This window comes from Bos javanicus, chromosome 20 (genome assembly GCF_032452875.1).
Source record: "Bos javanicus breed banteng chromosome 20, ARS-OSU_banteng_1.0, whole genome shotgun sequence".
NCBI classification, from domain to species: domain Eukaryota; kingdom Metazoa; phylum Chordata; class Mammalia; order Artiodactyla; family Bovidae; genus Bos; species Bos javanicus.
The window spans coordinates 33,608,854-33,680,942 of record NC_083887.1 but is presented as its reverse complement, the minus strand read 5'-3'; the positions used below and the strand labels follow the sequence as shown (position 1 = coordinate 33,680,942).

The window sequence follows — 72,089 nt, the reverse complement described above, 5'->3', positions numbered from 1 at the left end:
CTTCCTGAGCACCCAAGGGTGGGTGGTAAGTGGCTAATCTAAATTTACTATTATTGCTCAGAGAAGTTTTACCTTTGTCCTTTTGAAGTGTGGTGATCTCTTCTTTTGTGTTTTAAGGAGTGGAGGGAAGTGTTAAGGAGTGCTGTGCTTAGTCACTCAGTCATGTCCAACTCATGTCAGACTGTAGCCCGCCAGGCTTCTCAGTCCATAGGGATTCTCCAGGCAATACTGGAGTGGGTTGCCATTTCCTTCTCCAGGGGATCTTCCCAACCCAGGGATCAAACCCAGGTGTCCCACTTTGCAGGCAGATTCTTTACAGTCTGAGCCACCAGGGAAGCCCAAGAACACTGGAGTGGGTAGCTTATCCCTTCTGCAGGGGAATCTTCCCGACTCAGGAATCAAACTGGGGTCTCCTGCATTGCAGGTGGATTATTTACCGACTGAGCTATCATGGAAGCCCTAAACAAGAGAAGGAGGATTCTATGAAGTAGATGGAAGGAACCAGCCTGTGAAGCATAAATTGTGTTATCCTGGAAGATTTTTTTACCAACTGAGCTACCAGGGAACCCTGGTTTGCAGAACAGAGAGAGGTATAAAAAGGAATCTCCTGGGCTTCCCTTGAGGCTCAGTGGTAAAGAATTCGCCTGCCAATGTAGGAGATATGGGTTCCACCCCACATGCCACAGAACAACTAAACCCAGCATCACAACTACTGAGCCTGTGCTCTGGAGCCCAGAAGCCACAGCTACTGAAGCCTGCGTGCCCTAGAGCCTGTGCTCTGCAACAAGAAGCCACCACAGTGAGAAGCCCTCACAGCAACGAGAGAGCAGCCTCCACTCTCTGCAACTAGAGAAAAGCCCACACGGCAATGAAGACCCAGCACAGCCAAAAGTAAATAAATAAATAAAAAATTTTTAAGGAAGCTCCCAAAAGTGTCTTAATTTGAATTATAGGAAAGCTTTTATCATTATTATGGATGTAAATGAGAAAAGAGAAGTCAGCATTTGCCCAAGCTTAAAATGCCACAATTAACACATTAGTACAGGGATCATAAGATCCATACCGGCTTTGCAAGAGAAATGATTTCCTCAAACTCCTAAAAAACAAACAAACAAAAACCCAACAAAAGTGTGCCACTAACCCCTACAGATCAATGTAGGGATCACCTGGACAGAACTGACCACTTTCTAATAAATAGAGCTTTTAAAAGCAACAGAGATCTCAGGTGTCTTTCTCTAAAAGTGAGTGCTTGTGCAGATCTGTAAAACAGCACATCCAATTCTCCAATCCTCCTGCACAAATTGAATCTCAGAAAAATACAGGAAAAAAGTCAAGTGCAAAAGCACATTCTGTTAAAATTCAAAGAGAATAAACTAACCTTTTAAAAACAAGAAAGGGAAGTCTTCAAAAAAAATATAGAGGGTACTAAATTGTTTAAAAATGTATTTTTAAATCTTTCTTAAGACCAGTCCTTGGCAAGGGCTAAAAGATTCGATTTGGTGTTCAAAGCTGACTGGTCTGTCATTTGGGCCAAAAAGAGAGAACTTTGGACTTCCTTTAACAGTCCAAGACTTATGGACACTTCATAAACTGGGCATTTCTAGTGCCACACCTTCAAGCCCAGGTGACTGTGGGTGTGTAAGAACCCAAAGAAGTCTGTAAACAGGATCTCCAAAATTATATAAGTCCAGGTAAAACCTCATCTGGAGGATGGCCTCTTCCTCAAGAGGGAAATGTATTTTATTTCTGTATTTGATAGTATTTTTGCTAATGTTCAAATTGGAAAACAAAATTTTAAATGAGATTCAAGTCAGGAAAAGGAAAACAAAACTAAATAATTCTTTTTCTTTTATGGTTTTTTTGGCTATTAAAAAGTGTTTTGGAACTTCCCTGGTGGTCCAGTGGTTAAGATTCTGTGCTTCCACTGCAGGGGACTCAGCTTTCAGTCCTGGTCAGGGAACTAAAATCCTGCATGCCTTACAATGCATCAAAAAAAAAACGTTTTAATGCATAGGTCAGAGAAGGCAATGGCACCCCACTCCAGTACTCCTGCCTGGAAAATCCCAAGGACCGAGGAGCCTGGTGGGCTGCAGTCCATTGGGTCACTAAGAGTCGGACACGACTGAGCGACTTCACTTTCACTTTCACTTTTCACTTTCATGCATTGGAGAAGGAAATGGCAACCCACTCCAGTGTTCTTGCCTGGAGAATCCCAGGGACGGGAAGCCTGGTAGGCTGCTGTCTCTGGGGTCGCACAGAGTCGGACATGACTGAAGCGACTTAGCAGCAGCAGCAATCCATAGGTAGAATACTAAAGTAAGAACTGACTGCTATCAAAGCTTAAATTGAACATACATAGTTTAGAGTGAATTACCCTAAACTTTAGACTGTCAGAAGCTCTTTTAAAGTCCCTTCAGCACTAATGGAATAGGATCAGAGATACAGTCAAATCATTAACACAGCAAGACACTTTTGAGAAGTGTATGTTATTTTTTCAGTCACAAAAAATTCACAGAATTTTACTTCTCAGCAACTGACACTTTTATACTAATTCACGATTTGAGAGAAAAAGAATTTGTATTCAATTCACAGTCCTCACATTCAATATCTTCAAAAGGTACTTGCTTCTTCAACTGTCCATCGATAGATGAATAGATTAAAAAAAAAAGGTGTAATATATATATTCAACATAGTTTTGGAAGTCCTAGCCACAGCAATCAGAGAAGAAAAAGAAAAGGAATCCAGATTGGCAAAAAAGAAGTAAAACCCTCACTGTTTGCAGACAACATGATACTATACATAGAAAACTCTAAAGATACTCTCAGAAAATTACTAGAGCTAATCAGTGAATTTAGTAAAGTCATAGAATATAAAGTCAATACACAGAAATCTTTTGCATTTCTTTACACTAACAATGAAAAATCAGAAAGTTAAGGAATTAATCTCATTCAAATTGCAACAAAAAGAATAAAATACCTAGAAATAAAACTACCTACAGAGACCAAAGAGTTGTATACATAAAACTATAAGACACTGATGATATAAATCAAGGATGATATAAACAGATGGAGAGATATATCATGTTCCTGGATTGGAAGAATCAATTTTGTGAAAATGACTAGAGTACCCAAAGCAATCTACTGATTCAATGCAATCTCTATCAAATTACCAATGGCATTTTCCATAGAACAAAAACTTTTCCAATTTGTATGGAAACACAAAAGACCCCAAATGGCCAAAGCAATCTTGAGAAAGAAGAATGGAGCCGGAAGAATAAACCTTCCTGATTTCAGACTATACTACAAAGCTACAGTCATCAAGATAGTATAGTAGTGCACAAAAACAGAATATAGACTGATGGAACAAGATAGAAAGCCCAGAGATAAACTGAAGCACCTATGGGCACCTTATCTTTGACAAAAGAGGCAAGAATATACAGTGGAGAAAAGACAGTCTCTTCAATAAGTGATGCTGGGAAACTAAACAGCTATGTGTAAAAGAATGAAATTAGAATACTTCCTAACACCATACATAAAGATATATTCAAAATAGATTAAAGACCTAAATATAAAGCCGGAAACTATAAAACTCTTAGAAGAACACATAGGAAGAACACTCTGACAAAAATGACAGCAAGATCCTCTATGACCCACCTCCTAGAGTAATGAAAATAAGAAAGAAAAAAAAAGAAATGGGATCTGATTAAACTTAAAAGCTTTTGCACAGAAAAGGAAGCCACAAACAAGATGAAAAGACAACCCTCAAAAAGGAAGAAAATAATAGCAAATGAAGCAACTGATAAAGGATTCAACTTCAAAATACACAAGCAGCTCAATACCCAAAACAAACAACCCAATCAAAAAGTTGGCAGACGACCTAAACAGACATTTCTCTACCTCCATACAGGTGGCTAATAAACACATGAAAAAATACTCAACATTGCTTATTATTAGAGAAATGCAAATCAAACCTACAGTGAGGTATCGCCTTACACCATTGAGAATGGCCATCATAAAAAAATCTACAAACAATAAATGCTGGAGAGGATGTGGAGAAATGGGAACCCTCTTGCACTGCTGGTAGCAATGTAAATTAGTAACAGCCACTATGGAGAACAATATGGAGATTCTTAAAAAATTAGGAATAAAACTACCATATTACCCAGCAATCCCACTATTAGGCATATACCCTAAGGAAATCATAATTTAAAAAAACACAGGTACCCCAATATTCATTGTAGTGCTATTTAAAATAGCTAGGACATGGAAGCAATCTGGATGTCCATCAACAGATGAATGGATAAAGGAGCTTGTGGTACATATATACAATGGCTTATTACTCAGCCACAAAAAAAGAATGCATTTGAGTCAGTTCTAGTGAGTTGGATGAACCTAGAGCCTGTTATACAGAGTGAAGTAAATCACAAAGAGAAAAACAAATATCATATATTAATGCATATATATGGAATTTAGAAAAACGGTACTGATACTGATGAACCTATTTGCAGAGCAGGAATAGAGACACAGACATACAGAACAGACTTGTGGTCATAGCAGGGGGAAGGAGAGATTGGGATGAATTGAGAGAGTAGCATTGAAGCATATATATTACCACATAGCCAGTGGGAATTTGCTCTACGATGCAGACAGCTCAACCCAGTGCTCTCTGACAACTTAGAGGGGTGGGATGGGGTGGGAGGTGGGAAGGAGGTTCAGGAGGGAGGGAACATACATATACTAATTTATGTTGATGTATGGCAGAAACTGGCACAACACTGTAAAGTTCCAATTAAAAATAAATAAATTAAGACATGCTAAAAAAAAGAAAACAAATAAGCCACGGGATATAATATACAGTAAAAGAAATATGGTCAGTAATATTGTAATAACTCTGATGGAGACAGATGGTTACTAGATCTGTCGTCATTTTATAATGTATGCAAGTGTCAAATCATTGTTGTACACCTGATACTGACATAAAATTGTACGTCAACTATGTTTCAATTTAAAAAGAGGTACTTGCTTTTCTTCTGCTAGATTAAATGATTGAATCTTGCTGCGGAAACACCTTAGGCAAATTATATAGCTCTTTTAATATATAATCTATTATTTAATAGATTATAGAAAATGTAGTTTATAGAAAACACAAAACAATTTAGCATCAGAAAGTCGTATTTTTAAAACTGCTATTTATACAATCAAATCTCATTTCTTGTTAAAATAAGTACTACAGCTTTTTTTAAGTTTTCCTATAAAACAAACAGCCTTATTCATTGACTTTGACTTTCATACTCTTAGACCTTCTTAAACTATAGCAAAGTTTTGGTTATACTTTTAGTTTCCTTTGTGACCAATACTTTTTGACATGAAATGCACGGAGCTGGGCAGGCCTGATACTAATTTTGACTTGAATTTGAATAGTCGGAGAAGTTGGTATTATCCTCAGAAAGCAATCCCGCTTCACTTCTCCTCTATCTCACCCTCCACAATGAAGAGCTTTGAACTTCTGTTGCAGAAGTTCACAGTAAAGTGGCAGATTTTCTCAGGTCATGGGTTCCTCTTTTCAAATTTCAATGATTTCCTTTACTCCAATGCACCTCAGTTGGGTTTATTCAGCTCCTAGTTTCCTCAGTCCTAAAGTAAATTAAGCCTGAATATTCACTGGAAGGACTGATGCTGGATCTCCAATACTTTGGCCACTGGATGCAAAGAGCCAACTCATTGGAAAAGAAGCTGATGATTCGAAAGATTCAGGGCAGGAGGAGAAAGGGGCGACAGAGGATGAGCTGATTGGATGGCATAATCGACACAATGGACATGAGTTTCAGCAAACTCTGAGTCTTAGTGAAAGACAGTGAAGCCTGGTGTGTTGTAGCGCATGGGGTCGAAAAAAGTCAGACACGATTTAGCAACTGAACAACAACAGTTTCCTCAAGATCCATTCTCTGAATTCTCAGAAACTTTCTCTGCTCTAGCCATTGGCCTATAGAATGTGCAGCTATCTTTTCTGAAGCATCAAACACAGTGTTTGAGAAGCTCTGAGCCAGAATATGCGTAAAGCTTCCTGTACTGTGAGTGGAAGATAACCTGTTGTTAACTAAAGAGACATCTTGAAGGGAAACAAACTAGACTCTGGTTAGAAGATACCACCTCTTCAGAATGGCCATTCCTGCTCTCAAATCTAAATGAAGCATTGATGCCAGGTTGTAAATATCTAAGTGTATGTGCTCACTTGAATGTTTCCCTTTCTGGACAGTAAGCTTTTTCCCCTTACACAAAGTTACATAAGGGCAGGAACTGTTTATTTTGTTCAGAGGATGCACTCAGAGGTTATCCTAGTCCTTTACACAAGTACTTGTTCAATGGATGAATGAATGGCAGGCTGAAAGGAGGAAGAAATGTTTGTGACTGGGCAGTTCAAGTGCAATGAGTTCACCAGGTAAAGCACCTCACTCACAGAAGAATGAAAGCATCATGTTTGTCCACGTCCTGGGTCAACTGAGAGATCTGTGTCTGAGGATGCACGCAGGGATGCGTTTATTGGTAGGCTGGGGGCAGTGACTTGTGTGTATGTCTATTTAGGTTGGATGTGTCTGCATATAAGTATCAGAAATGAAGAGACTACTGTGAGACTAGATGCAAAGTGGAATTTGTATGGATGACAAAGGTCAAGAGGGTAAGTTCTGAACACTCATGTTACTCTGGATTTGCCATGCATTGTGCTAGCAGACTAGCAGTTTTTGCAGGACAGGGTTCCAGTGGCACCCTGGATAAGCTGATGCAAGTCAAGGGACCTCATAGCTATAGACAGTACCTGGCAGAACAGGTTGAGCCCTGTCCAAGAACAGCTACTTTCCCCATCATATCTTTGCTCACAAAAATGCTTGCTTTTTTTCTATCCATTTTTATTTAAAAAGGCCCCCCCAGTCTTCCTCCCCTCTGCAAGTTCCCCACATTGGTTCCCTGCTTCCAGGGAGAGTTGCATTCATTTCTTCCAAATAAAAGTGCCTTGGTTCTTCTTATAAATATCTCAAAAAAAATTTTTTTTATGTTTAAGCATATTTATTATCTATAACAGCAAAAATTGGAAACATCCTAAAAGTTGAACATTAAAGGAACTATTAAATAAATTCCAAACATTACTAGAAATTAATTAAGCTATTTAAAAGGAAATAATTTCATTAAATTGGGAAATTCTCCTGATGTAATTTTAGGTTATAGAGTAGAGAATACAGAACTTATATATACAATACAGTTCCAAGTTTTCAATAGAGCAATAGAAACTTACATACGTTTAGAAAAAAGATAATCAAAATTCAAGAAAATATTAACATTGATTATTTCTAAGTTGTGGGATTACAGGTTTTTTTACTTTCTTCTTTATATTTTCCTTTAGTTTCTAAATTATCTATATACATTTTTCATATATATGTATATATATACACATATATATATATACATATATATTAATATTTTTTTAAGATACATAGATCATCTTTTTCTAAAGAATTTATCCATCAGAAGATGGTTTTTAGAAAGGACATTAGTTCCAGTAAAATGTTACATTTCTGATCTTCCAAAGAATAAATTCTCTCCAAACATAAATCAACTATTTTCTTTTTTTTTTTTTGTTAGAGTCAATAAACAAATGCACTGTGTGCATATATTTTATTTTTTTATTGTAAAGTAAATAATAATAATAATAATAATAAGCACATAAAAAAGAAGGAAAAAAAGAAGAAAAAAAGAAAAAATATCTCAAAAATTAAAAAAAAAAAAGGAAACTTATTTTGGAAGAAAACCAGGTAAATTCTGTGTCTGAGTAATATTTACTAATATCAGCTCAATAGCTATACTGTGATTACAGTCAATATTAGGTGTACTCTTGAGAAATTATCTAATAAATTTAACATAAGTAGGCAATAGGAATCATCACTTTGAAAGTAATTCTTTCATTCTCACGAAGGGAAGGAAAGGGGATTGACTAAACTATCTTATTTGTTATTGTTATTGTTTAGTTGCTAAGTCATGTCCAACTTTTTTGTGACCCCATGGACTATAGCCCCACCAGGCTCCTCTGTCCATGGGATTTCCCAGGCAAGAATACTGGAGTGGGTTGCCATTTCCTCCTCCAGGAGAGCTTCCTGACCCAGGGATCGAACTCACATCTACTCCATTGATTGACAGGTGGATTCTTTACCACTGAGCTACCAGGAAAGCCCAAAGTTATCTAATAAATACCTTAATTCTCTTTCTGTGATTATATATATACAACCAGTCTTTAGATATTTTGGGCAAGGCAGAGGCAAAAATAAGTTCTATCAAAGTAATATATACTCAATTTATTATGATGCCCTCTAAAACATCAGGGATGATAAATGCTATATGCATAAATTTGGGGAACATAACTGTATGTAAAAATAATTATTTTTAATATGTGCCAGAAATTTTCTTCATGTGGATTACTATATTACTTAAACTTCAAAAGAATCAACGTAGTAAAAACTCCTTTTCAGTAAGGTTTAGGCAACTTACTTACTATGACCTTCAATCCAGACTTTCTTTATCCCAAAGCCAATGATACTGAGGAAGAAAAAAAGAAGACTAACAGTCATATGGCTGTAGTTCCTGGGCTACGAAATACAGAGGTTAGAGATAGAGGTTTGGGGATTGGACAGACCTAGATTTAAATCTTTGTTCTGTCATTTATCAATACTGTGATCTGTAATTTACTCAACCTCTCTGTGCTAGGTGGGGTGATTATTTGCAAGCAATAGAAACTGAGCATGATCAATTTAAGTAGGAAAATAATTTATTGGAAAGACAATCAACAGACAAGGTATCAACTGGAAGACAGGCAGAGCAAACTCAGCCAGGGTCACACTGAATCAAGATGGTCAGAAAGCCTCAACCAGCAGCCAGTGGGACCCTTCACATTGCCATCCCCAAATGCTTTGCAGTCTTTTAAGAAATGACAATGTCCTTCTCCACATTCCTCAACCAAGTATCAGTTAGCTCACCTGTAAATGGCCTACTACTATGTAGTACCTTCTTCATAGGTTTCTTGGGTGGTTAGATGACATATGCATAAATCATTCAGCACACTGTCTCACACAAGCTAAGCACTGGATAAATTTCAGCTGGCCTGATTTTTGTGCCTTTGAGCAAGTCACATAGCTTTTCTGGGCCCACAGTCTCATTACTGAAGACCGATGATTCCAATCATACTGTTCTGTCAGCACAGGATAACTGCCTAAACAAGCAGCCCCTCAAATCTCAGGGGATTATTTCTCTTCATTTCATTGTCCAGTGAAGGTCACTGGGATTAGAATGAGGTCCTCACTCCATGCAGGTATACCGGGACCCAGTTACCTTCTACCTAGTTGTTCTGCCATACACCAGCGCCTTGTATCCTGTTGGCAGAAAAGGGAAGATAGACAGCACAGAGGATCAGGGTCCTTTAGGGACCAGGCCTGAAAGTGATACACATCACTTCCTCCTATTTCCACTGGCCAGAATACAGCCACATGAGCCTCAGCTAGTCACAAGAAGTCTGGGAAATGCCATCCAGCTATGTGTTCAGGATAAAAATGGAAACAGGATTTGGTAAAGCATGGGTCTCCATCACACCCACCTAACACCTTCAGAGGGTTACTAAGAAGAGCACAGTTCAGTTCAGTTCAGTTGCTCATTCGTGTCTGACTCTTTGTGACCCCATGGACTGCAGCACACCAGGCCTCCCTGTCCATCACCAACTCCTGGAGTTTACTCAAACTCATGTCCATTGAGTTGGTGATACCATCCAACCATCTCATCTTCTGCTGTCCCCTTCTCCTCCTGCATCCAATCTTTCCCAGCATCAAGGTCTTTTCCAATGAGTCAGCTCTTTGCATAAGGTGGCCAAAGTACTGGAGTTTCAGCTTCAGCATCAGTCCTTCCAATGAATATTCAGGACTGATTTTCTTTATGTTGGATCTCCTTTGCAGTCCAAGAGACTCTCAAGAGTCTTCTCCAATACCACAGTTCAAAAGCATCTCTACAGTGCTCAGCTTTCTTTATACTCCAACTCTCAGATCCGTACATGACTGCTGGAAAAACCATAGCCTTGACTAGACGGACCTTTGTTGGCAAAGTAATGTCTTTGCTTTTTAATATGCTGTTGGTCATAACTTTTCTTCCAAAGAGAAAGCGTCTTTTTATTTCATGGCTGCAGTCACCATCTGCAGTGATTTTGGAGCCCCCCAAAATAAAGTCAGCCACTGTTTCCACTGTTTCTCCATCTATTTGCCATGAAGTGATGGGACTGGATGCCATGATCTTAGTTTTCTGAGTGTTGAGCTTTAAGCGAACTTTTTCATTTTCTTCTTTCACTTTTGAATGCAATTGTGAAAGTTCCGTGGAAAGCAGTCAACAAGCTATAGAAAATAAGGGTGTTGATGACTAAACCAGGGAGTCTCTGTGTATTTTCTGAAGTGCTAAAATATACAGCAATTCGGGGGAAGTGAGAAGAAACTAAAATATAATCAGCATGTCCATCTTCCTGTAGAAGAGACACCTGGACTTATAAGACTTTATCTCTCCACCTGTACCTTCCAAAATGAGCAAGATAGTTAGGGAGTTTGGGATTGACATGTACACACCGCTATATTTAAAATGGATAACCAGCAAGGACCTACTGAATAGTAAATGAACTCTGCTCAATGTGGTATGGCAGCCTGGATGGGAGGGGAGTTTGAGGGGGAGAATGGACACTTATATATGTATGGCTGAGTCCCTTCACTGTTCACCTGAAACAATTACAACATTGTTTGTTAATTGGCTATACTCCAATACAAAACAAAAAGTTTCTTTTTAAAAATGATCAACATTAATTAAATAATCTTCTTTCTTTGTCCATTAGCCCAGTTTACAATGGGAGTGCAGTGGAAATACCTGTCTGGAAAAAGAAGAGGGGAAGAATAAAAAGGTAGAAAGCTGTCACTTTGATGAGTGAAACTGTCAGAGAAGAAGCAAGCCTGAAGCAATCACTTGGTGGCGACCAGCCTCCACAGTGGTAATTTAGGCCCACATGAAGATGCTGAGGAGTCAATCACAGTATTAACATGTATAACAGCCCTAAGCAGCAGAATCAGCACAAAACTTATGCTTGGAAAATGAAAATAATTAGGTGCACATTTAAAATGCACCGCTAAAAAGGGAGAGACCAAAGCCACAATCATGGACCTCTTTTCATGCCCAACATCAGGTTAATGTCATACTTGTAATTTACTAAACCAGTTGGGTGAGCATGTAGAAGACAGATGTGGCCATGGGCACTGGGTTATCTGCACCAGATCAACACCTTTTTCACCTTTTTGAGTATCTAATGGCCAGTCCTGAATGACACAGAGCAGGTTTTGTGTGGGCTTTGCTACGTGAATGCTAGCTCTTTAGGAATGCTCAGGTTTTGTGTGGGCTTTGCTACGTGAATATTAGCTGTTTAGGAATGCTCTAAGGTCTGGCCAGCTTTGCCTCAGTATGTGGTCCAGGCCAGATCTGATTCATCCTGCTACCTTCCTCCCAGGAACTAGCCTCTTTGTTAACCATTCTTTTGACTCAAGGAAGATTCAACCTAGTCAAAGGGAATGTAGTTGGTAGCCTCCAAGTGGACTCTGCTTTTAAGAGTTCCTGCCTTATGATGTTGACCTAAAAGAATAGTCCAGTAATTAGCTAGCAGAGAGCAATCAAAAGGATCAGTGGGGCCATTCTTGGACTAGTGCAAACCTTCAGGGAGGATTTGATGACAGAATTGAAACAGGGACTTGCAGTGTAGAGTAGGGATTGAGGCAGAAATGGCAAGAGAGGAAATAAATCAATGCTTAGAATAAATTTTTTTTCATAAAATACACAAACAATGACAAGAATTGTCAAAGAATCAAATGACAAAGAATCATGGTGATTCTTTGTTTTCTTTCGCAACGTACATTCCCAGGAGAGTGTGAGGGACACTGAACAACAGTGTCCCAGTTTTTCAAATAAAGAAAATAAAATATTCATTTCCAAATTTTCAACTTCTACTTTTGAAGGCTTAAACTTAAGTTTTAAGAATCATGTACCAAGAGACGGTAGAGGTAAACCTCCTAACATTTTTTCAGTCTGATGTTCTGGATTCTTATTTATTTTCATTTTCGTAAAGCTACTTTGGAAAGTGAATGCAAATGAGTAGTAAGAAAAACAGCTCTGTTGGTAACAAGTCCAGTTTATCAGCAATGTGCTAAAATCTCTAATCTTAATTCTCTCAACAGAGCGCCTCAACTTTTATATTTAAAATACTCTTCATCATGAAAAGTTAACAAGGACCAACTCAAATTGTTCTCCATTTTAGGAACTTCAAATGCAAAGAGAACTGGAAAAAAAATTTTATTAGCAGAGGGTGATTATAAGTGGAACTTCCCACCTCCCCTTCAAACTCTTACTAACAACCACCTGACAGGGTGACAGTGATGCAATGTGGTCACAAAAGATTGGGGGTAGAACGTGCAGTTTCCTTTTTCAATGCTGACACAATCCTAGAGCTTACTACTTAACAGGAAGCACAGACAACAGAAGTGGTTATACTGGATTAGGGCTCTGAGAAACTGACGGATCTCCATCAGTTCTTTTTACATCTGCTACCAAATGTGTTTCTTTCCGAACCCCTGATATTCATGTGGAAACAATACAAACAACAGATTGATGTTATATCAATATATCGCATGGTGTCTTATACAATTACGTCCTGTAATTAGCTGAAAACTGGAATGCTTTGTTCCTCCTATTACTCGTTTGTTACTGTGTCACTTGAGAATAACTGGAGCACCAGATAAATTCTTAGTTTTGTACATTCACGAAATAATAAAGGCATGAGTGCCCGCTTTTGCATATAAAAGGATCAAGTTATTTATCCTGTGAGGAGATGCATTATTTTAAAATGCATGTATCGACCTCGGGAAAGAGATCCTAGGAACTGAAATTATGAAGGCTCACACAATCTCACTTTACGGTTTAAAAAAAATGGTGAAGCGGTTATAATTATGCCATAAAGTTTTACAATCATTTTTTTTTTTTTTTTTAGTTTTCAGTTCTGACTTTAGCAAGTAAAATATTAATAGAACAGTTCTGACTGTAGCAAGTAAAATAGAAAGAAGGGGATAACGAGAAGAAGCCAAATTGTAATTCAAAGATTAAAAGGTAGAGCAAATAGGCTTTTCCAAGAGTTGACCGGTGAGGTAGTGACTGGACAATTCCTTTACTTGAAAACAATCCCAGTATCAGCCTTTCCAAGCATTCATGGTGAAGGTGTCTAAATCCGACTGTTAACCGAGCCCAGACACGAAACTCAGTCTAACCGTTCTCACGGGGCGGAGAAGTTCCCCGAAGGAGGACAAAGGTCTCCGCGGTTCGACAGGCAGCCCTCCGCAGTCACTGTCCGTTCCCTGGAGGGCCGCGCGCCGGCTCTCCGCAGCCGCAGTCTCTGCCACTTGCGACCGAAGACGTTGCTGTCCCGGCTTCCCCCCACCCCCTCACCTATTGTTTTTTTTTTAATTGTCTCGGCACTGCCAACGAACTCCTTTCGTGGTGAGAGGATGGATTCCTCGTCGTTTCCCCGCCTAATCCTGATGCCCACTCTTCCATCCAGCCACCACGACAGTCACGCACACCCTTACTTCTGATCCGGGGCCACTCGTGCACGCACCCTATTTCTCCTCCCAGAGCCGCGCGCGCGCACACACACACACACCTCGACACCTCCTAGGTAGAGTCCTAAGCCGCTGACCTCCCTTCCCAGCACCCAGATGTTGCAACTCGGCTGAAGAAGGTGCGAGAAATAGCCCACTTGGTGAAGGAGGCAGCGAGGAAGAAAAGATGAGGGTTTCAGAGCTGTCCGCCCTGGATGCCGAGTTCAAAGTAGCTAAGAGGGTGCACAGGAGAATACCGGGACTCCCCCAGGGTCCCCGCGGACCGCGACCTTTCAGCACCACCTGCCTGGAGCAGGGAGGCCAAGCCTCCACCATCCCAGCCCCGCGGTGGGCTGGAAAGCCGCAGGCAAGCAGCGGGCAGAGGCACGGTGGGACCCGCGCCGCCGGGGGCCCCGCCCTCCGGCCCGCAGCGCTTCCTCGCCCGGCACAGGAGCGAGCGAGCGCCCCACCCACTTCACATCTGGCCAATGGGCGCCCAGGCCGCGCGCTGTGTGGCCCCGCCCCCACCAGGGAAACTTGAAGCTGCAGGAAAGTTTGTACAGAGGCTGGACTGGCAAGAGCGGAGCTGGAAACCCGGCAGCCCGAGAGGAAGATGAACCGCCCCAGGTCAGAGCCTCGGGCAGAGGGGACCTCAAGCCGCCCCCAGGGCGTCAGAAGCGGCCTCGGCTGTACCCACCAGCCCCGGTAGCCGCCCGCGCTGCCCTGGGCTGGGGAGGAGGGCTGCCCGAGCCCGGTACCCAGGCTCGGTGCCACCAGCGCGTTGCGCCGCACACCTGAGAGCTGTCCGCCCACGGACGATTCCCGCGGGCTCCGCAAAGCTTAGATCGTCTTTGAAGAAACGAAGGAAAAGACGAAGGAAAAAAGCAATCCATGATCAGGCTTCACTGACCCATTTCGCTGCCCTTCTGTTTCTCCAAGTTTTTGAAAGCTGACCACTGACCCCAGTTCCGGAAAACTGGCAGCCACCGAGAGCAGGCTCTGAGAAGGCAGAGGCTTGGCAAGCTCCACATTGAGCAGGGCACGGCTGAGGGCAGGTTGAAGGCTTGTCCAGGACATCTGAGGCTTGACCCTGGGGGCTTACGTAATTGCAACCTCCGCGGCTTCCACAGGTGAGACAGGGTTGGGGGCACTGGGCAGAGAGCGGTGCGGGCGCCCCTTGAGCGTAGCCAGGAAATGAAGAGTGCTCTCTTCAAATTATCTTCCATAACTTGTTTTCAGCGAGACTTTTATTGACTCAGAATCTGTCGGGAAAACGAGCAAGCCACTTTTCCCTTGAGATAGGTCTTGTTCATCTTGGCAATGGAATGAGTTGGGTTGGGGAGAGGAGAGAAAGACCGTATCAACGTATAAATATTAATGCCCGTAGAGTGGTGCTGCCGGCAGGACTTATCCGGAGCCTGGAGATTTAGGTAGCTGAGTTGGTAAGTGGCTACAGTCCACAATGTTGGATCGAGTTGCTCCCCCCGATCTCTCATCAGCATATTGTTTCTTGGGAGCGGGTCTGACACCTTTTTGCAGGTGATAATTTCTCCTCATCGCTTCTTCGTCTCTCTCCTATTCTCCACAGACCCAGCCTTGCAGTCCAAGGCAGTGTACCGTCGGCCACCACCATGACCGCCCCTGGGACCAATGCATCATCCTCCCAGGCCTCCAACCCACTGAACAGCCCAGTGACCATCCCGGCGGTGATGTTCATCTTCGGGGTCGTGGGCAACCTGGTGGCCATCGTGGTGCTCTGTAAGTCGCGCAAAGAGCAGAAGGAGACAACTTTCTACACACTGGTATGCGGGCTGGCGGTCACCGACCTGCTGGGTACGTTGCTGGTGAGCCCGGTGACCATCGCCACCTACTTGAAGGGCCAATGGCCCGGGGGCCACGCGCTGTGCGAATACAGCACCTTCATCCTGCTCTTCTTTGGCCTGTCGGGGCTCAGCATCATCTGTGCGATGAGTATTGAGCGCTACCTGGCCATCAACCACGCCTACTTCTACAGCCACTACGTGGACAAGCGGCTGGCGGGGCTCACGCTCTTCGCGGTCTACGCGTCCAACGTGCTCTTCTGCGCGCTGCCCAGCATGGGCCTGGGCAGTTCGCGGCTGCAGTACCCGGCCACCTGGTGCTTCATCGACTGGACCACCAACGTGACAGCGCACGCCGCCTTCTCCTACATGTATGCGGGCTTCAGTTCCTTCCTCATCCTCGCCACCGTGCTCTGCAACGTGCTCGTGTGCGGCGCGCTGCTCCGCATGCACCGCCAGTTCATGCGCCGCACCTCGCTGGGCACCGAGCAGCAGCACCACGCGGCCGCCGCCGCCGTCGCCTTGGCCCCGACAGCCTGCCGGGCTCCCCCGGCCGCCTCCTCCCCCGCCCTGCCGCGCCTCAGCGACTTTCGCCGCCGCCGGAGCTTCCGCCGCATCGCGGGCGCCGAGATCCAGATGGTCATCTTACTCATCGCCACCTCTCTGGTGGTGCTCATCTGCTCCATCCCGCTTGTGGTGAGTGGCAGGGGCCAGGGTCCTACTCGGCCCTTTTCCTGCGTCCACCTTCCTCCTCCATCGCTCGCTCCCTGCTCTCCCTTTCCTCGGCCACAGGCCACCGTGGGGTCCCCACGCCCAGGCTCTTTTTAGGCCCCGTCGCTAACTAGGTGCAGCAGGTGCTTTTCCCCTACATCGCCGAGTTTCTTTCCCCGAAAGCCTAGTTTCCTCTCCCTCCCGGGACAGCCCCTACATCAGGCTGCCTGACAGTGGCCTTGAGCCTTCCGAGAACACGGGCGCGCTCTCCGTCGGATGTAGAGAGGAAACCGCTGTAGTATGACTGAGCCCCATCCTCAGGCGGAATCCGAACCATCGGGGCCGGTGATTTCTTTGGTGTCCACTCCTTACAGTTGTAGGGTTTTTAGTGTTCTGATTTATGTCCTTTTTAAAAATTTTTCTTTTGGTAGCTTATGTCGAATTTTAGAGCTTGAAGGGATATTGGATGCATTTTGGTCTAACTCCTTCACTTTACACTGGGAACTACTTGCTTAAAATAATCCCGCAGAACTAGACGGTCAAGCTAAATTCCTTGCTCTTTGCCATGCAGTGAGTCCCCCAGGAAAACGTCTCGGTGCACATGTGGCCCTCCATGGGCAAGGCCCAGAGCTTCATTCTTTCTAGGGGCCAGGAAAGCAAGGTGTTTCAGGGGACCTGTTGAGGATAGGCTGATGCACCTGGGGTATTGAATTCACATTCTCAACTGTAAGAGATAGAGTGCCTTTCTAGAGAGATGGGGCTTTAGAGATGGTCACCTTATTTATTGCCAAGCCAAAGCTTTGCAACTTGAGATGAACCTCAGACCAATCTAACCCCAAGGCTGCTTCTGTAATATGACGTCATGTCTCCCTCCTAGAACACTTCTAATTTTGGCCTTCAAAACAGTGTGTGTGAGTTTGCGTTTTGGTACGCTTTATTTTAAGGACACCATCTTCTTTAACATTGCCTGTGCATTAACTTTTCAAATGTTTTAAAATGTTACAAGCAGAAAGTTTGAAAGTCTGCCTAGCTCTCCTCTCTTTGCACTAGAAACCCATGGGCAGATGCACATAATACTTCATCTAGAGTTTCTCATGAAAGCAACTAGTCGAGTTTTTCTATATCTCAAAACACCACATTCCTGGAAATTCTAAACTATCAACTTGAAAAAGTTGGTTTTGTTTTTTTTGAATGCTGATTGGGAGCATGAGAAAATAAATGTTATAGGCTATTATTCCATCTTTTCCTTTACTAATACTATTCAGAGATTTTAAGATAAAAATATTATATCATAAAATTGATGTTATATCTAACAAAATATTTTAATATAAAATATTATATAAAATTACAGATGGATAAAATTCCTTCCATCTGTAAATGGAACTCCAAGGTGGTGGAGAGCCGGTGTACAGTAGCTTCTTGCCAATTTGTATAAACAGAAGTAAATATAATTGGCCAGAAGGGCCTTTAAACCCTCCCAGGACCCAGGATAATTTAGAGAGTTAATTGAGCCACATAAACATATTTTACTGTCTGTAATGGCACCTTTAGAATAGAGGGAGATTTTAGAAGAAACAACTCTCTGGCTGGGGCCTCCTTCTGTGGCCTCTGCCTTATGTTTTACAGAACAGTAAATGCCAGAGTGAGTGGTTGTTATTTACAGAACATCCACTTTAAAGAACTGAGGAATCAGAGCTAGAGGTTTAGCAACACGCACATAACTTTTAAACTGTGTTTTGGTTGGAGGCAAGCATGCGAAGCTGTTGATGACCACACAGTCACAGATGAACTGTTCTCTTCAAAGCCTCTTATGGGCTGAAATGGTAGATCTGATGGCAAAGCCATTTATCACAAAGCCTTTGACATTATTTGAGGAACAAGAGGCAAGAAATTATAGGAGTTATATTTGTGGTTTGCAGACTGACCACATCTAAACTAACAAGGATTGTCTACTCTTTGTAAAGTCAGTGTTGTGTAGTGATATTAACCTTTTTACCCTGCAAATTGAAAATGGCTCAGCTGAGAAATAATCACATAGACATACCTTTGGAAGTAATAAGAAATCATACAAGTAATGGTAGCTTCAGAATAGATCTAATTGTAAATTAATGATAAGAATGATGTCATTATATTATTCACCCGCCCACAGTTTAGCAATGACTGAAAGAATTAAAAGGGAAGCATTCACAGCTCTAGCCTTCCTTGGATCACTTTTACAACTTTCTTGGTTTGTTTTTTTTTTCCACATTTCTCACATTCATATTGTAATTTGAGTTGAAAATTTCTGAACTCTGACTTTTAAAACAGTCAGATCTATCTTCAGTTTCAAGGAAACTAATGAAGAATCTCTTTTAACTTTATCAAATCAAGTTGGTTGGTAATCCTATTGGAGGCAAATCAAACCCTTCCAAACACTTAAAATGCCTTGGAAATAACAGAGCAAGTATACTTTATGTGCAGCTTCACAAACCTTGACTTACAATACATAAGGAAAACAAGCATCACTGCAAAGCGGCCACATTTTTGTCTTTCAGATACCAGAGAAAGAGAAACGACAGTGGCTCTTAGAAGGCAGTTGGTATTGAATTTAGTATAAAAGTCAATTTTAATTTGTTCTCCAAAATATATATATCTCATAAAATAGATTTGGAATGGAAATTTGAGAAAGGTTGGAAAAATTAATTGCAGTTATATGAAGAACTGTGCTGAAGTTGCAAAATTTTCTAAAGTGAGTCATAAGCAATGAAGAGAAAAGATGTAAATACAATCAACAGGGAACATTGCATGACAAGGTTTAGTGGGACAAGGTTAATGTCATTTTGTCTGTTCTGTTTATAAGCAGTCTCTGGCTTTTGAAATACAAGAGAAGCTAAAGAAATGAAAGAGTTTATGCTCAAAATAAATAAAAGGGAATGAATTCTTTAGAAATATGCAAGTGAGACAGCCTAAGGTCCTGGTGTTAAATGCCGCAGCTGGATCAATGTCTGGTACCTAATTTTGTTACTAATGTTAGACATTATTGTAATCCAGTCTTTGGCCTCAGGGCTAAACGGTTACACTACAGGATTTGAAAGGCATTTTCCCCCATGCACAGGCATGCTATGGCAGTATTTATTGCTTACTTGTTTCTTTTATTTTCTTTCTTCTTACTCTGAAGTAGCAAGCCTTCACCTCTATTAAAAGTAGAATGGCCAGTTTGATTCATTTTCTGCCTGGGAGGAGTGAAACTTAGGAAAATAGCTTCCTTTAAGTGTTTATTTGGTTCCTTACTATAAACTAGTTGTCTGTATAAGCCTTCATCAGCATTTGATCGCCAAAGGTTTATTAGAGCAGAGGAAAACTGTGTAAGTAGATACACTTTTGTTTACTGCGGGCAGACTGGAAGTGGAAACTAAAAGAAACTGATGGGGTTCCAGATGAGTTAAAAATCACATAGGTGCATGAAGAATGCCATAAATCCAGGCACTATTACAGCAGAACCTGAAGGATTTTTTTTTTTCAAGTAAATTTGGCTAAATTTTTAAAAAGTAGCAATTCCCAAAAGCAGAATTTTAACCAGAACATAAAATTGCAGATCCAGGAGTAGTACCTTGAAGACTGTGGAGCAGCACATAAAAGTAAGGTTGTTTTCCCTGCTTCTCCTCTGAGTCTTTAAAAAAGCTCTAGGAAGAAAAGAGGGCTGACCAATATTTTCTCTGTCTCTGCACCTCAGATTCCTCAACTGCAGATAATGACTTTATTTCGTGCTATTTCCTGGGTGGCTGGGAGTGAGTCCTAGTCTAAGGCTCTTTTCACCATGCTTTGCTGACCTGTCAAGGCTTGATTTTATGGAACATCTGCTAACAAGATCTCTTCCTCCCAGAGCTGAAGTGATTCTTGAAGGTTCTTGTTAGAATGTTCAAAGTTAAGGGTTCAAAGAAACTAAACACTTCAGAAGTAAATTTTCAATGTACACACTGACCCGTAGAGGTAAAGCAGTTGCTCTGCAGTTAGATGGCTGGTCAGTGATACGGAGGGAAGGAGAACCGAGCTCTCTCATTCCACCACCCAGCCAAGAACTCTCTCCACTCTCCTTTACTTAGAGATTTTTGTCACTAAATAAAAAAAAAAAAAAAAAAAGGAGGTGGGAAGAATTTCTAGTAACAGCTGTGTCAATTTTAGACCCTTCACAGGGCAGTTAGATAACTGATCACACATAGAACATTCCTTTCATGTGCTCGGAACAGAACAAGGAGCACACACAAATCCAATCACAGGTTCTCGTCATTTATTGGAAAGCATTTCTATGTCGACAGTCAACTCCCAAATCAGTCTAATCAAAATTTCAACATTCCTTTTCAATTAGACATTCCCTGCCAACAGGTTAATTCATTAAACAGGAAGTATGTGTTTTAGAGACTATGCTCGTCATTAACTATACCCCAAAGCAACCTCTAAGCTGTGGTTTTCATATTATTGATATATTCCACAGTAGCCAAGCTTCCACATATTTGTACTAAGCCCTTTCATGATTTTGCTTATAAATTATATGGAGCAGAGAGCCAGGATTTGAACAGAACTGGGCATTTATCTTTACAACATGCAGCCTTCCTTATAGCTTTCCCGTCATCACACTTAATTTTGGGTTTATCATATTTTTTCCAAGGTATGTTCCTGAATCCTAATCTCTAGCCGTCCTCAAAAGTTTAGAATATTGTCATGTATGCCAGTGCTAACAATAAGCTACATGTGCAAATCAGCAGCTACTGAAGAAATAGACTAATAAAATTGCAAGAGACTAAATACATTGTTTGTATTCAGTGAATTCTTTTAAGGTGTTTCCCCACCCGCCTCCCACTCAGAGGTTCGGTTTTCTCAGCAGCACGCTCTTCCAACGCTGAAAACTGCCTGAACACGTTTATTGGTGTAACATACAGAGCCTGTTGGACAAGAATTGCAGAAAAGTGCTCTCTCCTCCCTTCGTGACGATGGAGTCCTGCTGTGGATGGTCCCATCCTAATCTGGGGTCTGCCCCCTTGGGGAAGCAAATCAAGTACAGCCTTTAAAGTGAGGCAGAGATGGCTGTGGTTATTTTGAAATCTAGTGAAGTGTGTGGAGCTTTTGCTCACTTTTGTCTTTTTTTTCCTCTATTCAAGTCAGTCTCCATTGAGATCATGCTGCAAAGGAAAGCTCCGTCTTCATTTTTTTTCAAATCATTTTACCAGCTTTTGAGAGTGTTTTCATCTAAATTTGGAACGTTGCTTTTCATACTCATCTTTGTTGCTACCCCACGAGCTCTGCTTTCCTGAGAAGACATGAAATGACCAGGTTCACTAGCTTATATTAATTGTATGCCCACCCCGCCCACACACACCATGGAACACTGAAATAAGGCTCCTTTTCATGCCCTTATAGTTTCAATTACTACTGAGCATGAAGTGAGCCACAAAATAATTCTTTCCTTGCCACTTGTCACCTTGATTATGAAACTTCACTATTAATTTTATTTTTTACAACACTGACTTTTCTGAAGGGTCATAGGAATTTAAAAAAATAAATGGTAACTCCTAGTTTATTCCCTTAAATAGCTACAAATTTCATTCCTTCTATAGCCATTTCAGGTGTTAAAAAAATTTACTCCTTTCAGTAGTAAATGTGTTTCCCTCGAGGAAGCGGTGGGAGAAACAACTACCAATGAAGTATTTCAATGTTAAAATTTTAAGAAATGCAAACTTTAGATTTAAAATTCTGTTCTGAAAGAGGGTCTTGAAGTGGCTGGGCAAACCTCTTAGGGAGAGCTGTGGGACCAGCTCCCAAGTAGAGCAACACTGCCACCTACTGGCTAAAAGTCTCAAATTCACCCAAATCCTGCCTTGGGTTTTTTCTAGAGGCTACACTCAGAGGGGAGAAGGAAATGGCAACCCACTCCAGTATTCTTGCTTGGCGAGTCCCAGGGATGGAGAAACCTGGTGGGCTGCCGTCTATGGGGGTCGCACATAGTCGGACACCACTGAAGCAAGTTAGCAGCAGCACACTCAGGGGAGGGCCTGATACTAAATCCAGATTTAAATCCATCATTTCTTTTACCCTTAAGAACCTACTGTGTGATGTGAGTAAAATATAGACCTCATGCTTTGTATTTTACCAATATTTCCATTGTCAGGAGATAATTCTTAAGTAGAAAGCTAGCTAGCCTGGTAAAACAGAAAAAGCAACATGAAAGTAATTTGGAGACCTGAGGCCCAGGCCAGAATCAGCCACAACAGGGTGGGGGATCTAAATAAGGTTCTCAAAACTTCCTGGTTTCAGTAACACTTCATCTGAGAAAAGGTCCATAGACCTAAGGGAATCTCTGTGCCCAGGCACAGCTGAGAACCTCAATGAAGAGTATGGTAGGAAGGAATCAAGATGCTTTGTTCCATTGGTTTTTGAAAGGACAGAAGGTCAGTCATCCTTTGTCTTGGTAGAATCATTTATACAAACATAGTTTCTAAAAATATTTTAAGAGTTGTCATCATAGGAACTTCACTGAAGGGGGGTGTGAGTTCTGTCCCTAGTCAGGGAACTTAAGATCTCACATGCTGTGTGGTTTGGGCCAAAAAAAAAAGAGTAGCCATCATATACTGTTGTTCATTCTAGTACACTTTTTATTTAGCTGTCTTCCAGAGATCAAGGGAATAATTTCATCTTAGAGCCATTTCACCATTTTATTCTATCAGAGTTACAGGGCTGTATGTAATTGCTTATCCAAAATATTTAGGACCAAGTGTGTTTTAAATTCAGAATTTCTTGGCTTTTAGAAAAGTAATTTAGTAATCCACATACAATATGTAATATCCCCATCAGAAACTGGAAAGGGACCTCTGGAGCAAAACATGGGAATATTCACATCAAGAGGAATAAATAAAGTTATAAATAGCATCATGGTCTAGTCAGTTCAGGTTTTGCAACTGAAAACAAAACAAATGAATATCGAAACAACAGCAACTTCTTGATAAAGGATTATATACCTGTAGTTGATTGAGGTCTTCCAGTATAGGAAGAAGTGGAAATACAGTTACACCCCACTGATCTAGCGTCGTTTAGAAATGTTTCATATAAGTTGACTTTTGCAGATTAATGAGAATTATTTACATGTTTTAGACTTCTTTTTATCCAGTCTGTTATAAATCTAAAATATCCCTATTCTTTCTTAGTGATTCATACACCATAAATATTATTATACTGTATGACAAAGTGGCAGTGTCATCAACTCTTCTTAATGTTAGACATATCTGCCCTTGGTTAAATGGCTCCAGCTATGCTTCTATAGTTCTTTCTTCTTTTTATGGTTTTTAATGCATCTTTCTTGGCCGTGAGACTCACCTCTTACTTCTCCCTGACCTAAAATAATTACTAATAGCAAGTAATAATTATCAAATAATTATATTATCTTAAAAACCACTGTTTTTATACGAATTATTGTGAGATTATTATATAATGATCCTGGTGGAATTAGAAGTAAGACTCAGATAGCATCATCATCCTTTAACAGTAAAATTTTGGGTTTTTTGGTGTGTGTCTTGTGTGTGTGTATTTATATACACATATATTTATTTAGATATAATTGACATGTAACATTATATTTATTTCAAGTGCATAGCATAATGATTTGATATTTGTATATACTGCAAAATAATCACTACTATAAGTCTAATTAACATCCATCCCCACACTTAGTTACAAGATGTTTTTCTCATGATGAGAGCTTTTAAGATCTACTCTTTAGGAGTAGATATGGAAGTGTATGTTTTACAAGTGCTTTTTCGAAGTAGACTCACAGATATAGACAACGAACTAGTGGTTGCCAGTGGGGAGAGAGAAGGGGGTACAATATAGAGGTAGGGAATTAAGAGGTAAAACTATTAGGTAGTAAATAAGATACAAGGATATATTGTACAACACAGAGAATATAGCCAGTATTATATAATAACTATAAATGGAGTATTACCTTTAATAATTGTGAATCACTATACTGTACACCTGTCATTTACATAATATTGTACTTTAATTTTTAAAAAGAGAGAAAATAAGAAGTACCTTTCCACTAAGGAATAAAATGATAGTTTTCCTCAAATTTACAAATTTATACTCTCTTCAGTGAGTCTGGTCTCTCCAGAGTGCTCCTGGCTGTTTATTCTACAATGCTCCAGAGATAGAAAGGAGGGGTGGATTCCAGTGGAGGCTTCAGGATGGATTCAGAGTGACAGGTGTTGAACAGAACTATAGTTCCCAAGCAGCAGGGAGCCATTGAAGGTTTAGCAGCCGAGTAGCATAATCAAATCTGCATTTGAGAAATAATCTCTGGTGGCAGTTTGGAGGATGGTTTGGAGAGAACAGGAAGTGGAGGTGTGAAAGTTAGTTTGGTGGTTGATGCAATAATCTAGGTGAGGAATGCAGTTAGAGGGGAAAAAAACTAACTGGGAAAGATTTTCTTTTTTTCTTCTTTTATTATTGTTTATTGACACATAATTGGTTATGGAAAAGGTTTTTGAAGTAAGAGTTGATAACATTAGATTAAATAAAAACTGTTCTCTGGCCATTCTAGATGATAATAGATTCAAATATTGGTTTAAATTTCCAAGTTTAAAAGTTTCTCACTATTCTGTGAGAAAGCACAGAAATGAAGTTAATAAAATTCTTTATGCCTATGTCTCCTGTACACCCATTGCATTCTTTTATCCATCTTTGACCTAGAGAAGATATTCATAAGGTAGTTACTGATATATTAAATTTATACTAACTCGATAAGTGGTAATCGGTGGTCTTCCTGGTTCTATATATGCTGCTCTTGGCGCTTTTTTAAACTTTTTAAATTTTTTTGACCATGCTCCAAGGCATGCGGGATCTTAGTTCCCCCATCCAAAGACTGAACCCAGGCCCCTCCATTGTAAATACCAGTCTTAACCACTGAACCACCAGGGAAGTCCCCTCTTGGCACTTACTAACAGAAAAGAGGGCAGCCAATGGCTAATGAGCTAATGGCTCATTCGGTAAAGAATCCACCCGCAATGCGGGAGACCTGGGTTAGATCCCTGGGGCGGGAAGATCCCCTGGAGGAGGTCGTAGCAACCCACTCCAGTATTCTTGTCTGGAGAATCCCATGGACAGAGGAGCTTGGCGGGCTACCGTCCATGGGGTCGCAGAGTCGGACAGACAGCGACTAAGCACTCACAACAGGGTTACTAAGTTAGACGTTGCATGCGAATTTTTTCCCAGTTGATGAATGAATGCTAAACACTAAACGTGGACATCTCCTTTTCGCAGGTGAGAGTGTTCGTCAACCAGTTATATCGGCCACAACTGGAGCCAGTCATCAGCAAAAACCCTGATTTGCAGGCCATCCGAATTGCTTCTGTGAACCCCATCCTGGACCCCTGGATATACATCCTCCTGCGGAAGACAGTGCTCAGTAAAGCCATAGAGAAGATCAAATGCCTCTTCTGCCGCATCGGCGGGTCGCGCCGGGAGCGTTCGGGGCCGCACTGCTCAGACAGCAGAAGGACGTCCTCCGCCGTGTCCGGCCACTCCCGCTCCTTCCTCTCCCGGGAGCTGAAGGAGATCAGCAGCACGTCGCAGACCCTCCTGTACACGCCAGAACTCAGTGAAAACGGCCTCGGGGGAGGCAGGAATCTGCTGCCCGGTGTGCCCGGCGTGGGCCTGACCCAAATAGACAGCACGTCGCTTAGGACTCTGCGAATATCGGAGACCTCAGACTCCTCACAGGGGCAGGACTCGGAGAGCTTCTTACTGGTGGACGAGGTTGGCGGGAGCTGCAGGGCTGGGCCCGCCCCCAAGGGGAGCTCCCTGCAAGTCACGTTTCCCAGTGAAACGCTGAACTTATCAGAAAAATGTATATAGTAGTAAAGGGAAGACATACAGCACTATTTCTGGAAGCTTCGAAGATCCCGTGCAATAGACACATCAGCGAGCTGTTTGGCCAGTGCTGAGAGGGCTCTTTTCATCCTATCACGCACAGTAGAGAACACCCGGGCTTCTGAGCACTTTGCAGACAGACGAGTTGCTCCTTCTGGGTCCTGAGGTCCGAAGCCTTGGCTGCCACCTCGCTGTGATAATAGCGTTTCGGTGACAACCTCATGGCTGGGAAGATGTACCCTCAGTTTTTCTACTTGACAGGAGGACAGCATAAGTTTTGCTATTTTCATAAAATCAAGAGCTTTATATGTGGCACACAGCAGAAGTCCATGTACAGAAGGGCTCTATTCCAATAAACCATAAAGGACTGTCTTGTGGATGATTTAAGGGTCTCACTAAAGCATGAAATGTGAATTTTATTGTTGTAAATATGATTTAAGGTATTTAAAGTATTTTCTTCTCTGTGAGAAGGTTTATTGTTAATACGAGGTATAACAAAGTTGTGGTAATCCCTCTCCCCCTAGTATAACCAACTGAAGTTGCAGATGTTAAGATATTTTTTCATAACCAAGGTGAGGCCATGGTGTTGAAAATTCAGTGAGTCAGATCTATAAAATAAATACAAATTTTTAAAAGAGTTTAGCACTATTAAAGTAATAAAGCAAAATGCTATTTAAGACATGGACATTACAGGCCGAAATATTAAAATTCTTTCCAAGCTATGTGTAATACATAGTGAAAAACGTTTAGTGATGCTGCATGTATCTATCCAGAAAACTGTGATTTCAGGACAACCTAACGTGCTGATAAATATTTTGTACTTGTGTCTTCATTAGCTGGTACTTTTTAAAATGTAACAAAGCTTTTAAAAAGTGTTAGTAACCCATAATTGAAGTGTATAATATAAAAAGTAAGCAGCTTGTTTTCCCCCTTGGAAATGTGTATAGTTTTACTTTCCTAAGGAATGACTTAGAATATTCTTTAAAATTTAAGAGAAAGGCAGATTGCACCATCAAGGGTTTTACGGGAGGTGTGGAAGGATTAGCCTTTCACAGATGTCACAACAGAAGAGGTACAAAACGTGGGCATGTAAGAATCATCTTCTAAAAGTTTTGTGTAATGCCCAGCCATGCTGTACACATATCTGAAGCACCTTTCTCAAAGAAATACTGAGCATGTTTTGTTGCTTACAATGTCTTTGTGAATTGCTTGGTTGTAATTAAATTGAGCCTGATAGTAATGTGGTTTTAAGAAGCAGTTGTGCCAACTGAAATTATTTTGGAGATTATAATAAATAAATACACTCAATTGGAGTTCCATATCATCAGTTTTGGAAACCTGTGTGATTTTTGTGTGTTTCAGGTCATCTTCCATCTTTTGAAATTGAAATATTTTAACTTCTTTATTTTACAAATAATGTCCAATGTAAAGGTGCAAGAATAGCACAAAGCCTTGGAGCCACTTAATAAAGAATGGCATTTAGAAACCAAGATCTGGGTGCAAAGTGTGCTCGAAATGACCAGTCTGTATGGATGGTAGCAGAGACAGTATTATGCTTAACCTGCTACATGTAAAGAATCTAAATGTTCATTATTAAAACATTAGCATAGACTTGTGGCCTTTCCTACTTGTAAATTCTCTAGACCTCTGCTTTTCAAACTTTACCATGCATCAGTCATCTGGAAAGCTCGTGAAAACACTAACTTTCTGATTCAGTAGCTCTGTGCTGTATCCTAGGTATAGTGATGCTGCCAGTATGAGAACATACTTTGAGCAGCAATAATCTCCCGGAGTGGGGTTATAATTTTTTTTTTTGCAATTTTTAAAAGATGTTTTTGAATGATACCAGAAAATCAAGACTGCCATTTTCACAGACCTGATAGCTTAGTGATTTTCAGCTAGCTTAGAAAAGATCTGTTGGACATGGGGAGAGGGAAGGACAGGGTGAGATGTATGGAGACAGTGGGGAGAGGGGAGGAGAGGGTGAGATGTACGGAGAGAGTAACATAGAAACTTACATTACCATATGTAAAATAGATAGCCAATGGAAATTTGCTGTATGGCTCAGGACACTCAAACAAGGGCTCTGTATCAACCTAGAGGGGTGGGTTGGGGAGGGGAGAGGGGAGGGAGGTTCAAAAGGGAAGGGATATATGTATACCTATGGCTGATTCATGTTGAGATTTGACAGAAAACAACAAAATTCTGTAAAGCAATTATCCTTCAATTAAAAAATAAATACATTTTAAAAAAAATATCCTGTAATCAACCATAATGGAAAAGGAAAAAACAAAACAAAACCTTCTAAAGTGTTCTATTTTACCATGCTAACCAAAGACTTTGGAAGATGGTCAGGGACAGGGAGGTCTGGTATGCTGCAGTCCATGGGGTAGCAAAGAGTCAGACACGACTGTGCAACTAAACAACAACCAAAGACTAAACACAATGTTTTCAGAGACTATTTTACTTGTTATTTTTCTTCCATGTATATGGACAATGAGACAACATTTCAGTTCAGTTCAGTTGCTCAGTCATGTCCGACTCCATGGACTGTAGCACGCCAGTCTTCCCTGTCCATCACCAACTCCCAGAGCTTACTCAAACTTGTGTCCATTGAGTTGGTGATGTCACCCAACCGTCTCATCCTCTGTCATCCCCTTCTCCTCCTGCCTTCACTCTTTTCCAAAATCAGGGTCTTTTCCAATGAGTCAGTTCTTCACATCAGGTGGCCAAAGTATTGGAGGTTCAGCTTCAGCATCAGTCCTTCCAATGAATATTCAGGACTGCTTTCCTTTAGGACGGACTGGTTTGACCTCCTTGTAGTCCAAGGGGCTCTCAAGAGTCTTCTCCAACACCACAGTTCAAAAACATCAATTCTTCGGCAATCAGATTTCTTTATGGTCTGGAAAAACCATAGCTTTGACTAGACAGACCTTTGTCAGCAAAGATGATATTGAGATTTATATATAAATGAATATATTCATCACCCATATTCATGCGAGGAGAAACAAAGTCTTATTCAGAAGTTTGCAATACTAGTCAAGGTATACTCACTCATCCTTTACTTCAGGTTCACCACCCAGAATGCTGATTCTAGCTGATTCTTTTTTTTTTTTTTTAATTTTTTTAAATTTTATTTTATTTTTAAACTTTACAATATTGTATTAGTTTTGCCAAATATCAAATGAATCCACCACAGGTATACCTGTGTTCCCATCCTGAACCCTCCTCCCTCCTCCCTCCCCATACCCTCCCTCTGGGTCGTCCCAGTGCACCAGCCCCAAGCATCCAGTACCGTGCATTGAACCTAGACTGGCAATTCGTTTCATACATGATATTATACATGTTTCAATGCCATTCTCCCAAATCTCCCCACCCTCTCCCTCCCCCACAGAGTCCATAAGACTGATCTATACATCAGTGTCTCCTCTGCTGTCTCGTACACAGGGTTATTGTTACCATCTTTCTAAATTCCATATATATGCGTTAGTATACTGTATTGGTGTTTTCTTTCTGGCTTACTTCACTCTGTATAATAGGTTCCAGTTTCATCCATCTCATTAGAACTGATTCAAATGTATTCTTTTTAATGGCTGAGTAATACTCCATTGTGTATATGTACCACAGCTTTCTAAATAAATCTCACATACAATAAAATTTTCCTTGTAAAGTATTGTAGCATTTTCACAGAGTGCAACCATCATTCCTAATTCCAGAATAAAAGAAAGCACAGACCCATTTGCAGTCACTCCCAATTCATCTTTCCCCCTAGACCGGGCAACCACTACATCTCTATGGATTTGCCTATTCTGGACATAAATGAAATCATATAATATGTGGCCTTTACTGTCTGCATAATATTTTCAAGTTTCACTCACATAGCATGAATAAGTACTTTCTGATTTATAGCTGTAAACTCCAGGAGTTGGTGATGGACAGGGAGGCCTGGCATGCCGCGGTTCATGGGGTGGCAAAGAGTTGGACATGACTGAGCAACTGAACTAAACTGAGTATTTCATTTGTGTGAATATACCACATTTTGTTTATCCATTCATCAGTTGATGGGCATTTGAATTGATTCCCTAATTTGGCTGTTATTAATAATGCTGATAGCCACAGTTGTGTACAACATTTTTTGGGGGGGGGCAGATACTGCTTTATATCTGGCAGAGATATTTCTCTATATATCTGGGAGTGAAAGTGCTGAGTCATAAATTAACTACACATTTAATTTTTTTAGGAACTGCCACAGGTTTTCCCAAGTGACTGCAACATTTTATATTCCCACCAGCAATGTCAAGTTCTCCACATCCTCAATACTTGTTATTGTCTTCTAAATTATAGTCATCCTAATGGGTATGATGCACACAGAGGGTCCATCCTGATCAGGTCAGTACCGCAGAAGGGTTTCCTTTCCCCATGATCCTGATCCATTCACTTCCTCACTCCCTTGGATTAATGAACTATGACTCAGTTGGGCCCTCAAGAGTCACCCCTTGTTCACGCTCAAAGTTTGTGATCCATATATTTCTGTCAGATGCATTTGATGCAAGCAAATCCACCCATCTCAATGTCACTGTCCCAGGTGGCGCGATGGTAAACAACCTGCTTGCCAAGGTACGAGATGGGCCTCTACCCCTGCATCAGGGAGAATCCCCTGGAGGAGGAAATGGCAACCCACTCCAGTATTCTTCCCTGGAAAATCCCATGGACAGAGGAGCCTAATGAGCTACAGTCCAGGGGATCGCAAGAGAGTCAAACACGATGATGACTGAGCACACGATGGGTATGAAGCAGTGTCTCACTGAGGTTTTGATTTGCATTTACCAAGTGACAAATGGAAGGCAATGGCACCCCACTCCAGTGCTCTTGCCTGGAAAACCCCATGGATGGAGGAGCCTGGTTGGCTGCAGTCCATGGGGTCGCTAAGAGTCAGACACGACTGAGCAACTTCACTTTCACTTTTCACTTTCATGCATTGGAGAAGGAAATGGCAACCCACTCCAGTGTTCTTGCCTGGAGAATCCCAGGGACGGGGGAGCCTGGTGGGCTGCCGTCTATGGGGTCGCACAGAGTCGGACACGACTGAAGCGACTTAGCAGCCGCAGCAGCAGCAGTGACAAATAATGTTGAGAATCTTTTCATACACATACTGGCCATTGGTAGATTTTCTCTGGAGAAATGGCCATTCAAATCATCTATGTATTTCTAAATTGGTTTATATGTCCATATTAGTTTGCTAGGGCTGCCATAACAAAATACCATGAATTGCTGACTTCAGTAACAGAAATTTTTTTTCTCACAGTTCTGGAAATTGAAAGTCCAAGATCAAGGCACTGGCAGATGTGGTTTCTCCAAAGGCCTCTCCCCTTGGCTTGCAATGGCTACCTTTTTCCTGTCTTTCCACATGGGCTTCTCTGTACACATGCATCCCCGGTGTCTCTTAAGAGGACACTGGTCACACTGGATTAAGACCCACTCTTACGACCTCATTCAACCTTAATTACCTCCTTAAAGGCCCACCTCTAAATACAGTCACGTTGGGAGTTAGGGCTTTACCATGTGAATTTCAGAGGATACAGTTCAGTCCAAAACAATGTCTTTTTATTGTTGAGTCTGGCTTATTCTAAAAAGAACATTCAGCACTGTTCACCATCTATTCCATGTTTATTTATAAGCTTTACCAACTATGCTATGCAAAGACAGTTTTTGGTGGTAAACTTGTTTCTGACCATTCAGAGCCCCTAACTTTTTCTGTAGGTCAGTTCTCATTATCTAAATGGTTAGTATTAAATCCTATCTGGTTCCAATAGGATATAGTAGACAGGACATAACTGTAACAACACTGGCTTCCCTGGTGGCTCAAACAGTAAAGAATCCACCTGAAGTGCAGGAGACCCAGGTTCATTACCTGGGTCAGGAAGATCCCCTAGAGAAGGGAATGGCTACCTGCTCTAGTATTCTTGCCTGGAGAATTCAATGAACTGAGAAACCTGGTAGGCTACAGTCCATGGGGTCACAAAGAGTCGGACATGACAGCGACAACTAACACTTTCCCTTTTTTTTTTTACTTTCATAATCTTTAAGACAATCTCATAATCCAACCAACCAGGTCAAATCAGAAAAAACTGTGATACTGATACAGCAATTCAGATGGTACTTTGACTAGAAAACCATGGAATTCAAGAATCATTTCCCAAATTACAGCCACTTGTCTCCACAAGTTCCTTATTGGAGCCATAGCCAGGGGTTATGCCATTTTCCATTTTCCAGGGGCCATGGAAAACTCAAGGCACAGTAGTATTCCCTGTGAACTATGCCTTTGGCCTTAGACTGAGTGCAGAATATCTGCACTACAAAAAACAGTGATTTTTTTCCTAAAGTGCTTGTCAGTTTCAAAATAAAACAAGCCATGAACTTTGCTGCTTTCATAGTTCCCCCTTCCCACCACCCTCATAACTTCCCTCATAGCTCAGTTGGTAAAGAATCTGCCTGCAATGCAGGAGACCCTTGTTCGATTCCTGGGTAGGGAAAATCCGCTGGAGAAGGGATAGGCTACTCACTCCAGTATTCTTGGGCTTCCCTTGTAGCTCAGTTGGTAAAGAATCCGCCTGCAATGTGGGAGACCTGGGTTTGATCCACTCGTTGGGAAGATCCCCTGGAGAAGGAAAAGGCTACCCACTCCAGTATGCTGGCCTGGAGAATTCCATGGATTGTATAGTCCATAGGATCACAAAGAGTTGGACATGACTGAATGACTTTCACTTTCACTTTCCCACTACAACTGAACCTGAGTCTAGGATGCTGTAAGTATTATCTCATGATTGCTCTCCAGGTACACCAAAAATGGAATCAGGAAAGAGAGACTCAGAGCAAGAGAGAACATTTGACCCTACCGTTTAACCTGGAGCTGCCCTGGGTCACACATGGGGCTTTAACTCTAAGCTGGAAGGACTTTGGAAGAAAAGAGAGAAATACAGTTGGGCTTCTTGTCCTTGTATTCACATCAGTATCTCTACCATTCATCCATAACCTTGTATTTACCCTTTTAGGTAAATTCCACCACAGAAGAGAAGGGCACGGCACGGCAAACATACCTGCGTCATAACAACTTTCAGCCACAGCAAGTCCCTACACTGAAATCTGAACACTGGGTAAATATTTCTCTTTCTTGAGTTCAATACAAGGGGGAAGCCAAAAGAATTCCAAGAACAATGATGAAAGAGAACTCAGGGCAACAGATCCACAGAGGAACACAGTAAAACTGTGCAAAAGGCAGCAGAGGGGGCTCAGGATGTCTCTAGATTAAAACCAAGAAAGAAAGAGAAGAAAATGAATGGATTGTTTTATATTTGGAATATTGAGGGGAGTATTCTATTTCTGTTAGTCAGAGGGAATGTTTGTAATATATACCACATAGAAAACTAAGAAATGTAAAAACAAGGCAGTTATTGACTCCATGAAAGACAGAGACGTACTCGAAAAGTAAAATGAAAATAATCGACCCAGTGAGATCCACTATGTGTAATAATTACATAGTCATATTAACAATGACTATAGATTGAGGCCAAAATTACAATCAACTGTATTGGAATTGGATGCAGGAGTAGTAAGTAAATATATAGAGGAAATGAAAGAGAGCCAAATCATATTCCTCCATAATAAAAAATCAATATTTAATATTGCAAATTTTAAAAAATGAATTAAGCACTGAAATCACAATTATGTGTATATATATATATATTTTTATATACCAATCATATTCTTAAAAATTTTACAGCCTGAAAATACCAAGTATGCTTTAGAAACTCTGATACAAAATTAGAACCATTGAAAAAAATGAACTTGGCACGATCTATTGAAGTTCGGGATAATATTCATCAATATGAACAATAACTGCAAGGACTGAAACACAGCATATATATATCTCAATGCATGACTTCATAATGATACAAAAATAGAACAGAACACTTACTAGTCACCTCTGGAGGATATTGTACAACCAACCTATTATTTTGAAAAGTGCTAAATAAAGGGGGAGAACAAAGCCTCCAATACATAAACTGCCTGTACTACATAAATCACTTCTATGGTATAAAATAATTGATGAGAAGTTTTTCTTTAAAGATGTTTTCTAGCACCAAAATTCTAACAATTATCACCATTTTTTGGCCTCTAATGAAACAATAAATCTAGGCAATAATAATCAATGTCTGCTGACATTACAAACAGATAGCCAGAAATATTTAACTTTCGGTCTAAGTATCCAAAACCACCCGTAATATATTCTTACCAGAAAACTGATGTTAAAGCTCAAGCTCCAATAGCTTGGCCACCTGATGCAAATAGCTGACTCACTGGAAAAGACCCTAATGCTGGGAAAGATTGAAGACAGGAGAAAAAGGGGACTACAGTAGACGAGATGGTTGGATGGTATCACCGACTCAATGGACATGAGTTGGCGCAAGCTCTGGGGGAGACGGTGAAGGACAGGGAAGCCTGGTGTGCTGTAGTCCATGGAGTCGCTGGACATGACTGAGTGACTGAACAACAACAAATCATTTTATAAGAAATGTAGGTCAAGAGGAACATTAATGACATTAGGTGGGATGCAAGAGACAGGGCACAAAAAGTAGAAAATTCTAAAGGACAGGCAACTCAGTTAAAAAATAAATAAATTGCAAAGAAAAAAATGAAAGGGAATCTATAGATTATAGAAGTCTAAGACATATCAACAATGCAATGAATGGGCTTTTTTTGGGGGGGGGATTCTAATTTAATCAAACAATACTATCACTCAATGTGACACAACAGACAAAAGTCTATGGTGTACCTACTTTTGAAACTCGTCATTTTAAACCTTCCCAAAAATGATACTGTTAGGTCTAAGTGACAACATTTGTTAGTTCTAATCAACACTATTGAACAAGATACCGAATCTATAGGGATTCTTTGAGAAAAGAATAGGTGGAAATACTTTTCAACCTCTATTTTTAAAGAGGTCAGCATTACTCTGACTCAAGAACTAAAAAAAAAAATATTGTACAAGAAAACTACAGACCAAAAAAACAACAAAAAGAAAACTACAGACCAATATTTTTCATGAACAGTCATATAAATCCTTATTCCAAATTGAATAAAAAAAGATCTAAAAAGGATATTCCATCATAACTAAATAGGGTTTATCCCCAAAATGCAATTGACATTTGAAAAACACATGTAATTCATCATATTAAGAGAATAAAAAACAAAAATCATATGATCTTCAGATGGATGCAGGAAATACATTTATCAAATAGTTAGCAGACTAGGGAAAGAACTTCCTCAATTTAATAAAGGATGTATATAAAAACTACAGATACCACCATACTTAACAGTGAAAGACCAAAAGATTATAAATAAGGCAAGAATGTCCATTCTCACAGCTTCTATTTAACACTGTATTAGAGGTTCTAGCCAGTACCTAAGGTGAGAAATGGAAATAAAAAGCATTCAGTTTGAAAAGAAGGAAAACTGTCTTCATTCACAGCTTGATAATATATATGAACAGCCTAAAGAATCTATAAAAAAGCTAATGCAACTAATAAATGTGTTATCAAGGTGGTAGGCTACGAGGTCAGTATACAAAAATAGGTATTTCTATGTAATAGTATCAAACTGGAAAATGAAATTTTAAACATACTTACAGCATTAGAAAAATATGAAATACCTAGGGATAAAAAACAAAAATATAGGCAAGATTCATTCACAGAAAACTAAAAAACACAGCGAAGAAATTAAAGATCTAAAACAATGACAATTATGCCATGACCATGGATTCAAAGATGTGACATGGTTAAGATGGCTGCTGCTGCTAAGTCGCTTCAGTCGTGTCTGACTCTGTGCAACCCCATAGACGGCATCCCTGGGATTCTCAAGATAAGAACACTGGAGTGGGTGGTTAAGACGGCAGTTCTTCCCAAACTGATTTACAAACTCAATACAATTCCAATCAAAATTCCAGCAGATTTACATGTAGATTAAGACAAATGATTCTAAAATGTACATGGAAGAAATCAGAACAGCTCAAGAATTCTTTAGGAAATAAAGAACAAAGTTGGAAAAATCATGCTGATTTTTAAGAACAGGGAAATTTCCTGGTAGTCCAGTGATTAGGACTTGATACTTTTTTACTACTGAGGGCCCAGGATCAATCCTTGATTGGGGGAACTTTTGTACTAGAGGTTCTAGCCAGTGTAATAAGGTGAGAAATGGAAATAAAAAGCATTCAGTTTGAAAAGAAGGAAAACTGTCTTCATTCACAACTTGATGGTATATGTAGAACAGCATAAGATAACACAAGCTACAAGACACAGCCGAAAAAAAAAAGTAATAGACATATAGATCAGCGTAACAGAATACAGAACTCAGACCCTCAAATGCATGGTGAAGGTATTTTAATTGGAAAGGGTAATTGTCTTTTTTTAATGAATAGTACCTGAATAACTGAAAACCAAAAGAGAAACCTAGCCCTTTACCTCATACCTTTCATAAAAATTAACTTGAATCAGACCTAAGTATAAAAGCTAAAACTGTAAAACTTCTACGAGAAAGGAGAAATTCTTTCTGATCTTATAAGTACATAAAAAATACATCTGTAAGGGAAATATAACGGACTTCATCAAAATTAGAAACTTCCACTCTTCAAAAGATATCACTGAGAAGACAAAAAAGCAGGGACTTGGTGGTCCAGTGGTTAAGAATCCACCTTCCAATGTAGGACACACACAGGTTCGATCCCTGTTCAGGGAACTAAGATCCCACGTGTGGAGGGGCAACTAAGCCTACGCACCACAGCTACCAAGCACATGCTGTCTGTAGCCTACATACCACACTAGAGAAAAGCCCTAGCACTGCATCACAGAGTCTGCGTGCTACAACTAAAACTCAATGGTTATAAATAAATAGATAATTTTTTAAAAATGAAAACCAAAAAAGGAAGCCACACCATGGGAACAAAGTATTCACAATACATATATCTCAAGATTTTTAGCCAGAATATACAAAAACTTTTATTACTCAAAAATAAGATAACCCAAATAAAAAATGGACAAAATATTTTGAAAGGTATTTCCCAAAAGATATACAAATGTCAAATAAGCATATAAAAGATGCGCAACATCATCAGGAAAATACATATTAAAACCACAATGAGATACCATTACACATCCACTAAAATCACTGAAGTGAAAGTTGCTCAGTCATGTCTGACTCTTTGTGACTCCATGGACTATACAGTCCATGGAATTCTTCAGGCCAAGAAATTGGAGTGGGTAGCGGATCCCTTCTCCAGAGGATCTGGCTGACCCAGGAATCAAATGGGGTCTCCTGTATTGCAGGTGGAATCTTTACCAACTGAGTTACCAGAGAAGCCCTAAAGTCACTAAAATGAAAACCAACAGCAATACCAAGCATCGACAAGGATATGGCACAACAGAAAATTAATATATTGCTGGTCAGAATGCAAAACAGTACAAATACTTTAGAAGATTCAGTTTCCTCTAAAGCTACACATATACTTACCATAAAACACAGCAATTCAATCCCCAGGTAAACATATATATTCATACACAGACTTGTGACATATGCATACAGCAACTTTATTCACAGCAGATCAAAACTTAGATGTTCATCTACAACCTAGATGTCTGTCAACAGATATGAAGAGCAAATTGTGATATATCCATACAACAGACTAGTGCTCAGCAACAAAAAGGAACACACTACACAACAGCATGGGTGAGTCTCAACACGGATGGACTTCAAAAGTATTATGCTAAGTGAAGAAGATCAGAAACAGTATATATTGTATGATCTATTTATTTGAAATTCTAGAAAAGTCAAATCAGTGTGTAGTCACAGAAAGCAAATCACTAGTTGAACAGTGTTTGTGGGGTGGAAGGGAACTGATTATAAATAAACTTTAGAGAACTTTCTGGGTGATAGAAATACTCTCCATCTTGATGGTACTGTCAAAACTCTTCAACTTACCATCGTGTCAAAACTCTTAAACTTACCATAAGTGCATTTTATCATATGCAAAATTACACTCAAAAAAGTTGACAGGATGGGCAGAGATACTGTTTTATATCCTCTCCTTCAAATTAAATCTAGAATCAATATTGTGGTCTAGCACAATGCTAAGTCAGTAGACCTTTTAAATATGCAAACAAATGTTTGCACGCTGCCTTGGAATTAAACACTGCCCATTTTCAATAGAATTTCCATGATTTAAAAAAAAATCTAAAATTAGAAAGAAATTTGGTTTTTGTCTCATGCTTACATTGAAATAATCTACAGTAATCTTTGTTATGAGGGACTCAAAGTAACACCCATTTTCCCTTCCTGACTTCTGAACCACTTCAGAAACAAAATGTGATGCAGAGATTTAAGTCAGATTTATTGATGAAAAAGTCTAGGTTAAAGGATATGATTGAGGTTTGTGCCAACAATGGCCACCTAGTATCAAACCCAGAATTAGACACATCTGCTCACCAAGGCATTGGCAGTCCTGAACAACTACAGGTTTCCTCTTGCAGGGACAGACAGTCTTCGCTGCAAAACATACACTTCCAGCAAGAGACCACAACATAGGCTGTCTGCAGGCATGACACATTTCAAAAAAACAAATGCAGAAAGAGGTTTGCATGTCCAGTTTTCTATCTTAAACTCCCTTTACTGGGGAGATGGCAGGGAGGAACAAAGGGAGAAACCAGAATTCCTTGGTTGATGGATGTCAAAGCACCATGGAAAAAAAGCCATCCCCTTCCCCATCCTTCTGCCTTCTCAACCAAGTATAGACTATTATTTCTCACCCTTTCTTCCACTCTGGCACGCACAGCAAGTGAGGTTCACACGTAACACACATTAAGGCACAGTTCATGGTACACTGGCTATAGGGCCATCCCCTCTTCCACTCAAGTAGGCGTATTTAATTTCACGGAGGGAAAGTGACATATTTCATTTTACTTTAGTAATGAGTGAATCATTTACAAACTTGTGTATTTTTATTATTGGCTTAAAAAAAAACATTATTTTCTCAATCCTAAAATGTCATCAATTACAAAACACAACATCAGTTTCATAATAATCCCTAAGGAAAAACACACTTAATCTACTTATTGATTTGAAGATAATTATAGAACTATGGTTCTTGTGTCAATGTACAACTCATTTAGATATACGTATGTCATGAAATCAAAGTCCAAATCAATTTTAAAAGGCTTCTGACTCATGAAGTCTGAGATTAAAGAAATTATTAACAATTTCCTGCTGCTGAGAAAGGCAGGGAAACGAGCTTTTGACGTCATTACACAAAGCACAATTTTCAAACTGAAAAGGCTATCTTGGTCAGTTATAATCATGAAAACACTAGCTTTCTGAGCCAAAGCTTTTTTAATTTAAACTCTTCTTTATAGTTTTGACATATAACATCAATTTAAAAGCTAATTTCATACTGAAGTGTACCATAAAACCCTTCACATAGGCTCCAATTAAAGTAGATCTTGGTTCAAGAGAGAGGAAACACGTATACCTGTGGCTGATTCATGTTGATGTATGGCAGAAACCATCACAATATTTGAAGCAATTATTATCCAATTTAAAAAATATAAAAAAAAATTTTTTTAAGAAAAAAAGAATTACAAAAAAATAAAAAAGATCCAGGTTTCGTGGTCTAAACTTTGCATGTGTTTATGTAGTATTTGTTAGCACATTTAAGATAAATACTTTATAATCTAAGAACCTGTTGTCTAGAGAATAATGATTCTCAAATTATCAGACATGGTCTGGATTGTATAGTGTTCTGACTAATGAGTATCTATGCCACACACATTTGCAGATAAGAATACTACAAATTATGTTCAATAATTAGTGTTTAGTGTTGTTTCAGAAAGTATATTAAATATCTTTAATTATATCATTACCATGAACATCAATTATTTCCCTCAGATTGAAAGAATTTGCTATTACAGTTACCAAGCTTAGTACAGATCTATCAGTATTCACATCCTTATAAAATAATGTATGCATTTTTCCCTTCGTACACAAGAGTGCTAAGCAGTTTTGGGGGCCTGAAGAAATGAGATCCCTTTCTCCTCCATAATTCACTATTTCGTTCTCTCCTCCATCTTGCATCTAAACCATCTTATGTCTTATTTCTGTGTAAGAAAGAGACTAACCTGGCCTACTGATGTCAGTACAGAGGCAACAGTAGGTTCATAAACAGAATCTAGTAGCTACACGCACTCCCATCCTGGATCTTGTTTCTTTTGGGTTGAGGTATGGTGGCTCAGAGGTTAAAGCATCTGCCTGCAATGTGGGAGACCGGGGTTTGATCCCTGGGTCGGAAGATCCCCTGGAGAAGGAAATGGCAACCCACTCCAGTATTCTTGCCTGAAGAATCCCATGGACGGAGGAGCCTGGTGGGCTACAGTCCATGGGGTCGCAACGAGTCGGACACAACTGAGCGACTTCACTTCACTTCACTTCATAAACCTTATACCAACAACATTCCCCAACTGAAAGCCATCTGTCCTATAGTATCAGAAGTAGTGACTTCTCACTTCCAAGTATGGAAAAAATTACAAAGACGTTTTCCTCCTTTCTTAAAATCAGAAGAAAGTGAGGTTAAATAAAACCAATTCAAGTGCTTCATAGAAACAGCTAACATTTACTGAGTACTTCATACACAAAACACCATACAAGGTGCCTTATATATTTTGTCTTCATATAAGAAATAAATTAATCAATCTAATTTTTTCAAAAGCTAACAACACAAATAGGCAAACCTTTAAAAGCAAAAAACCCTATTTATTCACAAACTGTACAATCAACATCCATTACTCAAAACAACATATGGAACAGTAAGTGCACATTTATCTACACACCATCTACCTGCCCTTGAAGAATATGCATTATTTAACAAAATAAAATATCATTAATTTTTTTTTTTATCTTTCTAAAACAAACTTCTCTAACCAGAGCTAACTATCTGATATAACTTTGGGGGGAAAAATAGTACTTTTCAAGGCAAATGCTGGCTTCTCCAACTCTGAAAAAAAGAAGTAAGCATTCCACTAAAAAAAATGTTTTTCAGTCATCTCAGACCGTTACATGTACATGCTCCCAGTGGGCAAGATAAAATTCCTTAAAATAAAAAGTAACTTACTTCCTCTCTAACAAGGATAAAATACCAATACTAGCTTCCTGAGTTTCAGAAGTAACAGTACTCAGCAGTTCTATATAACTGTACTAAAATAATAATTAACATTAGCAATGTCAGTACTGATTTGTGGATGTGATGGTGACCTTTTAATGAAATATATCCTTCAATATATCCTTTCTATTCATGGGATTAAACCATAAATCACACTTCAATTTCTGTGTATGTTGCGCCTAACGTTATTCACTCCTTTATTTCAATAACATATCTACTTTTCCCCCTCAATTTTTAGAAAAGTATAATTGAGTCATTTAAAATTGTGATTGTTTCTCATTTCACTGAGCAGTTCCATAAAAGTTAACTAGAAAAGGAATTCTAAACCATCAGCTAGGAAATTACAGCAAGAAATAAATTGTTTTTAATCTTTTAAAAATAAGGAAAAGAAAATACTGCTTTTGACTGGGAAAATAGTAGTGTAATTTGTTATGATGTATCTGTAAGAGCCACTGATTTTTTTAAAAAATGCACATCTTTAAAATGACTCACTTGGTGCTAAGGATTACTCTATCTACCTTAGTAATTTAAAAAATAAACCATGATTCTGACATTTGTCAGTATCTCACACATCTAACAAATACTGAAAGTGGCAACTATCATTGTTATAATAATTATAAAGTTAAAAGCACAAATCAAAAGAGAAACTTCATAAAATGTTCAGCATACACATTTGCATGCATTTTCAAACTTTCAAGATCCTACATAGGACCAAATGACAACTCTGAATCAAAATGAGTATCAAAAAGATTCAAGCTTCGTGACAGACTTATTCTAATGAAACAAGAGAAAAAGAAGAGTGAATAGGAATAGCGGTATATTTCTAGCAGGGAAAGAAGCCTACTTCCTTTATTATAAAACAAAAATCAACAAGTCAATATTTTAATAACACTGGCCATCAAGTTATTCACTATTTGAGAACTTGCTTTTCAAGTGGTATCTTGAAAATGCATTCACTTATATATTTTGATTCAATTAAGCTTCTTAATCAAAAAACCATGTACTCAATTTTAATCTTGAGCTGAAATCATGCCTCATCAAAGTACAGTCCAAAAACTATACAATAATTCTTTCACTTAAGTTTTATATGTCGCATCTGAAAAACTTATTTAACAAGCAGGAATTTTACCCTGTTTCTCCAGACTAAAAGCCCCCACGCCTAAAATTTAAGTGGTAATCAAAGATGGATTCAAAGGACTCTTGCTAAGCTTCATCGGGCTTTGATAAAAACAGAGGCATCCGGTGGTGCAGCACCATCTTCCTTCTCGGTCACAGTCTCTACAGTCCCAGAAGCTGACACAATAACCATTGTTTTATTTGCTGCAACTGTCTTCTGTTTTTCAGCAATAGCTGCACAAACAGCAACAATCTCATCACTTTCAAAGTCATAGTCAGGAATTGACTTGGGTGAGAAATGTGTTACTTCTGCTGGTACTTCACTCTTCTTAATCCTCTCTGCTACTTTCTGCTGCTCCTGGAGTGTTCTTGCCCAAGAAAGGTCTTCTTTCCATATCTCAGGGTTCATTGGATAGATGTGAAGGGCTACTTGAAAACTTCGAATTGCCTACAGGGGAGAAAAGGTCAGACTTCTTTGCTTAGTTTTAGTAAGGAATGTATTTAATATAATCCACAATATGTTTCTCTCTCTCTTTTTCTCACCATATTACAATGTAAAGATGGAAGTTAGAGCTGTGCTGGATATGATGGTTATGGTTTAAAAAAATGGTAAATGTATTGGAATGATGGTTATGGTTAAAAAAACAATCAAATAGTATAAAAGAAAGTAGCTGACAAAACTGTTGATAAGGACCAAAAAGTCCATTAAAATAGAGGTATTGATATGATGACTCAAAACAAGTCAAATGCATTGTTCAGCTTCTGGAAATCAGCAAACATGTAAATCTGGGGATTTCTTGGGCCAGCTCATGATTAGAAAGGCATCAGGAATGCCTGTCTTTGAAGCCAAAAGTTTAGGTCATAATAATGATAACATGTCTTAAGTGTCACAAGAGGGCAAAGAAGAACATTATATATAATGATAAAAGAATCAATGAACCAGAAAAATATAATAATTATAAATATATACACACCCAACATCAGAACATTTAAGTATATAAAGTAAACACTGACAGAACTGAAGGGAGAAACATATAGCAATAAAGTATTAGTAGGAGACTTCAATGTCCTACTTTCAATAACGGATAGAACATTCCAACATAAGATCAATAAGGAAACAGAAGACCTGAACAACACTACAGACCAAAGGGACCTAACAGACAAATATAGAAAGACTCATCCAACAGCAGCAGAACACACATTATTCTCAAGAACACACAGAACGTTTTCCAGGACAGATCACATCTCAGGTCACAAAACAAGTCTTAAATTTAAGAAGACATACCAAGTATCTTTTCTGAACTACAAGAGGATAAAGCTAGAAATCAATAGAACTGGAAAAACTCACAAATACGTGGAAATTAAGCAGCACACTCTTGAACAACCAGTGAGTCAAAGAAGAACTCAAAAGAGAAATTAAAATGTATCTTGAAATGAAAATCAAACTATAACATCCTGACGCTACAGGATGGTATATTTGCAAAAGCAAAACTAACTATAAGTTTATAGTGATAAATGTTATGTTTAAAACAGAAAAGATCTCAAGCAAAAACCTAACTTTACACCTCAAAGAATTAGAAAATGAAAAACAAAGTAAGCCTGTGACCATTTTCTAACATACACACTCAGCTCCACATAAAAATCTAAATATTACTCATAGATACATATCCAACTATTGACTTTTAACTTACTCCCTGTTTAATTTACCTATGTATTTTCTTACGTTTTTGTCCATATGGATTATTAAGAACTGTTAGATGTTAAAAATTTTAGCTTGTTTTCAATATATTTTTTACAGTATTCCCTTCATTATGACAATAAATAAAGTTATTTTTTCTATTCCAATGTTTCAAAATAACAGCTTAAGTTTATCTAAAAATCAAAAATTTAGATTTTTTTCCAAATAGAGTCCTAAAATCATACTAAATGGCGGGGGGGGGGGAACCATTTTTGATTCCTCCAATAATTTCACAATATAAATAAGAAAGAAATTTACCAAGGGGAAAAATATAACAGTTGAACCACTGGTACTCTTATTTTGAAAACTTAAAATACTGAATAATTTTACTTTCATTAGCTGGTTCAAAATAGCTCTGTTGTTTCATCTGCATTTTATTTTCTTTCTTTATAGGACAATCTTTGCTATATGTCCTAGAGATTTTCTCCATTACCGTAAATACTTATATGTAAAACAGATAATGATGTAAGGTTTTATTAAAAGAGAAATGGGTAAAAAGTATTATAAGCTAGACTTCTGTTTGTTTTGCAATTAACCTGTTAGAAAACTAAATTCCTTTAATTTCTTTTTCCAACTGTGATATGATTTAAGTCTTCAGACAAAAGAGAGAAAAGATGACTATGTCAAATGGCAAGGAAAAAAAACAATCTCTGGTTAAACTTGTTTCCATCGCTATGAATCTTCCTTCAGACTACAATTTTGAAATTATTTCAATCCTTTTCTCATCAAGATTCTATACGATTTTTGAGAATTTGATAAATACCCTATTTGGTAATTAGAAATAATCATATATTTAACAAGAGTACCGGAAAAATCTAAGTTATCCACAACTTACTAAAACCATTACTAGTAATGTTAAAACAACTTCTTTGGGATATTTTGCTTGTTTTGTTTTCAACTATAAAAGTCTAATAAAAGTATGAAAAATTTTAATTTACTTGATGACACAGAGGAAATCTGGCACCACTATATTAGATTTGCAAACACCTGTTAGGAAATTAGCTGTTAGGTATATGTAGTTCAGTCAAAACAAAAATGAAAAGAAGACAATGCTCACAGCCAACTCTGACCTACTGAGCCTTTGCTACATACAAGGTATAGTCCAGATAAGGTGAGAAATTCATTAAGTACCAGTTTATAGTAAACTTTATACAATGACTACTTCAATTTCATAAGCTTCTACCCTTTTCCATTTCTCTGCTCACCAATCTTAGCAACTTTTCAGTCTAAAGTATTTATCACCATTATTCTTCCGTATTCTACTTTCTTCCTTCTTCAACACAATCTTTTGGTGGTTTTGTCTCCATAGTGCTACTGATATCACTTTATAATGGGGGTAAACTGAGTGATGCAATGAACTAACCTAAAAATTATTTTATATTTAAATAAGGTTTACCAAATGCCAACATTTATTGTTGTTTTTTTTAATTCCCATGATGCCAAATACCTGAAAAATATTCTGATCCTGATATATTGTAACTGACATTTGTAATGGAAAAAAGATGATCAGTAATAAGCGAGCAGTGTTTATGGGTTAATACCTTTAAAAGGTTATTTGCTATTTACCTTTTGTGTAGATCTGATAAACGACTATTTACTTTTGGTTCAACTGATCAAAAACATGTCAAAATAAAACGTCATCACTGTAATAATCTGACTTCCTTACCAAGACTATCTCTCCTAATCCAAGTTGAGCACGCCCCAAAGTCTGCCAAGATTCCCATGAATGTGGATTTCTCTGGACAGCCATTTCTGCAGCATGAACTGCTGGGAACATTTCATGAAGAGACATTAGGACCTATGGCCAAAAAAGAAGAAACCCATCAGTAACATTCATAAATTAGCAAACTAAAAACTAAACAAAAAAAAATAGACAGTCATATATAAACAACTCTCCATTTTTGAAAATACATTTTTAGTCTGGAAAATAAAACATTTTCGTGGTTTTAACCCTCTCCTCTGCTGCTGCTGCTGCTGCTGCTGCTAAGTCACTTCAGTCATGTCCGACTCTGTGTGACCCCATAGACGGGAGCCCACCAGGCTCCCCGTCCCTGGGATTCTCCAGGCAAGAACACTGGAGTGGGTTGCCATTTCCTTCTCCAATGCATGAAAAGTGAAAGTGAAGTCGCTCAGTTGTGTCCGACTCCTAGCGACCCCATGGACTGCAGCCTACCAGGCTCCTCCATCCATGGGATTTTCCAGGCAAGAGTACTACTCAGGGTTAAAAGTTATATTCTTCTTATTCCTGAAATAATTATGAAAAATATATTCTCTTTGCAACTGTTGAACCCTACTGCATGCATACATGCTAAGCTGCTTCAGTTGTGTCCAACTCTTTGCAACCCTATGGACTTTGTAACCCTATGGACTATAGCCCACCAGGCTTCTCTGTCCATGAAATTCTCCAGGCAAGAATACTGGAGAAGGTTGCCACTTCCTCCTCCAGAGGTTCTTTCCAACCCAGGGATCAAACCCATGTCTCTTATGTCTCCTGCATTCACAGGCATGTTCTTTAACAATAGCACCACCTGGAAAGCCCCAACTAAATCAGATAGCCATATTCTGGCCATGATGGCTCACAACTATTTGAACTCCAACTCCCCTTCTATTTACTCAACTTACAATGTGTTTTTTAGGGAACCCCAGGTCCTTCTGTCAAACTAGGTAAATTTAAATTTTGGTTCAACCACCCATCTTGTCCTACATGAACATCTTCCTGCTATAAAAATCATTTAAACACACCACCAGCCTGCCCACAATTAGGTTCTCCAAATCATACACACCAGAAAAATCAAGGCATTCCAGGATCCTCTACTTCAATTTATGGGGAAGTGCTGGCTTTTATCTATAAAATTTTGACCATTTGCATTTCACAAGATTTACGACACTACCATTATCAAGTTCCAAATAAAACAACTCATTTCATACAGCTTGCCACAATCCTACCTTTAATATATACATGTTTAAGATTAAAAATTAAAGGCTTATCCAAATGAAGGTCCTCACAGCATTTCATTTAGTAGAAAATAATTTATTTGGGTTTTTCCTGGATAAATTAAAATCAGATCTGAAAAAGGATGTGCCCTATGTTTTGGATCATCATCTGAAAGACATGCTAGGTGGGCACATCAGGCTGAATTGCAACTATTCCATGCCAGAAGTATGTTAGTGCTCTGTCTGAGATTTTAAAAGTCTCTTCAATAGTCTAATAGAAGTACTCCAGGAGAAGGCAATGGCACCCCACTCCAGTACTCTTGCCTGGAGGATCCCATGGACGGGGGAGCCTGGTGGGCTACAGTCCATGGAGTTGCTGAGGGTCGGACACGACTGAGCGACTTCACTTTCACTTTTCACTTTCATGCATTGGAGAAGGAAATAGCAACCCACTCCAGTGTTCTTGCCTGGAGAATCCCAGGGACGGGGGAGCCTGGTGGGCTGCCGTCCATTGGGTCACACAGAGTCGGACACGACTGAAGCGACTTAGCAGCAGCAGCAGCAGCAGAGGTTTTCTTTATGAACTTTCCCACAAAACATTAAAAATGTATTTATAAGTACAAACGTTATTTTTACACTATTAATAAACTGAGTCTATTCTGACCTTTTGCTATGGACCAGGCTGTTCTAAGAGAAATAACTTTATCCAGAATCCAATTCATCCTCATTCTGAAGAGACTGAGTTACTGTTAAGTCCACTACAATTAATTTCCAAGGAAAGCTAATACATTTCATCTATTTAAGAGATCACCAGTGACTTTAAAAGATACCCATCACTCATATCTTAAGCATAGTTAGGTTGAAATAAAAATTAGTTTCAATATTAAGGTAAACAAACTTCTAATTTGATGCATGAGGAAAGAGCCATAAATAATAAGGTGACATATGTTTTCCCCAAATAAACAAATTGTACTTAACAAAAGAAAATGGGAGGAAATATTCTTTTGGCTCATCACTGCTCACATCACAAACAGTGCAATTTCACAATGAAAGGGAAATTCTTCATGACCATTACCTGTGATTTCATCTCATACAGGGTAGCATCATTTGGGGTTAACTGTAGTGCTTCATCCCACTTCTGAATGGCCTCTCGGTATCTATAGTTGTTAAAGTTACATTAGTATTCTATTTTCAGTAAGTCTTTGAGAATACAAGACCAAATTTAAAGGTCAGAAAATAAGAAATAACTGTTTACCAAGAAATATCTCTATTCAATAACTGATAAGGATGATGTTACACAAGCAGAAAAATTTAAGAGATGAAGGGAAAGGACAGCAAATAACAAAATAGTTTTTTTAAAAAAGGACAGCAAAAGCAAAATATAAATTAAAAAAGACTGGAAATTTTTCCTGAAAATTTATTTTCTGGGCTAAGAAAGCACCACAGAATTTCTTTTTTTCTCTAATCTCAGTGTCTGCATATGTTGTCACTCATTTCAAATGGATTACAAAGGACTTCTCTCAAGAATTTATAATCCAGTTGCAACCCCTGACCCTACTGCAGCAATCTAGCTGACAGAGATGACAATTTAAGACGCTGCCAGGTCATTCTGTAAACATTCTTCAGTATTTAGTTTCTCTGTCTATAAGCTCCATGAGTCCAGGGATCGTATTTTATTTATCACTATCAATACACAGTAAGTTTATAAGATGTGGGTCATATGAATGAAAACCAGTATGGAGACAGTGATTTCCACCATCATCTTCTTTTCACTGATGTTCTCCCAGTCACGACTCTCTTCTGAGTCAACATCTCCACCTAGATTCCCTATAGACACCTCAGACTCAATATGCCCCAAACTGATCTTAGCATACTCCATACTAAATCTGCAGAATTATACATATATCCTTATGTATGTTTATACATATATCCTTATGGGTGATTTACACTGTTATACAGCAGAAACCAATACAATACTGTAAAACAATTATCCTCCAATTTTATAAATCTGCAGAAATACAGCAGCATTTTCTTTTTTAAATAAAATTAAGGAAAGATTAAGTCCTACACATTATCCAAAGCAGTCATCCTCACAGCATTCTTCCCAAGCAGTTAACTCATGTATACTTTAATATTTCTAGGAGGACAAAGTTCAAATTAAGAGAATATTCTTCATTATAACAAGCTGAAACTTTCTGTACCTTTCCATCAATGCTACTCATCCTCTCTTCTAGAGCTAAACAGAAAATATATAATCCACCAGTTTTGATGGTGGATGGTGGGTGATCTAGGGAGGTTTTGGAGGAGAAAAAAATGCACACACACACACGCGCGCGCACACACACACACACACACACACACTGGTCCCTGCCTCAGATCAGTGAGACATTTCTGGAGTAGGGACCAAGCATCTGTATTTTTTAAAAGTTCCCTAGGTTATACTAGTAAAATCCAGGGTTGTGAACCACTGATAATCTCTCTCTTGGTATATTAAGTCCTACCACGTGCTGTCTTCTCCTGAATCATTTCCAGCTACCCTTCATTTCCTCTACGTATTCTGGCACATAATTTCCTACCTACTACGTGACCATAACAACCAAAAATGTGGGCTGACCTGCACTGATTTAAGCAGGGAGCAGAAAACTAAAGGCACAATTAGGTAGAAAATACAAAGACACATGTACCCCAATGTTCATCGCAGCACTGTTTATAATAGCCAGGACATGGAAGCAACCTAGATGCCCATCAGCAGATGAATGGATAAGAAAGCAGTGGTACATATACACAATGGAGTATTACTCAACCATTAAAAAGAATACATCTGAATCAGTTCTAATGAGGTGGATGAAACTGGAGCCTATTATACAGAGTGAAGTAAGCCAGAAAGAAAAACACCAATACAGTAATGGAATTTAGAAAGATGGTAACAATAACCCTGTGTACGAGACAGCAAAAGAGACACTGATGTATAGAACAGTCTTATGGACTCTATGGGAGAGGGAGAGGGTGGGGAGATTTGGGAGAATGGCATTGAAACATGTATAATATCATGTATGAAACGAGTCGCCAGTCCAGGTTCGATGCACGATACTGGATGCTTGGGGCTGGTGCACTGGGATGACCCAGAGGGAGGGTATGGGGAGGGAGGAGGGAGGAGGGTTCAGGATGGGGAACACAGGTATACCTGTGGCGGATTCATTTTGATATTTGGCAAAACTAATACAATATTGTAAAGTTCAAAAATAAAATAAAATTAAAAATAAATAAATAACATTAAAAAAGTAAAAACATTTTCACCATGCTATAGCATCCCTGTACTAGTAAATAATACAAATGGCAATACCATTTCCAAGGTCTCATGCCAGCGTGGCAAATCCTAGACTACATCTGCCACATAGCCAACTCCATGCCTAGCAGCAGGCGTGAGGGTGGACAGGGTGGCAGGGAACTTTAGAAAGTCTGCCTTAACTGCCATATGGGTTGTATCAATGGCTACTATTACTTTGTAGCAGCAGTCTACATACAAGGATAAGCTGAAGATTCACCCCACAATGGTTGGCAGTCTTTGTTTCTAAGCAAACCACATCTGAATATGCAGAAATGATGATGAGAACTACTATTAATATCTTCTATACTTATAGGGTCCCCTGCTGAGCTCTGAGAAGATATGTTTGAAGACTGTGTTTAACTCTGGGAGAAAGACCACTCAATTTTAGGAACTACTAATGATTTGAAGATAGACAGACCATCGTTCACCTCGTTTTATGATGCGCCTCCAATGCTCTGCTCCCCTGCCTCTGCCTGAGTATTTTCCCTGTAAGGCACGTCACAGCCTTCTTGGACTTAACAACAAACACTACAAAGCACCTCTGCACTACACTTGGGGGCCTTTTAAAACAGCAAAACCACCAAGAAAAAGCAAAAAGTGTGGAAAACGTAACACGAAAGAGACCACAGAGAGGATGCTTGTTTTCACTGTGAGAGCTAAAATACAAAGGCAGGAGGAGTCTTTTGACTCAGCTGAGAACTCAGCTGGGAAAGCACCTGGAAACTGATTTGGGGCTTACAAATATATTTAAAATGAGTAAGTGAGCTCACAAATACAGAATCCATGAATGAAGACTGTATTTAAGAAGCAATGTTACAGCATTTTGTCAATGTCAAATAAAATGTCACTAAATACAAATGGTAATTACTTTTCACTAAAATTATGGTAGATTTCTATCATACAATTTTATGTGCTCATGCGGAAATACCAAAACAAATATAAAAGCTACTCCTATACAGCTCTGTGCTTCATGTGTTTAGTTATGTCTGACTCTTTGCAGCCCCATGAACTACGGCCCTCCAGGCTCCTCCGCCCACAGAATTTTCCAGGCAAGAATACTGGAGTGGGGTGCCATTTCCTTCTCCAGGGGATCTTCCCAACCCAGGGATCAAACCCGCATCTCTTGCGACTCTTGCACTGACAGGCGGATTCTTTACCACTAGTGCCACCTGGGAAGTCCCTCCTATACAGACACATTTTAGTAAATCAGTAGCTAATGCAGGATTCATCACTTTATTTCCTTTTAAAACTCTATTATCAAGAACATTAAAGTTTTCACCTTATTTTATATTGTGTTCCTAATATTTATAATCATTGTTTTCCCAAAATGCTTAATGATAGAAGTAACTTTTCCAGCTTAGTTTATCAGAAGTGGCTTACCACTGTTAAGTATATAATTTTTGAAATTAGAGTTTGCTTCCTTGATTTTGGGAGAGCTTTTACAGAGAAATTATAAAGATGTTAAAAGTAGCTTTAGACAGATTTGACTGAAACTTGTGTGATTTCCAATGCAGGTAGATCAGATTTCAAGTTTTAGATAATGCTCAATACACTAAATTAAGCCAAAACAAAAAAAATTCTATAAATTATTTTGAGTTTTCCTGTCTAGAATTTAGAATAACATTCTGAAGAAATCAAGGAAAAAATAACGTATAGTTCCATATAATGAGCACTCATAGTAAGGAACCTAACTTTCTAAAACTTCAGGAAGGCTCAGAGAGAAAGAAAAAAAAGGAGTAAAAACAATGGAAGAGAAAAAGTATACTTCCTAACTACATATTCTCTCAGGACAGTCATACTGAAGGAGAGGGGATCTGGAACAGGAAGAAGTACTGAAATGATGCTCAGACTACAGTACATACTGTATAGAGATACAATATAAATATACTTTAAAAAGAAATGTTGAGGGACTTTCCTGGTGGTCCAGTGGTTAAGAATCCACCTGCCAAGGCAGGCAACACAGATTTGATCCCTGGTCCAGGAAGATCCACAAGCCGCAGAGAACTAAACCCACGCACCACAGCTATTGGGCCTGTGCTCTAGAGCCTCGTGTTCTGAAGCGAGCTGCAGTTTCTCAGCCCACGCACCCTGCAGTCTATGCTCTGCACGGACAGAAGCCCCCGCAATGCAAAGCACACCACAACTCAAGAATCGCCTCTACTCACTGCAACTAGAGAAAGGCCGCTTGCAGCAACAAAGACCTAGCGCGGTCAAAAATACATAACATCAAGTAAAATTAAATTAAGCTAAAAATAAATTTTAAAAAAATTTTAAATAATTAGAAATGCTGGGTTGGCCAAAAAGTTCCTTCCTTTTTTCCCATAAAATCTCATGGGAAAACCCAAATGAACTTTTTGGCCAATCCAATACTAAACTGCTCTGAATTTTAGTCACCATTCTTTATTGAAACTATGTCATAAATAGTTTCAATATAAATAGTCATAAATAAAGTCACCAAACTTTACTGAAACTAAGTCATAAAGTCTACTTTCAGTAATAATTTAAACTATCTACTTACACAAAAGAAGAAACAGGTCTTTAAAGGTTTCTAATTTATTAGAGACAAGAACTAATAATTTATAAAGGATCAATCCACTCTGGAAACAGGAAGGAGCTCTGAAATTACTTGGAGGTGCAAACACACTGAATAAAGATCATTTTCAAAAGCATATAAAAGCAATAATGCCAACTGCTAATTAGTAAAGGACATTTCTTAGTTATTGTATTGAACGCAGTTGCTCTATTCCACCCCTTGTGACACTAGACGATGAGAATTTTCTTAAAAACTTCTAAAAAGTCGTAATTTTAATATCAGATTCTTCCTTTAATATAAATTTTTTACTTCAGATACAAAAATTACTTAAAATATTTTACTATCTCTATTACTCCATTCATTTAGCTTACACATACATGTCACAAAATAAAATTCACTGGCAATTAATTCCAGTACAATTTGGATCCAAAAACATTCACAAATAAATGGGCTGGACTATAGCAAGTTTCTATACTTAAATGATGGAGAAGGCAATGGCATCCCACACCAGTACTCTTGCCTGGAAAATCCCATGGGTGGAGGAGCCTGGTGGGCTGCAGTCCATGGGGTCGCTAAGAGTCGGACACGACTGAGCGTGTCACTTTTCACTTTCACGCACTGGAGAAGGAAATGGCAACCCACTCCAGTGTTCTTGCCTGGAGAATCCCAGGGACAGGGGAGCCTGGTGGGCTGCCGTCTCCGGGGTTGCACAGAGTTGGACACAACTGAAGCAACTTAACAGCAGCAGCATACTTAAATGATAAATATGATAAAATCATAATAAAGGCAACAATAAAGAGTAATTCTCTTCACCTAGATGAACTCAATCACTTGTCTTCTCGCTCTCTTGGAGAAGCCTTCTGCTGAATACTGGCTCACGGTGTCTTTGTAAAACTATTTGAGGGGTGCTTCCCTAATGGCTCAGTAGTAAAGAATCCGTCTACCAAAGCAGGAGACAAGAATTCGATCCCTGATCCGGAAGATCCCACATGCCTTGGAGCATTTAAGCCTGTGCGCCACAACTGTCAAGACTGTTCTCTAGAACCTGCCTGTGATCCGCAGTAAGAGAAGCCACCTCAATGAGAAGTCCATGCACAGCAATTAGAGTAGCCTCTGCTTGATGCAACTAGAGAAAAGCTCATCCAGCCAAAAATAAATAAATAACTTAAAAAAAAAAAACTATTTGAAACTTTACATTTATTTCCATGTTTATTTAAACTAAAAGCTCTATGTAGACAGTGTAATAGGTATTTTGTTCACCAAAGTATATGCAGCTGTAGCAACTATAGGATGAACTGGAACTCTATGGAAGGGGCCTGACCAGAAAATATCAGCCACTGCCTAATTCAAAACTGTAAATGGCGTAATTAGAAATGTAGTCTTAAGAGTCCTAATGACCAAAAACAAAAAACAAAAAGGAGTCCTAATGAATTTCAGTGCCATGTCTGACTCTTCGCACTCATGGACTGTGGCCTGCCAGGCTCCTCTTTCCATGGAATTCTTCAGGCAAGAACACTGGAGTGGGTAGACATTCCCTTCTCCAGGGGATGGATATTCCTGATCCAAGGATCGAATCCGGGTCTCCTGCATTGCAGGCAGATTCTTTATCATCTAAGCCACCAGGGAAGCCTGTATTTGGAGAACCTAGCAATGAAAATAAACCAAACTTTTGGGCTAAGGTAAATACATTATTTGAAAAATTAATCCCAGTGATCAATGAAGAATTTTCAGTTCATAAGATAAATGTAAAAATCCTAAATAAAGGATTAGCAATTAAATCCAGCAACTTAGTAAGGTATAAAACCACATGACCATGTAGGATACACTTCAGAAAACCATTGCAAAAGGTTTCATGAGATGATGGAGGAAAAGATTACATGACACTCAACAATGCTTACTATAATTTAATATCCATTTTTTATTATTTATAGCTATTATCTACATGATTTTTAACAAAAAAATACATACATCATTGAAGAAATTTAGTTCCTCGGTGCTGCTGCTGCTGCTGCTAAGTCGCTTCAGTCGTGTCCAACTCTATGCGACCCCTGAGACGGCAGCCCACCAGGCTCCCCTGTCCCTGGGATTCTCCAGGCAAGAACACTGGAGTGGGCTGCCATTTCCGTCTCCAATGCGTGCATGCATTCTAAGCCAGTTCAGTTGTGTCCAACTCTGTGCCACTCTACGGACAGCAGCCCACCAGGCTCCTCTGTCCACAGGATTCTCCAGGCAAGAATACTGGAGTAGGTTGCCATTTCCTTCTCCTCCTTGGTGCTATTATACACTAAATATTAATCATATTGACATTATCTCTAAAAGTATTAACTACATCACCCCAAAAAAGTGGCATATTATGAGTGATTATAAGCTTTTCTCTAACATTTCCAAATGTTATTATAGACACTATATGAAAAATTTTGGAAGTATGCTATGTTCTATCATCTTTCTCTTGAAAGTTAAATTATTCCTTCTTAATAATTCTTATACTCATAATTTTCTAATTTATAGTAGAGTAGTAAATTCCATAGGATTTAACAGTAGCAAGTTGATCTCTCCCAGTCTTAGCCTATCTGTCCAATCTTTTTTCTCGTACTCGCCACCACACCTCTGCTTCCCTCAGCTGTGTCTTTTTTTTTTTTTTTTTTACTTTTTGGCCATGCCATGTGGCATCTTCCCAGACCAGGGATCAAACCCACACCTGCTGTGGTGGAAGTGCAAAGTCTTAACCACTGGACCACCAGAGAAGTTCCTAAGCTGCATCTCTGCCTCATCTCTACCCACATATCTACCCTTAGTGTACAAATGTGCACATTAAGGTTCCCATTCCTCCCCCTCCTCACCTAGTCAAAGGCTCTCTGTCCTCTGAGACCAAGTAAAAATCCTCTTTTCTCATGAAAACCATGAGTACCATTTAACTGGCCACAAAGTCACACTTCTAAGTACTTTATGTTTTACTAAACACTTTCCATACAATTACCTAACACACCATTATTTTCATAGAAAGTTAATTCACTTAGTACTCACCAAGTTCTATAAGACTGGCATTATTTGTTCTCATTTTACTGAGACCATTGACCAGAGAGTAGTTACAGAAGTAGTCCAAAGACACATGAGAAACCAGGACTTGAAGCGCGCTCTTAGAACTACATGACCAATGCTTTCTCCAATGACCCCAATGTTGTTTTCATTTAATTTTTCTCTAATTCTTCCATGTATTTTTATCTTCTCTTTACTAATGAATTCAAGGACCAAAGGGTGGGTTTGCTTATATTCTCTACAACACCCAGAACATGGCTGGGCACAGAAAAGGTGCTAATATCACTGATTCTGCCTAACTAATTTGTCCTTTCATTCTCCAAGAGAAGTCTTGGAAAGCAGCAGAGAGAAGCATGGAAGATAGCAAGAAGGAACAGGAGCTAGCATGCTTCCAAAACATTTAAACAAAAAGGAAAGAAGTAAAAACAAAATTCTACCCTAAGACAAAAGTAGCAGACACCTTAATTCTTTTTTGTTTCATCTCACCATTCTAGGTACAGAAATTACAAGAAATTCCCAAGACCAGGTGAATGGAAATATGGGTAGAAAGAAATCAAGACATTAGAAGTAGGGGTATCTTAAGACTCTGGGAAGAGCCATTGTGGCTTTGGGGAAGGGTCTGGAGGCCAAGGTCAGCATAGTAATGGTCCATACAGTGAGTATTTCGGGCTTTGTGAGCCACAGTCTCTGACACAACTACTCAATCTGCTGTAGCACAAAATCAGTCACAGGCAATACACAAAGAAAAGTACCTGCTTGTGTCCCAATACAAGTTTATTTATAAAAGCAGACTTCGGTGTGCCAACCCCTACTCTAGTTGCCCTGTGTGTGCCAAGTCACTTCAGTCATGTCCAACTCTTTGCAACCCTATGGACTGCAGCCTGACAGGCTCCTCTGTCCATTGGATTCTCTCAGCAAGAATACTGGAGAGGGCTGCCATGCCTTCCCTCCAGGGGATCTTCCCAACCCAGGGGAAAAACCCCGTGTCTCTTATGTCTCCTGCACTGGCAGGTGGGTTCTTTACCACGAGCGCCACCTGGAAAGCCCCAACTTGATCCAACCACTGATAAACTTTGTCACTTTCCGTCCTAGTTTCTTCCTAACTCAAGCAAGGGCAGTCATCACCCCATGGGGGGCATTTATGGAGGACTTTTTGGTTGTCACTAAGGCTTGGAGACACTAGTGGCAAGAGGATCAAGGATTAGCAGCCTGCAAAGCAAAGGGCAATCATGCACAGGAGACTCTCCTGCCCAAAATGCCAACAGCATTATTCCTAAAAAGTCAGGATGGCTCTTCCCATCCACCCCCACAAAGCTGCTTATGCACTAAAGTTTAAGTCGTCCCAAAGTACAAAATAAACCAAGAAGTTTAACATGACACTGACCATCACTAGTTCTGTTTTCTCCTTTCATTAAGGCAGGCACGCATGTATGCCCACACATACAAAAACGCACACCTGCACACACAGGCACACAGATTTGAGGCAGAAAGAAAAATGTCCTCTTCCCCAGCCGCATTGCTTTGATTTGGAAAACAGCCACTCCTGTTAGCAGAGGCACTGCCAGATGAAATGTGCACTGTTGCTAAAGGCACACATAGGTTTAAAGGAAAACTGAGCTACTTTCCACTGGCTAAAGAGAGCCAAGAACTGATGGGCATTCACTTCACTACCATCAGCTTGTGGAATGCCCTCCCCTATCTCATTTCTCATTTCTCCTTTTGCTTTTTCTCATTTCTCCCCTTCTCCTGGCCTATGAATAAAAGGTGGTACCACCAAGCTCCTCCATTTTTGGATCACAGGAAACTTGGCACCTAATAAATCAATGGTCACTCATAAACTCTACAGCATATCTCTTAATTCAACTTCGGTTTGGAACAGATTGAACAGACATGGCCCTACTGCAGCTGCTGGATAGGAAGCATTAAAAGATAAAAACTTGCTTTAAAGTCACTATGGTTAATAAGTGTCCAAAGTCTGATTCAGCCAGTTTAAAGACAACCTTAACAGTATGCCACTGAACTAGCACAAAGAAGGAAGCAGAGTGAATAGTTCCAGGGACTGCCCAAGGGCTGGGTAAGATACGACCTGAGGTATAGGAACAGCTGGTGACCAAGCCAAGCAAATCAGCACACTTATTACCAGATAGAAATGTCACAGGGTTTAGCTACTTTGCTCCCAATTAGATTTGTAATTTGCTATAGCATCAAGTTTAATGAGCTATATAGTTACCAGCTTATTCATTTAGTAAGCATTTACTGAGCACCAGAGCAGAAAACTACTGGGCCAGGTAGTATTCTAGGTACTGCGGATGCAGCATTCAACAAAATATAAAAGGACCTACCATTCTTCTCAAATTTACATTCTAGAATGTACGTGTGTGGGAAGTCGGCACAAAAAGACAACAAATATAAATTAAAACATGGTTAAGTACCACGATGACAGACACACGGAGGGCTATGACAGGGGTGAGGAAAAGTCTCTCTGGGAAGGCATCTGAGCTGAGAGCTGAGTGACAGAAAGCGGCCAGCCAATGGAAAATCTGGAGAGGTTCATTCCAGACAAAGGAAAAGGCCAAGCGAGGCTTAAACACCCTATTTTTTTTTTTTTTTTTTTTTTGAGGCAAGAAAAGAAAACCAGCATGGCTGTAGGAGGAGGAGGAAAGAAGGGAACTGACAGGTAAGAGAAGTAGTCTGAAGCCATGGTTATGGAACTAGTAGGTCATGGTTATGAGCGTAGATTTTCTTGTGTGAGGGATGGGGAATCCACAGTTTCCAAGCAATACAGTCATGAATCGCTTTGCATTTTGAAAACATCAGTTGGGCCCAGCGGAGGAAAATTAACTGTAAGGGTGTAAGAGTGAGCACAGGGAGGCCTGTTAGGAGACTACCAGAGTAATCTAGATAAGATGACAATAAACCAGACTAGGATGACAGCAATGAAAATAGAAGGGGGGATAAAAGTGATTCAGAATACATGAAAAAGTGAAATTGTCTCAACGTGGACCGGATAAGAGCAGTGAAAAAAGGAAAGGAATCCAGGATGATATGTTAGCCTGATGATATGAAGCCTAAGCTTACAGGCTAACTCTGTGGCAGATAGGATCCAAGGAAAGATTGAGGAAAAAAGAGAAAAGTGAGGCAGTTTGGGAGAATAAACACAAGGCATATGTTAAGCTGACAACAGCTTCAAAAACAAACACAGATGATTGTTAACCTTGGAGGACTTCTTCAGGCACAGTGTGAAACCTCTTTGTACTGGAAACAGTCCAGTGGGGAATGGAGGAAAAAGAATTTATTTGCAGTCTCCCTCCCATGTCCTGCCTCCCATTGATCAAAGTCAGTCCCACAAGGCTTTAACCCATTCACACTTCTGGGTATGTGACCCAGTCCCTCTGAAGCACCATAAGGTCCAACCTAGCCAGCATCAAGGTGTGATGGTCTTTGCATTATCAGCACCATACATGGCGGCTCTCTAGTCTGTTCTGACAGCAGCGTCTGCCTGGACCTTATGGTAATAAGAATAGTTGCAATAACTTATTATGAAAAATAATCTGAAAAAATATATATATATGTAACTGAATCACTTTGCTGTATACCTAAAACTGACACAATACTGTAAATCAACTACACATCAATTTTAAAAAAACTATCAAAAAAAAAAAAAAAAGAATATCATGAGCTTTCTCAAGGGCAGGGATCTGAGGGTGAGGGGGGCTGATTAGTTCTGGAATGGCACATCAACCAGCAGAGATGACTTCGCGCTTCCAGTTTGTTTGTTGTAGTTGCAAAGTCGTGCCCAACTCTGTGACCCCAAGGATGATAGCCCATCAGGCTCCTCTGTCCACATAATTTTTCAGGCAAGCATACTGGAGTGGGTTTTCATTTCCTTCTCCATGGGACCTTCCCCACCCAGGGATCGAACTCATATCTCCTACATTGCAGGTGAGTTCTTTACCGTCAAAAATTGTGAATCACTACATTGTACACCTATAACTTATATAATATTATACATCAACTATAGTTAAATTTTAAAAAGGGTAAAAAAGAGAGAGAAAAAAACAGATGATATCAAAACAAAAGGAGGGGAGACTTCCCTGGTAGTCTAGTGGCTAAGACTCCATGCTCCCAATGCAGGGCGCCTGAGTTCAATCCCTAGTCAGGGAACTAAGATCCCATATGCCATAACTAAGACCTGGTGAAACCAAAAATTCATTAAATAGATTAAAAAAAAAAACCTTTTTAAAAAATGAGGGTGGTTTTAGGAACAAGATTCCTGAAAAGGCAAAAAGGGATGAGATAGGCCTTTGATAAAAGCAGGGGCACTTCATTACAACACAGTGAAAGTAAGTGGCCTGGATGCAGACACACTCAGACTGGAAGACGTGGGGTGAGAAAATAAAAGGCATTCTACACTGACTGCATCTATTCTCTTCTGCAGAATAAGAGGCAAGATCACTATCATTAAAAACATCCAGGCCGGCACTCAACAGAATGCATTTCACACAGCCAGGTCACCCTCAAGTTCACTTTGGTAGTACGCTTTTCTAGACAAGGAACAAAACTCATGGCAAATTATAAATTATTCCAGCTTTCCAAATATACACACTAATACAAGGAAAAATGAGACCACTCAGCTACACAATTAAATATCACCATCTAGTGGCTGAAACCTTAAAAGCCAGTGTATAAAAGTTTGAACCCATACTGTGATTCTTAAAAAGGTATGCATGGCTTGTGCATGCGTGTGTCCTGTGCAAGTGTGTGCGTGCTAAGTCATGCCCGACTTTTGTAGCCCGCCAGGCTACGTGGAATTTTCCAGGCAAGGATACTGGAGTGGTTAAAAAAAAAAAAAAAGAATACTGGAGTGGGTTGCCATTTCCTCCTCCAGGGGATCTTCCTGACCCAAGGACTGACTCCACATCTCCTGCATTGCAGGCAGATTCTTCACTGCTGAACCACCTTGGAAGTCTACGGTATGTCCTGGTTAGCATTAATTTGAGAAAAAGATGCTTGAACAAAATAATTGATAAAAAAAAATTTAATACTTCATGAAATGTATCAATCACATATAAAATCTTACATTATCTAAAGTATATTCACCAGTGCATACTAGGTGCTATGTGGCATGCTAAGTGTTTATACATGGACTTGCTCTTTAATCCCCCAATAGTTTATGAGATAAATGTCACCTTCATTTTATATATAAGGAAACTATATAAATTGACATTTAAAGGATTAAGAATCTGCCCAAAATTTTTACAGTAAAAATGATAAAGTTAGCATCTGAATAGAATTAAAATGACTTCAAAATCCACACTCAAAACCACCAGACTTACTATACTGTCTCTGTAAGGCACCAAGGGCTTCCCAGGTGGCACAGTGGTGAAGAATCTGCCTGCCAGTGCAGGAGATGCAAGAGACGCAGGTTCAATTCCTGAGTTGGAAAGATCCCCTGGAGTAGGAAATGGCAACCCACTCCAGTATTCTTGTCTGGAAAATTCCATAGACAGAGGGGTCGCAAAGACTGAGGGACTGAGCACACACAATCATAAGGCACTAACATTATTTAGAGCTTCAGTAGAAAAGTAAACCAGTTTTCTGTTAGATGGAATCATGAAGACTACAAGGTAGAACTTCAAAATTTAAAAGCTATTCTGTTGCAAACCACATTTTCCTGAGAGTAGTTAATAGTTTGTTACTAATGAAGTAAACTGGACAGGGTAGAGTCTGTGATGCTCAAGAACTGTGCCTCCTTTGGAGGAAGAATGACATTAACACACTTGGATCATACATATTCAATGTACTCAGACAATTCCCTAAGTGCTAAATAAAACGAAATGAGAAAACCTGCAGGGTAAAAAAAATCTCAAGGAGGCAAAACAATGTATCCCAGGAAACTGAAGGAGCTCCCTCCTTTCCATCAACCTTCCCTCCCTCCTTTCCATCAACCTTCCCTCCCTCCTTCTCTAGCAATGCCTCCAGAGGCACCCCTACTTCTCTACACTCTTAGGATTATTACTCATTCCAAGTTCAAAGCTGTTTCATATTTTGTTACTTAATCCTTACCACCATAGCTTTTGGGGAAAGGAATTGGACTCAGAAAAGAACAATAATTCTCAAGTGTCATATTCTCAGGCAGGAGGAAGACAGGAAAATTCTATTCCCAAAGGTCCTCTGTGGTTGGAATATGAAATAAAATATGTTCCCAGAATGGTGTTCCAATCTGGAGTTTAAAAATATATATTTCTATAGGTACAAGGTAATATATGGTAGTTAATCCACAAAAACCTATTTAGCCACGATATACCATAACACAGCAGCCTTACAAATGTTCAGTAAATATCTACTGACTGGCCTTGTAAATGACACAAATTGTTCTAAGAGATAAAGGTAGGGTACAAAAGTCTGTTTAGACAAAGTCCCTACATTACTGGAGCTTACATTTCTATAGAAGGCAAAGAAATATAAAGCACTAAATAAGTGAAAAATGTAACTTCAAAAAGGGAGAAATACTAAAAGAAAATTTAAAAAGCTGATGTGATTGTGGTTTTTCTTACTTTAAGTCATAAAATTACTTCTCACCATTGTTAACAAAATACAATGAAAAGGGTCTTATTGTTGCATACAAAGAGACCACAACCTAGTTTTCTCTCTTCAGGAGTGTGTACTGCAAACATTTTTGAATTTCTTTGCTCCAGCAATACCAACTTGGTAGAATCTTCCTAAACAGGTAAAACAATTTCATGAGTCTTTCTACTTCCATGTTCTGTCCCCACTTTCCTGAAATACTTCCCACCACTATTGGTTTGGCAAATACTACTCCTTCTTTGAAACCCAACTGAAGACTGAATTTATCCGTCAGAACTTCCTTGATATACACAGGTAGAATTGGTGGCTCTGATTTCCTGTGATTCTAAAATATTTTCTATGGACCTGTCTTACCGCACACACTACTCTAATTATTTGTATTCTTGTGCAGAAGGCAATGGCACCCCACTCCAGTACTCTTGCCTGGAAAATCCCACGGACGGAGCAGCCTGATGGGCTGCAGTCCATGGGGTCGCTAAGAGTCGGACACGACTGAGCGTGTCACTTTTCACTTTCACGCACTGGAGAAGGAAATGGCAACCCACTCCAGTGTTCTTGCCTGGAGAATCCCAGGGATGGGGGAGCCTGGTGGGCTGCCGTCTATGGGGTCACACAGAGTCGGACACGACTGAAGCCACTTAGCAGCAGCAGCATCTTATCAAAAGCTGAGCTCCTTAAAATTTATTAATATATCTTACCTCTCTTTGAATGTTTTTTAAAAGAAGGATGAATGGATGAATGGCTATTTGATGTTAGATTTTAATGATGACGTTACACATTTCTTTAAACTGAACACATTTTAAAGAAATTGGTACATCAATAAATGTCTAACACTGTTCATACACCTTGGTAAATCAACAAGCCTTACAGCACTTGAAATAACTGCCACCCTAACAACGAATTCACTTTCTGATCTCTCACCTTTGTAGAGATCAATTTAATGATTTTCTCTGAAACACAGATTTAGAAATATAAGTCATGAGTAAAGAAGTTTTTCAATCTTTTGTAAGGTTTATTTGATTAGCATTGCTTTCACCTAATCACAAAATAGACATTTAAAATTCTTTAAAAAAAAAGCCGATGTGATGGAAAACAAGGAAGTACAGGATGCTGTGTAGCCAGGGAGTGGTTTGCTGAGAAGAGGACTTATGAGCAGAGATCTGAAGGACAAGACGATAAACATCAGAACACAGGAACTAACAGGTTTTCAGATAAGAGTCATGAGACAAAGGTGCATCAAGAACTGTCTTCAAAAACACAAGGAAGGACACTGTGGCTTAAAATGTACCGAAAATGATAGTGATTTAAGATGAAGTTGATGGGGAAAGGATTGAGTTCTAGTCTTTTAATTTAACTTTACTATTCTTCCTTATATTATTTCCTACTCCTCATATTACTTTCAATCATGTTGAATATTCTCTTAGATATTTTTAAACCATTATTTCTATTTTTTTGGCTTAGAGTAGCCAGATGACTCACAGAACTCAGATTCCTTTAATTCTGTTTAGTGATCCTTCAAAGCTGTGTATACAGTAATCCAAAAACATATGCTAAAGAGCTAAAATACTTAATTATCTCACAGTGCTCTCCATTCAAAATAAAACATCCTATCCAGCTGATTTCAGTGAAATGACTCAATGTTTTGACATGCAAGAAAAAAAAAGCTATTTGTTTATCCACAAAGTTGATATCTCTCATCTACTACAGGAAATTCAGAGGGAATCCCATGGCAATAATTGAATGGCTCTTCCCTTCTACACACTAGTGTGGTCTAGAGAAAAAGATAAAAATGACAAAATTAATGAACTTTTAACAGGCATTTATAGGAATTTCTAAAGATGTTTTATGGATGTTCTCAAAATGATTTCATAAATGTGGAAAATTTACAGTTGATTTTCTTCTAAGATAGAATAGCCAATCTTGAGAAGTCCTACAAGAGAAAAATCTTTGTGCTTAAACATTACAAATGAGAATTCACCATCTAACATTAGGACACAAAGCTGTTAGTTGTCGCTGACTGTCTTCCCTTCACTTTCAATTTGAGGTGCTAATATTTTATAGTTTAAGCATTACTTCATGTTTTACATTAAAATTCAATAAGATTACTCCCAGAATCAAAATAACATTCCTAGAAACAAAAAGGCTGGTTCCTCAACTTTGACTCAATTAAGACAAAAATGATAAACAAGGAATCTTTTATAATCATCCTTACCAATAGTGGGAAAAAAAGAAGAAAAAGAATAAAGAAAAGCATTTTTTAAAAGTGCTTCTTGTCAGCACTCCTACTTCTAATGTCTCAAACGCTTCAGCACCACAAAGGATATACCAGTCAGCGCCACCCAGGCCCGACTGTAGATCTCTGGATGATCTGAAGAGCATTCCATCCTACCAAAGACCAAAGCCATCCTCTAAAAGAAAACTCTAAAAACATACCTTTTATTTTCAGCCAGAGTGGCTCCTTCATCCTTCAGCTGTTTGCTTTTCTCGGCACAGCCTTCAAGGAGACTTTCTTTCCTCCGTTTAACAGCATGAAGCCAGTTGCCTTCATCTTTCCCGACTGCATCCTTCTCATCAGCAGCTTCAGCTTCAAACTGCTGGGATGTGACCTTTGAGACCTTCTCACCGATCTTCCTTTTCCATCCAAAGGAAGCCATTCTGGAAAAACTACAAAGAGAGAGCTTTAAATTTCATACTTGGCCCTTTATAGAAGTATTCCAAAAAACAGGTAAAGAAAGCATAAAAGGATAAGGCTGTCACCATTTTTTGGCCCCTAATTAAAAGAGCGGATCTAGGCGATAATCATCTATGGCTGCTAACATCCTAAAGCGAAAGTGAAAGTGTTAGTCACTCCTCATGTCTGACTCTGTGACCCCATGGACTACAGCCTGCCAGTTTCCTCTGTCCATGGGATTCTCCAGGCAAGAATACTGGGGTGGGTAGCCATTTCCTTCTCCAGGGGATCTTCCTAACTCAGGGATTGAACCCAGGTATCCTGGATTGCAGGCAGATTCTTTACTGCCTGAGCCACCAGGGAAGCCCAACACAGTAAAGAAAGACAAGTTCACAATATGTATCTCTTGATGGAAGTGACCCAGAAGCCATGAAGTATTCCTGCCAAAATTAACACTAAATCACCTCATATCTCTACCAGTTTATAAAAAATAAGGGATACAGAGGAGAATGCTAAATAACATGTCTGACAAGACAGCAAGAAACAGAAATAAGGAAAAATAAAACTGGTTTCTTCAAGAAAAAAGGAAAAGTTGGGAGGTATCCCCTAGATTAAGAGAGACTTAAAAAACAAACCAAACACAGCGTGTGGATCTTGTTTAGTTACAGAATCAAACAAGCCAATGGGGAGGAAAAATTTATGAAATAATAGGGCAGATCAGAACAATGCCTTCATATTTGATGATATTAAGAAATTCTTGCTTTTTCAGGTATAATAGTATTATGTTGACAAAAAGTATGCTCATCTTTTGGGAATACATATTAAAGTATTTTACATAAAATTACACATTGTTTCAAAGTAATAGCAGGAGTGATGAGTGTGATATAAGATATACAGATTAAAAGATTGCTATGGGTTGATAAGTGATCAAGTTAGGTGATGAGTACATGGAGTCTTTGTACTTTCTTCTCTCTTTGCATACATGTTTGAAATTTTCCATCATAAAAAGTTTTTGAAAAATTCAAAATTGGTTAATCAGAATGATAACAAATGTTAAACTGCTTTGTAAATCTGCAATAATAATACAAAATATAAGGGCTGAGTGAGCAAGCATAATTGATGGAACAAAGTTAAAGAAAACCCTGGAAGAATTCAACAAATATTTATTTGGAGGAGGGATTTACTGAGGGAGCAAGAACTCTTGCTAGTTACGTGGAAAGGTTTATAGATACTGAGATACCTTTGGAATTGTAAATGAATTTTTATATGTTTGTATGCACCCTGCACAAGAGTCTCTAAGCTTTCATTCCATTCTTAAAGGAGCCTACAACCCCAAAGAGAGTATCAACTGACGGATCAACTATTGGGATAAGGAAAAGAATGGACCAGAGGTCTACACGCAACTATCAGAGAATGGGCATTGTGGGAGTACCAGAGGGAGAGAAATGAAATAATAAGTTCCAGCACACACCAAGCTCTTCATCACCAATGCACACTGAAATAAAGTATAAGTAACCACTAGGATGAAAGAGACCAAAAAAAAAGTGTGGGTGGCTATGAGGTCACTAACATGGAAAGGCCCAAGACAATGGCAGATTTTGGAGAGGTAAGAAAATTGTGGGTCATGTGCCTAAGTCCTTAATGAAGTGTCAATAAACTACAGCAATCAAGAAATGTACTGGGTGGGACTTCCCTGGGGGTCCAGTGGTTGGGACTGCGTGCTTCCACTACAGGGGGCATGGGATCCATCCCTAGTTGGGGAACTAGGATCTCACATGCTGAGAAGGGAGGCCAGAAAACAACAACCACCCCAAAACAAACCAAAAAAGAATGCCTAGGCTGATAGGGGTAAACCACACACTTCCCACGGGAGCAGAGATTCTTAGAAAAGCCTGAAGGAGTAATGGATTATAAACTATATTAGGGAATGAGGACAAAGCCAAATCCTCTTTCCAGACCCATGATAATAGGGGAGAATGAGTTTCCTATGTTTGAAGACTACTGCAAGTAACATAGGGAAAGAACAACAACAACAAAAAGCCTGAAAATGTAAGTGTGTTTACTATGAAACGGAAGTCCAGAAGTACAGAAAGAGAACATAAGAAGGGATCGTTAGAAAGGTCTCACAAGGTATTAGAATAAGTCATGTCAAGAAGTCTTGCATTTACCACTGTCCCTAAAGGTGACAAGAATGAGGATGATTAAGTTTTCTGGGTTCAAGTTTCCATATCAGCAATGTGAGGGACGAAACAGTGTGTGTTAGCCATTCAGTCATGTCCAACTCTTTGCGACCCCATAGACTGCAGCCCGCCAGGCTCCTCTGAGCCTGGGGGTTCTCCAGGCAAAATACTGGAGTGGGTTGCCATTCCCTTCTCCAGGGGATCTTCCCGACCCTGGGATCGAACCCTGGTCTCCTTCATTGCAGGCGGATTCTTTACCACTGAGCCACCAGGGAAGGCAACATAGTGTGGGAACCCGAATAACACAGATATTTTACCCTGCCACAAGCTAGAGAACGCTTCTCTTCACTGCGTCGGAAAATGAAGCAACGATGGCGAGGAAACCGAAGAACACAAACAAGGAAGCAAAACAGCATCCTTCTGCGTATATGGATGTATTCGGAGTTGAGGGATTCCGCAAGAAACGATTTACCAGAACACGTTACCGCAAGAGAGAAACCAGTACTAGCGACTTCCCCTCATTTTGAAAACACACACACACAAAAACTGCGAAGTTCACAAGGGCTGCCCAGGACGTCACCCGCGAGTTCAGAGCCCCGCCCCAGACACTGGCCCCGTCCCCGGGGTGCAAAGTCAGCTACCTTCTGCTCCTCGCGCCCGGGGTGCGAGCACCAAGGAGGGCCTGAACCCCAAAACTGCTGGTCCCTAGAGACCAACCTTAGCGTCCCGGCTCTGCCACACCCGCGGTGGGCCTCAACTCCGAGTTCTGAAGCTCCTTACTCCCGTCACCCCAAGACCCACCAGCCTCGTTTTCCCCCACTTCCGCCGACTTCCACCACTGACCCGTAGCCTGTGTTACCCGAAGACCACTCCCCGGGTCCCCTGTTTACATTCCGCTTGCCCTTTACCCACCGGAAACGGAAATTATCGTGCCCCACCTCCTTCCCGCTTGCCGTAGGTGCCGGGTCTTCCAAGATAGTGGGGTGGTCGACCTAGGGCGTCCGAACCGTTCGGAGCAGCGAGCTGGGAAGAGGCGACTCAGTGCCTTTCATCCGCAATCCTTTCCCTGGGACTACAAGTCCCAGAAGTCACTGCGGCCGCCCCCACCCCATTATTACCCTCCGAAGCTGGTAGTCCGGGCCGCTCGGACCGGGCACGCCCTCTAGCGGCAGACGAGAGCATCGGAGCGCTGGTGCCCACAGCTCGGGAGCGAGGGAAACTACCTCTGCGCAGGCTGAGTGCGCATGGAGAGGACTTCGCTGGTGGTATCGCGAGGCCAATCCAGTCAGCAGGTAGAGGGCGGAAAACGACTTCTGGGGAAATCGAGGGCATTGACACGCGGCCCTCCCTAAGGAATTTACAACCTAGTTGAGATCAGCCAGGCGCTGAGGACAGAGGCAAACCCGACTATAAAAGTATATGAGGGTGGGGAGAGGACCAGGGAGGGCCCTAGCTCAACTCGGGGGGATGGGTCGGCGGGCGAGGGCGGCCGAGGGGGCAAAAAGTTGGATGCAGCGTCCCTAAAGAAGAAAGAACTATGACCCGAAAGTAGCTGTTTTGAAAAATAAAGTGGGAACGTGTAACACAGGGAAGTGTGTAGGAAATTGAAAAAATGAGATTGTTTTCAGTGTTGTTGTGGTTTCATTTTTGTAGACCAAGTTTTCTCAACCTCAAGGGTGTAACGTTTCCAACTGGATCATTCTTTGAGGCAGCGGGAGGGTGGGGGTGGAGGGTGACTCCCCTGTGCGCAGCAGGGTGTTCAGCAGTATCCCTGGGCACTAGATGCCATTAGCATCCACTACCACCCCACAGACTGGTTTCAGATAGGAAAAGGAGTACGTCAAGGCTGTATATTGTCCCCCTCTTACTTAACTTATGCAGAGGACATCATGAGAAACGCTGGGCTGGAAGAAGCACAAGCTGGAATCAAGATTGCAGGGAGAAATATCAATAACCTTAGATATGCAGATGACACCACCCTTATGGCAGAAAGTGAAGAGGAACTGAAAAGCCTCTTGATGAAAGTGAAAGAGGAGACTGAAAAGGTTGGCTTAAAGCTCAACATTCAGAAAACGAAGATCATGGCATCTGGTCCCATCACTTCATGGGAAATAGATGGGGAAATGGTGGAAACAGTGTCAGACTTTATTTTGGGGGGCTCCAAAATCACTGCAGATGGTGACTGCAGCCATGAAATTTAAGACGCTTACTGCTTGAAAGGAAAGTTATGACCAACCTAGATAGCGTATTCAAAAGCAGAGACATTACTTTGCCAACAAAGGTCCGTCTAGTCAAGGCTATGGTTTTTTCAGTGGTCATGTATGGATGTGAGAGTTGGACTGTGAAGAAAGCTGAGCGCCGAAGAATTGGTGCTTTTTAACTATGGTGTTGGAGAAGACTGTTGAGAGTCCCTTGGACTGCAAGGAGATCCAACCAGTCCATTCTAAAGGAGATCAGCCCTGGGATTTCTTTGGAAGGAATGATGCTAAAGCTGAAATTCCAGTACTTTGGCCACCTCATGTGAAGAGCTGACTCATTGGAAAAGACTCTGATGCTGGGAGGGATTGGGGGCAGGAGGAGAAGGGGACGACAGAGGATGAGATGGCTGGATGGCATCACTGACTCGATGGATGTGAGTTTGAGTGAACTCCGGGAGTTGGTGATGGACAGGGAGGCCTGGCGTGCTGCGATTCATGGGGTCACAAAGAGTCGGACACGACTGAGCGACTGAACTGAACTAAACTGAACTGAACCACCCCACCAGTGGTGACAACCAAAAATGTCTCCAGAAGTTGCCCAAAGTCCCTGGAAGGAAGATAGGTCCCCCTCCTCTGCCTCATTGAGAACCACTGATGGGAAACAATGATTCTCCAAAGATGAGCCTCAGACCCCTGAGGGTCCTCAAGATCCTTTCAGAGTCAGAAGTATTTGGGGGACTTCTCTATGGGTTAGAATACGCCTTGAAATGCAGGGACACAGGTTCCATACCTGATTGGGAAACTAAAAATCTGTCATGCCACAGAGCAACTAAACCTGCACACCACAGAGTCTGTGCACTGCAACAACTGAAGCCTGCCTGCTCTGGAGTGCGAGCGTGACAGTGACAGATAGCACATGAGGAAATGAAGATCTTACCTGCTGCAACAGAGACCCAGTGCAGCCAAATAAGTAAATTTAAAAACAAAACTATATTTTCATACTATCATGACATCATTTACCTTTTTCATAATGTTGACATTTGCGGTAAGAATGGAAAAGCAATGGTGGCTAAAACCACTGGGACCTCAGTACAAATCAAGGTGGTGATACCAAGCTGTACTAATGGTCAGTCTCTCCTCAGTACTCATTCATTGTAAGAAAAAGAAGATTCAGTCACTGAGTGTCCTTGAAGAAGCAGTAAAAATCAATTTATTGACCCTGAGTATACACATTTCTTTTTAATATTCTGTGTGACAAAAATGGGAGGTACAAAGTACTTTTACTCCATTGAAGTATGATGTCTCAAGATAAAAGCTCTTGTGAGATTACATTATAAAAACACTTGCGAGGTTACATTATAAACAAACTTTTTTGTGGAATACAGCTTTTACTTAGAAGAACTGACACACCTGCTAATTATCCAGGCTTGGGTCTGACAGACAGTTTGAAAATGAAGGAAAGGCACCTGCTACATCAAGGAAAACAATTGACAGTGTTGCCAAAAATAAAATTCAAGAATTTAAACAAGAGATAGCTGGAGTAACAGCCAAGTTTGACCTTGGAGTACAAAATGAAGCAGGGCAAAGGCTACCCGTTTTTTCAAGAGAGCACACTGGTCATAGCACACACCCTTTTGCACAAGAGATGACTCTATGTGTGGACAACACCAAATGGTCAATACCGAAATCAGATTGATTGTATTCTTTGCAGTGGACAATGGAGAAGCTCTATACAGTTGGCAAAAAGAAAACCTGGAGTGGACTGTGGCTCAGACCATGAGCTCGTTATTGCAAAATTTTATATCCATGGAGTCACAGAGTCCAGACACAACTTAGTGACTAAACAACAACAACCATTTTGGAATACTTGTATTTGCCATAATTATCTTGCCAGCTTCCTGGTGCTTCCAGATTTTTTTTTTTTTTTTTTGGCCACACTGCAGGGCATGTGGGATCTTAGTTTCCTTGCAGTGGAAGCACAGTCTTTTCCTCTAGACTGTCAGGGAAGTCCCCAGACTTTTCTGATGAGACCAGTGGTGGTATCAAATGTGATTTTCTTTTTTATTGTTGGATTAGATGTTTCCAACATTTATAAGAACTGCGGAAGTGAACCAGTTTTTTCAAAATAATCAGTACGCAGTCATGGTAGCCAACCTCCAAGATAGCCACCTATGAGCCCTACCCCTTGCACTCACACTCTTGTGTAGTTACTTCCCACATCATACCAGGATTGTTCTCTGTTGCCTCAAGGATATAGTAGAAGTGATAGTATATCACTTATTATATCACTTCTGGTATTAATAAAAAGATACTACTATAGTGGTGGCAATGGCACCCCACTCCAGTACTCTTGCCTGGAAAATCCCATGGATGGAGGAGCCTGGTGGGCT

General features: G+C 39.8%; 3 protein-coding genes across 7 annotated transcripts; 2 read left to right on the top strand and 1 right to left on the bottom strand.

Annotated features, from left to right (window-relative positions):
• The first annotated feature begins 14,240 nt into the window (after window positions 1-14,240).
• On the top strand, window positions 14,241-27,448 carry PTGER4 (prostaglandin E receptor 4). 2 transcript variants are annotated; one of them, XM_061393653.1, is made up of 3 exons: window positions 14,241-14,826; window positions 15,285-16,212; window positions 25,513-27,448. In XM_061393653.1, the coding sequence occupies exons 2-3, from the start codon at window positions 15,328-15,330 to the stop codon at window positions 26,104-26,106; spliced, it is 1,479 nt and encodes a 492-aa protein (XP_061249637.1). In that variant the 5' UTR covers window positions 14,241-14,826; window positions 15,285-15,327; the 3' UTR covers window positions 26,107-27,448. The 2 variants fall into 2 exon arrangements, with proteins under 2 accessions (XP_061249637.1, XP_061249638.1); XM_061393654.1 differs by having other exon boundaries at window positions 14,266-14,826; window positions 15,291-16,212.
• Window positions 27,449-37,736: 10,288 nt separating this feature from the next.
• TTC33 (tetratricopeptide repeat domain 33) lies at window positions 37,737-68,648 on the bottom strand. Of its 4 annotated transcripts, none has more exons than XM_061393655.1 (5): window positions 68,414-68,648; window positions 65,084-65,314; window positions 48,241-48,322; window positions 45,898-46,029; window positions 37,737-42,941 (listed from the first exon to the last, which is right to left on the bottom strand). In XM_061393655.1, the coding sequence occupies exons 2-5, from the start codon at window positions 65,302-65,304 to the stop codon at window positions 42,588-42,590; spliced, it is 789 nt and encodes a 262-aa protein (XP_061249639.1). In that variant the 5' UTR covers window positions 65,305-65,314; window positions 68,414-68,648; the 3' UTR covers window positions 37,737-42,587. The 4 variants fall into 4 exon arrangements, with proteins under 4 accessions (XP_061249639.1, XP_061249640.1, XP_061249642.1 ...); XM_061393656.1 differs by having other exon boundaries at window positions 68,440-68,572; XM_061393658.1 differs by having other exon boundaries at window positions 68,219-68,414.
• LOC133233336 (uncharacterized) lies at window positions 67,873-71,635 on the top strand. The gene is made up of 4 exons (XM_061393138.1): window positions 67,873-68,002; window positions 68,224-68,378; window positions 68,481-68,793; window positions 69,383-71,635. The coding sequence occupies exons 1-4, from the start codon at window positions 67,873-67,875 to the stop codon at window positions 69,700-69,702; spliced, it is 918 nt and encodes a 305-aa protein (XP_061249122.1). The 3' UTR covers window positions 69,703-71,635.
• The last annotated feature ends 454 nt before the right edge of the window (window positions 71,636-72,089 follow it).

Excerpts from the sequence above, each read along its gene's own strand:
- TTC33 (XM_061393655.1), bottom strand. The coding sequence starts at position 65,304 with ATGGCTTCCTTTGGATGGAAAAGGAAGATCGGTGAGAAGGTCTCAAAG. Across the intron at positions 48,323-65,083 it reads ACTCTGGCTGAAAATAAAAG|ATACCGAGAGGCCATTCAGA; the intron begins GTATGTTTTTAG and ends TAACAACTATAG. Across the intron at positions 42,942-45,897 it reads GATTAGGAGAGATAGTCTTG|GCAATTCGAAGTTTTCAAGT; the intron begins GTAAGGAAGTCA and ends TCTCCCCTGTAG.
- PTGER4 (XM_061393653.1), top strand. The coding sequence starts at position 15,328 with ATGACCGCCCCTGGGACCAATGCATCATCCTCCCAGGCCTCCAACCCA. Across the intron at positions 16,213-25,512 it reads TCTGCTCCATCCCGCTTGTG|GTGAGAGTGTTCGTCAACCA; the intron begins GTGAGTGGCAGG and ends TCCTTTTCGCAG.
- LOC133233336 (XM_061393138.1), top strand. The coding sequence starts at position 67,873 with ATGGCGAGGAAACCGAAGAACACAAACAAGGAAGCAAAACAGCATCCT. Across the intron at positions 68,003-68,223 it reads TTACCGCAAGAGAGAAACCA|CGTCCCGGCTCTGCCACACC; the intron begins GTACTAGCGACT and ends GACCAACCTTAG. Across the intron at positions 68,379-68,480 it reads ACCCGAAGACCACTCCCCGG|TGGGGTGGTCGACCTAGGGC; the intron begins GTCCCCTGTTTA and ends CTTCCAAGATAG.